Source organism: Hordeum vulgare, chromosome 2H (genome assembly GCF_904849725.1).
Source record: "Hordeum vulgare subsp. vulgare chromosome 2H, MorexV3_pseudomolecules_assembly, whole genome shotgun sequence".
Classification (NCBI taxonomy): domain Eukaryota; kingdom Viridiplantae; phylum Streptophyta; class Magnoliopsida; order Poales; family Poaceae; genus Hordeum; species Hordeum vulgare.
The window spans coordinates 216,403,444-216,475,532 of NC_058519.1; the positions used below are offsets into that span (position 1 = coordinate 216,403,444).

Below are 72,089 nucleotides of genomic sequence, written 5' to 3' on the forward strand. Positions count from 1 at the left end.
AATGACACGATCAATATGCTACGTTCATAGTTTGGGTCTAGTTCATCACATGATTCTCCTAATGATGTGATCCAGTTATCAAGTGACAACACTTACACATAATCAGAAAACCTTGACTATCCTTGATCAACTGGCTAGCCAACTAGAGGCTTGCTAGGGACATTGTTTTGTCTATGTATCCACACATGTATCTATGTTTTCATTCAATACAATTATAGCATGGATAATAAACGATTATCTTGAAACAGGAAATATAATAATAACTATTTTATCATTGCCTCTAGGGCATATTTCCAACAATATCTTTATATAGACCGAACTGCTCATGACACGCATAGGATTTTACGGTCCAATAAACCACATATATAGTAAGTTGCAGCGAGCCAGCCAGAAGCCACTATCTCTCACGCATTCGACTAGGATGCATTGCGAACCAAATACCATCTTAATTCTAGCGCATTCCACGGGTTCCATGTGATTAGTGACTCGTCAAGAAGCTCAAACCGATCATGGTATATGGGGTAACAACTTTTCGCAATTTTTGGAGACCATTTTTTCCAAGCGAGTGTCCACTAGCTAGACATACTTACAATGCCCTCACCATAGTCGTATGGGGTTACGGGATTTTCTATCCGGGGTCGTCCAACAGATAGGTATTTCCATGACCACAACTATAGAAACTCGTACGAGACACAAAGTAATGGACTTGTCGTTGGAAATGAAGATTTTTGTGTGGCATCACACAACCCTCTATATGTGTGAGAAAGGATAGCAGAACCAAAGCTGTATTTTGGATCCGCGTGTAATGGTTCGTCCATTATCTTCTCGACAAAGTAGATGAGACCAGGGAGAATTACCTCACCATGAGAATTCGGAAACATCAGACCAAATAGCCACAACAAATATGCAAACAAGTGTCTCTTCTTCGTCTCAAGATCAGCGTGGCTAGATAAATCTTCAAAGTTAACAAAAAGCCAGCTGAGTGGGACACCCCGAGACGGACTGGAACGATCTAATACGGGCATTATAAGCCCAAGACGGACAGAGACATCGGTTGGCCAAGATGTAGAAACTCATGGAGGGACCAATGGCTCACCTCCAATTGGTAGAGGTGTGATCATTGACACATCTTTGAGCGTAGGTGTAAGCTCTCTACAACGAAACTGGAAGTGTGGATCTCAGGTCTCCATCGGTCAACGAGGAATGTCAAAAGAGATGGGTCTGAAGTGAAAGTGCCTCGATGAGTTGCGGGGTTAGAAAAAAGAAGTAGTCCATAAGCCTGAAGGTGTTCAAGGAAACAATTTTGTATTGTCCATTTGTTCTTTATGGTTCGAAGCCTGAAGGTCCCGGGAGGATTTTCATGATTTGTGTTTCAGAAAAGGTGGCAACGTTGGTGGGCGTCGTGGTGCCCGTGCAAAAGGATTGGCACTTCGGCCCTAACCTGCAGTCACAATTACAGGTAAAAGTTAACAAATATAACATGACGATCAAATATCTTAAGATTACATGACGGTCAAATGAAATATCTTAAGATTACATCATGATTAAATCAAATATCTGAAGATTACATCATGATTAAATTAAATATCTGAAGATTACATCATGGTTAAATTAAATATTTGAAGATTACATCATGATTAAATTAAATATCTAAAGATTACATCAAGATTACAAATATAAGAACATGATGTGGTGTTATTGTTTTGATATGGGCATTCCTTATGCGAGTGCCCAGGGCACCTACAAACACGACATCGTCTTGTTTCTCCCACCTGGCTATGGTCCATGTCATTGCAATGATGTGTAGACTAACGTTGTCCCTTGGCGGTTCACTTCAATGTGACATTAGGAACCCATTTGGAGTCGCCTGGCCACAATAGCTTGTAGTGCAGATCAATCCCCCATGCCCAGAACTCACCGTTCCAGGTGTTGTATAAACTGTACATGTTGAAGTAAGGCGAAACGTATGGTTCGATACTAACTTTTTGATTTGCAGCTGCGCGGAGGACGTGACTGCAAGGGTATCCCAGAAGCTTGGGCTTGGTGCAAGTGCACTCACACGACGTTGGGCCGAGGATTAGATCTTGTTTTTTTATCGCCTGTGGTGACCCTTAACATACTTGGCTCGCACGTTGACTTCCCATTTATTCCTAAGTGCATCTACATTCCTATAACCATGGCTTTGCGACTTCTTTGCGTTCTCATCCAGATGTCTTTGCATCTTCTCAGACCAGGGCTTGTTCAATTCAACTTATGCCTTGGCGATGGTGACTGTGTCTGCAAAGTATGACACAGTCCGGTTCCAAGTTTCGTCGATTAGGGTTGTGATAGGTAGGGCTCGCACCCCTTTAAGAACACCGTTGTACACCTCTGACATGTTGTTGGTCATTATACCATACCAAGCCCCGGTGTCATGAGACTGCGCCCACTTGTACAATTGAGGGAAATTCTCGCTGATCCACTTGCTCAAATTTATTGTTGTCCGAAGACCCCTCCGGTCTTCTCTCTCTGGCACAGATGCGTGCTCGATCTCACCATTGATACCTGTCCATATAGCATTCATTTTAGCTTCAGTTTTTTGCATGCACGTCCTCTTGAATAGCTTGAACCAATCTTTGTTTTTAAATTTGGAGTAAAAATTAGTTGTCAAATGCCTCATGCACCACCTTGTATCTAGACCGGGCAACCCCCATTCTGGATCTTCTGAAGCCTTAATTATGTTGAGCGCGCTTAATGGCCCAATGTTGCATCACAGATGACGCAAACCCATTCACTATCCTTCACGACCCTCATCTTCACGAAACTCAGGAACCACAGCCAGCTCTCTTTGTTCTTGCTCTCGACTGCTACAATCGCCACCAAGAGTGTGCCCTTGTACTTTCTAGTGAGAAATGTACCATCAATTGAGAATACCGGGCAACAGTGCTTGAATGCTTGCATAGTCTGGGAGAACGCCCAGAATAAGCGGTCTAGGATTAGCTCGTCCAGATTCATTCGGTTTTCATGTTATTTTCGGAGAACTTGAGTCCCCCTGTTAGCAGTTGCTATCTGATGCAGCATTATGGGGGCAAAAGAATAGGCCTTCTCATAGGTTCCATACAACCTATGGAATATCTTTTCCTTCACATGCCTAGCCTTCTTGTAGCTGACAAGGAAGCCAATCTGATCAGGTGCAGTTTCCTGCAAATCCCTAATACTAATATTAAGACTTTGTTGCACGGTCATTTGCATCCTCTGTGACACATATTCTGCAATCACGTTGCAGTGATTTGGAAGAGCCCCGGTTTGCTCACGGCCATGTTCCACTTTTTTGTGATACGCCATGGCTGGCATACCCCAAGCTTATGACGAGCAATAACTCTTCCGCGACAACCCTCTTCGCAGTGGATGCATATGACCTTCAACTCCTTTCTATCAGACTACTTCACTCTATGCTCGCGGTGTATGGCTATTGCATGGCTATTCATTGCATGGTAAGGAGGTTTCTTATGTGGGAAAATCTGCCAAACGGCCAGACTTCCCGCTTCTAGGACAGAAAGAGAGTGAAATTCATTGGTGATGCTCATAACCTGTAAAAACTCTGGTTTCGTTGGTGCGGTGATCGCCCTCTCAGGAGGAACAACTTCTTCATCATGTGAGTCCGAAGAGGGGGAAGAATGACCTTCATCGTCATCATCTAGTGCCTCCAGTAATCCCTCCACGTGTTCGCTGATGTCAACGACCGCGGACGAGTATCCCATGCCATACACTTGTTGGCTGCTTGTCGGTTCCGATGGGCCGGCACTGGGGGCTATAGTGATGGTCAACTGGTCGTCACCGCCCCCGCTACTGCACCCGGAAACATCAGTGACAGAATGAACTCCACATACACCATGGGATGTCCAAACATAGAGTTATTGGGATTTCTTGCAAACCCAATGTACGAACCCCACGATTTTTCACCAGTAATCGGTCGCAGAACCCAACGGAGAACTATCCCATCATTTCCTCCGACAACCACTAAAACCTCCATGGTCATCTTTTATCCATCCATCGCTGACCCAAACACCGCTCGGATGCACCTTCTAACTGTTGCATACCCTACATTGACCATGTCTCTCACTATAACCATAAGTGTGCCGCACCTAGACACATCCACCACGAAAGGAGTGTCATGTATGATATCCCCATAGAACACTAACAAATTTTCTATAGTACCAAACGAGCAGCCATATTGACATCGTTACTCGATTAAAACTTTAAACAAAGAATAAAATGAGCATCTATATTTACGTTGTTAGTCGATTTAAACTTTTAATATCATCCACAAAATCATATTATTATATTCATATTGTAATAACTTCCGACAATAATCGTTTATTTACAAATAATAATTCGACAAATATTCACAACACAATATTAACGTCATTCACAACAATACATCAACATAAAAAAATATTTGAAAAATCACATGACGTCATTTATACCTCTGGTTCAATAAGGATATCCTTTGGAATAAAAAATATCCGTCAGCATAAACATATCACTAGTAATATAATAACGGAGTTGACCTATTATCACATGAACAAATATATTAAACACGCAATACTTTTGTGCTGTCAAAAGTTTCAAAATAGTAGTTGCATGCATGTGGTCATCACCTCAAAAGGGACATCGAAGACCAAAATACAATTTCTTCAATCACGTCATCTCCTTCTATTTGCTACCTAGATGATATTTTCTTTACCTAATTATATACATCATTAAGGATATTAGCACTTATGTTGCATGTCATGTACGGTATCCTACTTTACCAATTTAGCTAATAATGTCGACCTATGATTTCCTAACTATATAACTTATTAATAAACATGACACATGAAATAACATCATATTTAATCATGCAATGACCAATTACAATACAATATTTTTCTTAATTAGCATTTTAAGAACTTGCATGTCTAACTAAAATGATGCATCTTGAAGGCATAACGCTCTTCTACAATACAGTCAAATATTTTTTGTCCAAGTTCCGGCTCTAACTCAACCTAAATGTTTAACACAATTCCTAATTACGACTTAATGACAAAAAACATCTTGCATGTACAAAAAATAGTACTAATGGACACAGCTAATATTGATCTATAACTTCTTCAACATACTCTTCTAAGAAATATTACTATAAATGCAAAATTCTCATATGAAAATGTATTTAACTTCCAAGAATTGAACATCGCATAGATAATGAAGGGCTACAAAACTAACTAATTTCCAACGTGCATGCACAAAAAAATTCATGTATTACAAAGATCATACCTTGATTTTCAACTTAGTAGTTCACTTCACATGGCAAATCGCACTCCTAAAGCTCCAAATTACTCTAGAGTGTGATGAAATACTCACTAAAACAACATGTATACATACTTAGAACCTAATCAAACATAATAAAAACATCATGCATGCGAACACAACCAACAAAAATGGACACCTCTTACGTTGATCTATCTTTCTTTCAACTATAACATCTTCAAAATCCAACTCTAAACCGTCCAAATTCACGACTAAGAGTGTCTACTGAGCTATTATTTCTCTGTGATCTTCAGACTGAGAAAGAGAAGAGAGCGAGAGAGCAAGCAGAGGCAGGGGCAGAGTCAAAGTGTGTGCGCACGAAGCAGCGACATCGGGTATAAAAAATCACATCATTGTAGTGTCGGTACAACACGTTAAAACCCGCTGTCGTGTCCGTCGCAGCAACAGCATCGTTGCCTCCCGCACGCGCAGCAAGAGCAGCATATTTTTTTAGACAAATCAGCAGCAACAGCATCTAACCTCATTATCAGTGTCATCACGCCTCGTTATCAGTGTTGTCGGACTCAACTTTCGAAACGCGCAGTGGACACGTAGACCGTGGGACGCAGTGGTGGCACGTCCCACCGCCATGTCTCCGTTCCGATGGGACTACGGGCTGCAATGGAAACCCGGATGGCTACGTGGTGTGTCGGCGACACGTGCCCGCCGCCTCACATCGTGGCGGCACGTCACCTGCGCACCTGTCGCCAGAATTGCGAGGGTCCTTTTTGACAATTTGTGTCGCAGCTGGTCCTTTCTCGCAATTCCATTCAGCAACTCGTCCTTTTGGCCCAATGTTAATTTGTTTACCCACGGTATGCCTTCTTCGAGAGAGAAGCCACTAGAGAATACTATGGCCCCCGGATCTATTCACTTATATGTTTGCAAATGTTACTATTTCCTTGCTGACATTATTTACTTTTTATTTATTTTCCACTATATTTATCCAACTATCATCTTCACTACTCATTTTCTTGCAAGTAATGAGTTCAAGGGGATTAACAACCCTCTTGCCCGCTTTGGGTGCAAGTGTTTGCTATTTTGTGTGTAGGCCTTGAGTACCTGGGTTGTGTGATACTCCTATCGGTTCGATAACCTTGGTTCTCACTAAGGAAAATACTTATCTATATTGTGTTGCATCATCCCCTCCTCTTCAGGGGAAAATCCAACACAGATCACAAGTATCACGTTCTTCCTCATTCGTAGTTCTGGAGGCGCTTGGCGAAGCCCTGCTCGCACTGCTCCACCACCATCTCCACCATGCAGTCGTGCAGGTCGAGATCCCCTCTACTAGCCCGCCCTCACTCGCTGTATCGAGGAGGCGGAGATGTCATCGAGCCACACGTGTGCTGAAAGCGAAGGTGTCGTCCATTCGGTGTTAGATCACATTGGATGGCGATTGGATCATGAAGAGTATGACTCCATCAACAGTGTTATATACACTTTTGCTTAACGGTATACGATGGTATGTAGACACATTCTCCCAGGTCTTGGGTGTTCGTAGGAAAAAAAAATCCGTCCTTCGTTCCCCAACATATGTACCTGTGTGGACACTAAGGTCTCCTCCTATGAAGATCTTCTCACCAATAGGTACATTCTTAACCAAGTCCTCGAGGCCTTCCCATAACCACATCTTTGTGATCTCATTGTGGCATACTTGTGGGGCATACACGATGATCACATTGAGAACTAAATCCCCAACGACCAGCTTGACTAGGATAATTCGGTCCCCGTGCTTCTTGGCGTCTACCACACCATTCTTTATGCTCTTGTTGACAAAGATGCCTCCTCCATTTCTATTTGCAGTGGTCTCCATGGGCCATAGCTTAAAGTTGGTATCAACCACCTGATTTGCCTTTTGTCCCTTCCATTTGGTATCTTGGACGAATAGATATCAACACGCCTCCCCTCTTTTGTATCAAATAACTCTATAACTTACCCGTCGGGGGCTCTTTAAAGTGCATGTTATGCCCCTAATAGTCTTTTGGTGTTAATGACAACACATACATAGGAAACTAATCCTATTTGTTGAGTGTATCTCAGGATGGCAAGTACTTTAGTAGATTGAGAATTATGTGCCAAAGGTTGTCTGAAAGGATTGGGGATTTATATTTCGAGAAGGCTCGGGATTAAGAAAAGATGATGTAGACTAGTCTTTTGAGTTTACTGATATTGAGTATAGGGATCCCGCACTATTAAGAGGGGATCACAGGTTTTACGATGAACTTGCTCATACCACATCTCTACTATCATACCCAATACCACATACTCTCCACTCTGTTCTCAATTCCAAACAGGTCTATTGCCTCGGACATCCGGCTCCCTCCGGACGTCCGAGGGCCGGACGACTGGCAGGCTTCGGAAATCCGCAGCCCTTCACCAGAAGTTTGTGAGGCATATAACTCGGAAATCCGGCTCCCTCCGGACATCCCAGGGCCGGACGTCCGGCCAAGCCCCGGAAATCCGGAAGCCTGCACCAGTAGAAATTGAGTTCTATAACTCGGAAATACGGCTCCCTCCGGACGTCCGAGCGCTGGACGTCCGACCCCCGTCGGAAATCCGGAACCTACCACCAGAAGAAGTTGAGTTGTATAACTCGGATTTCCGGTCCTCTCCGGAAGTCCGGTCGCTGTTTAATTCAAAATAGTTCCAATCGTGTCTACACGCCTCGGACGACCGACCCCTATCGGACGTCCGACCCCTCGCGGACGCCCAGACTTCCGGCAACTGTCGGACGTCCGGACCCTGTGTGACTTAAAGCACCTCCAACGGTTGGATTTCACTCCCCACTATATATACTCTTCTCCCACCTCGTGAAAGGGCGTTCAACACGGCTAGAATACACCCAAGAACACCTTTCCTCTCACTCACTCTTGTCTACACCAAATCCTAGATCCCAAGAGCATTTGTGAGTCCATTTGAGTGTTGTTCCAATCAAAATATAGATCGTCTCCCTCTCCTCCTTCCCACCAAAGTGATTTGTGATTTGAGCAAGTTTTGAGCAATCCCCGTGATCTTGTTACTCTTGGAGGTTGGAGACTCCTAGGCGGTAGGAGTCTTCGGAGAGGAATCAAACCATTGTGATATCCCCCGGAAAGTTTGTGAAGTTTGGAAGCCACCTCAAGGCTTACCACTAGTGGTTGAGAAACGCCTTCGTGGAGTTATCTCAAAGGGAGAATAGGGTGAGCCTTCGTGGCGTTGGTGTGCCTTCGTGGTAACATCCGCCCCTCTAACGGTGACGTAGCTTCCCTCCAAGGAAGTGAACATCGGGTTACATCATTGTCTCTCTTGGAGTTTCGGTTATTCCTAACCCTAACTCTCTACTTGTGTTAATCCTTATTACATACTTGTATTTGATTACTGTTTACCACTTGTCTTACTTCACTCTAAATAGCTTACTCTTTGTCGTAGCAATTATTAGGCTTACTCATATTCCACACTTTTGCCTAAAATTGCTAAGTAATTATTAAAATTTGGATTTGTACCTATTCACCCCCCCCCCCTCTAGGTCCATCTCGATCCTTTTCAATTGGTATCAGAGCATCGTGCTCTATTTGTGTGGCTTAACCACCCTAGAGCGAGATGGGCGTGAATCCAGCTACGGTAGCTCCAGTGCAGAGGGACGGGACTTCCTCGGAAGTCAAGTCTTTCACCTCTGAGGACCTGGAACGGGCCCTTGCCAAGCAAAAAGAGGAGCATGATGCTTCTCTTGAGGCCATGTTCCAAATGAGACTAGCATCACTAACCACGGGGACAACCACGTCCCCGAGCGCCTCAGGGCCCCCCGTACACGGTACTTCATTTGGCCAACCACCTCCGGAGACGAACCAAACCAGTGTTCCATGGCTTTATGCTAGATCTCAAATTGAGAAACCTAAGTACAATCCTGGAGGAAAACCTCCCTTGCTTGATGAAAATTACGATTTTGCTTTGTGGAGAGTTGGTATGCAGGATCATCTTAGGTACGCCAATGATGAGATGTTGGACATCCTCGAGCATGGGTACAATCCTGTAGATCCAAGGTGCCTCACGCCCAGAGAAACTTATGACAAGCATCTCAATGACACTGCGATCATGTGCATAAGAAAAGGAATGAATGACAAGCAACGAAGACCATACATTCACATCACAAGTGCCAAGGAACTGTGGGATAGCATCATAAGGACCAAGACCGGTACCTCCACTCTTCAGCTTGCTCAATATGAAATTGCCAAGGGGCAATTACATAATTTCTGTATGGAAAAGGGTGAATCTCCCAAGAAACTACTAGAACGGCTCATGACTCTCGCCGCAGACATTGAGTCATGTGACTGTGACAAGACTCAAGATGGCTTCAATCTGACCAAGAGATTTCTTGTGGACAAGTTACTTCACGCTCTTGCTCCGTATCACCATCAAATGGTATGGGACATGAGGCAGCATCATGGGTTCAAAGAAATGACCCCGGATGACATCATATCCACCTTCCAATTATTTGAAGAGTCAAAGGCAAATGCAACAAAGCACCTAGCCATGCATGGCACTTCAACATCAAAGATCAATCTTGCTTTGAAAGCCAAGCATGAATGTGACGAAGAAGAAAGTGAAGAAGAAGAAGAGGGTGATGATGACTGCGAAGATGGTGATGATGTTGACTCTGATGAAAGCCCATCTTATGAGGACATTGCTCTCTTTGTAAAGAAGTTCAGTGCAGGAAAGTTCAAGGGAAGATTCCCAAAGAAGAAGGTAAGGAAATGCTATAACTGTGAGGAAACCAACCACTTCTCCAATGACTGCCCTTATGAGAAGAGAGAAGACAAACCAAGGTTTCCAAAGACCTTTGTAAAGAAGAAGTTGCCAAACCCTATGAACTCCAAGTTCAAGAGGACAGATGGAAGAGCAATGGTTGCACAAGAAGAATCAGATCCAGAAGATGTTGGTGGAGTTGCCGGAGTAGCTCAGGATACACAAAGCACCTTGAGGCTAGTCAACAAAAGTGGTGATGTTGTTCACTACAACTATATGAAGGACTACAAGGGCAACGCTCACAAGTGTTTGATGGCAAAGACTGCCATGGGAGATGAGGAAGACCAAAGCTCCCATGATAAGGTTAAGGTAACTCCACTGTTAAACTCTTTCAGTCTAGCTTCTACTCCTTCTGATGAGTATCTTGATGCGGAAGATCACTATGAGGATAATGACTTAGATCATCCCATGTTTGCTAAAATAAACAAATTTATGTGCTCTCTTAAAGGAAAGAAGCTCACTATGTTTCGCATACTTATGGAAATGGTGAGTAAGCACACCAGTACCATCAAGGAACTCGAAACCCTCGTCACTGAGGAGAAGGAAAGAAATGAACTCCTTCAGCAGAAAGTCCTGTATGAGGAAGCACAAAATGATGCACTATGTTCAAAAGTAGGTGAAAACCTTGATAAACATGCTAATGATCTTGCCTCCTTGAAAAAGGTTGAATCTGTGTGCAAAGAATTACTAAATGATAAAGACCGACTTGTGAACTCTCATGCTTCCCTTTCTAAGGACTATGAGCGTCTATCCTTGTCTCTCAAAGACAAGGAAGAGAAACTCACTGTTCTTACAAAGAGTTTTGAGGCACTTAAAGTCACTTATCTTGACACTCTAGCTAAGGCCTACTCCTCACCTATTATCAATGTTGATACCTGTACTACTAACTCTAGTAGTGAACTGACATCTATCCTTGAGGAAAATTGTTCGTTAAAGGCACAGCTAGACAGAGGTCTCATGACATGTGCACAAGGACAAAAGACTCTCAATGAGATCTTAAGTCGACACAATGGAGGTTTCGCCAAGGAAGGGCTTGGGTTCAACCCAAGCACTGCCAAGAAAAGTGCATCTCCTCTCAAGTGTACCACTCTGCTTAAGGAAATATTTGTACGAGAGGGACACACGGAGAAATGTAAGGTTGTGAGTGGATCGACCACTAGGGGTTCGTCGACTCACAACAAGACAACCGAATTCATGCCTCCATCCTATGTACTACGCAAATCAAAGGAAGGAGAGGTCTATGCTAAATTCGTTGGTCCCCGCAATGCATTTCGATTTTATGCTATTTGGGTCCCTAAGACTCTTTTAACTAATGTGAAAGGCCCCATGAAAAAATGGGTACCTCAAACCAAGTCTTAATTCGTTACAGGCTGTTTTCTCCGGAGGAGCCAAATGGGTGATCGACAGTGGATGCACCAATCATATGACCGGAGATAGTAACTTGCTCTATGACTTCATGCAAGCCATTCGACCATACATGAGCATTGTATTTGGTGGAGGGTCGAAAGGGTAGGTAATTGGGTTGGGCAAGGTGGCAATCACTAATGACATGTCTATTGCAAATGTCATGCTTGTCCAATCTCTTCAATATCATTTACTTTCAGTTTGCCAATTGGCTTCCGTCGGTTATGACACATTATTTGGACTAACGGATGTGAAAGTCTTTAAGAGAGATACTCTTGAAGTGGCCTTTGTTGGAGAGTTGGATGGCAACCTTTACACGGTTGATTTCTCGAAAGAGAGCACCTTCCATACAACTTGTCTAATGGCCAAGGCCGACATGGGATGGCTGTGGCATCGCCGGCTCGCCCATGTTGGCATGAAAATCTTCAAAATCTCTTAAACGGCAATCACATCCTTGGACTAACAAATGTATCTTTTAAGAAAGATCGTGTGTGCAGTGCATGCATAGCTGGGAAACAACATCAATCAAGACATCCACCCAAGAACATTGTATCCACTTCGAGGCCGTTAGAGCTCCTTCATGTGGATCTGTTTGGGCCCCCTTCATGGGCAAGTCTTGGAGGGAAAAAGTATGGCCTAGTCATTGTTGATGATTACTCAAGATATACATGGCTGTTCTTTCTCAAGTCCAAGGACGAGACGAAGATCACTTTCATTGACTTTGCCAAACAAGCCCAGCGGAAGTTTGACAAGGACATCAAGCAGTAAGAAGTGATAATGGCTCTGAGTTCAAGAACTACACCCTAGAAGAATTTCTTAGTGATGAGGGAATTGAACATCAGTACTCCGCACCTTACACCCCTCAACAAAATGGTGTGGTAGAGAGGAAGAACCGGACACTTGTGGAAATGGCAAGATCCATGTTAGACGAATACAAGTCACCACATAGTTTTTGGGCTAAGGCCGTCAACACAGCATGTCATGCATCAAACCGGCTCTTCCTCCGATCAATATTGGAGAAGACTCCATATGAGCTCCTAACTGGTAACAAGCCCAATGTTAAGTACTTTCGTGTGTTTGGATGCAAATGTTTCATCCTCAACAAACGGGAACGGTTAGGAAAATTTCAATCCAAAACAACTGAAGGGATTTTTGTTGGCTATGGGTCAAACTCTCACGCCTACAGAGTCTACAACAAATCCACTGGATGTGTTATAGAAACCTGTGACGTGACGTTTGATGAATTTAACCGCTCCCATGGGGAGCAAGTTGATCTAGATGATGCAGGTGAAGAAGACTCCCCACAAGATATCTTAAACATGGGTGTAGGTGCACTTCTTCCCATGGAACAAAGACCCCATGATGATGATGAAGATGATGAGAGTATCTCTCATCCTCAAGACAGTTCACTGCCCGTACCTCCACAAGATATTAGCACACACATCATGCCAGTTGTTGAGGATCAAGTGGGCGAACATGTCTCTCACCCTGATGACACTCAAGAACAAGTTGATCTTCAAGAGGTAGACCAAAGTATGGGTATGTTTGATGATGAACCTCAACAGGTGCAACGCGAAGAGGAATATCTTCCGCCGCACATAAATGATCCATATGTTGAGGACGTTGATGATGGAAACGAAGTCGAACCTCGTGAAACCTTGACCTCCATCATGCCACGTGTGGCCGGTCGTGTTGATATTGATCAAATCCTCACAGGCGTGTCGGAAGGTAGAGTGACTCGTAAACAATTAACAAACTTTTGTGCTCACTTTCCGTTTGTCTCTAGTACCATGCCACACAGGGTTCAGGATGCATTGTGTGACAATGACTGGTTACTTGTTATGCAAGAGGAGCTAAACAGTTTTACACGCAACGAAGTATGGTCATTGGTAGAACGACCAACTGAGGAACATAATGTCATTGGAACTAAATGGATTTTCAAGAACAAGGAAGATGAGAACGAGACTGTCCTACGCAACAAGGCAAGGTTAGTAGCACAGGGGTACTCCCAAGTTGAAGGTTTGGACTTTGGTGAAACTTTCGCCCCTGTTGCTCGTCTTGAGTCCATTCGCATTTTATTGGCCTATGCTGCTTTCAATGGTTTTACTTTGCATCAAATGGATGTGAAAAGTGCTTTTCTTAACGGTCCTCTACAAGAAGAGGTATATGTATCACAACCACCTGGGTTTGTTGACCCTCATCACAAAGACCATGTATATAAACTTCACAAGGCTCTGTATGGTCTTAAACAAGCACCCCGTGCTTGGTACGATCATCTTAAGAAGTTCCTACTCGATGATGGCTTTGTGGTGGGGGTGATCGATCCCACTCTTTTTACTAAGAGGGAAAATGGTGATTTGATCTTATGCCAAATCTATGTAGATGACATCATTTTTGGTTCTCCTAACATCCATTTGTGCAAGAAGTTTGCGGCCTCCATGACCAAGACCTTTGAGATGTCAAACACGGACTTGAAGTTCTTTCTTGGTTTTCAAATACAACAATTTCAAGAAGGGATTTTCTTGTCTCAAACTAAGTACCTCAAGGACATTCTTGAAAAATTTGATATGACAAATGCTAAACCAATGAAGACACCCATGGCCACCGATGTAGTTCTAAATGAAGATACAAATGGTATTCTTTTTGACCCATCTACTTACCGCTCCATGATTGGTTCGCTGCTTTATCTTTGCGCATCTAGACCGGACATCATGTTAAGTGTAGGTATATGTTCTAGATTTCAAGCTTCCCCTAGGGAAAGCCATCACACGGCGGTTAAGCATATTCTTAGATACCTTGTTCACACCCCAAAGTTAGGCTTATGGTACCCTAAGGATGCAAAGTTTGATCTTATTGGGTATTCCGATGCGGATTGGGCCGGTGATAAAGTGGGACGGAAATCCACTTCCGGTGCATGTCAGTTTCTTGGACGCTCCTTGGTAAGTTGGTCCTCGAAGAAGCAGAACTGTGTTTCTCTCTCCACGGCCGAGGCCGAATATATTGCAGCCGCAAGCTGTGCAACCCAACTGCTATGGATGAGGCAAACACTAAAGGATTATGGTATCACGTATCGACATGTTCCTCTTCTCTGTGATAATGAAAGTGACATAAAGATCTCCGAGAACCCCATTGATCACCCTCGCACAAAACATATTGATATTAGGTATCATTTCTTGAGAGACCATGTGCAAAAGGGTGACATTGATATTACCCATGTGGGTACCGACATGCAGTTAGCCGACATTTTCACCAAGCCACTTAGCGTAGCTAGGTTCTGTCAACTTAGGCGTGAACTTGGTATCTTGGAGCTTGAAAACATATCTTGAAATCTTGCACACATACATGTTTTTGTCTTGATGTGGGCATGTATTTAGGGGGAGTGAGTCTTAATTTTCCTTTTTTAAGCTTACAAAGTACGCATAAATCAATTCATACATGCAATGCTTGTAGGAAACTATGTTCGTATTTTTTTTTGTGTGAAACCATGCAAGTCATCATCTCATCATCAAAACAAAAAAATCAGCCTCTGCCTCCTCCTCCTTTCTCGGACGTCCGACAGGTCTCGGACGTCCGGCGGCAAAATCCCTTCTGGTCGTCCGACCAGTGTCGGTCATCCGACGCCACAATCACCTCCGGACGTCCGACGCCTGTCGGACGTCCGACGCCTCGGGCCTATAAATAGCTGTGCGCGGGGCTGGGCTCTTGCCCTAACCCTCGCGCCCCTTTTCCCTACCACAGCCGCCGCCGCCTGCTCGAGGAGCTCGTGCCTGCACTGCCAAACTCGAGATCCGGCCGATCTCCTCCGCGGATCCTCCACACCTTCCTCCGTATTCTTCGCGGGATCCGTCCTCAGGTCGCTCCTCCGTCTCCTTTCGCGTTTGTTTTGATTCTCTCTCTCTCCCATGTATCTCCATGTTCGTTCCTCATTTGGGGATTTTTCATCCGCGTAGGTGTTTGTGCTCCATGGGGAAGACCAAGCACACCGCTCGGAAGACCGTGGCTGGCTCATCCTCTCGTGCCCCTATTAACACGGGGTCAGACTCGGATGAGCCACTTCGTCCCTTCAAACGGACTGCCCGGCGTTCTCCGGCCCGGCGTTCTCTGTCTCCACAACTGCCCTCGTCATCTGATGGTGATGACCCCGACTTCGAGGAGGAGCTTGACGCCGAGGACCTTCCTGTCCAGCACGTCGATCGAAGGTCCAAGCCAAAGCCCGGGACTCGCAAGGCGTCCTACATGCCACAACCTCCTCCTGCCCAGCCCGCAGGTGAAGCTCGCCGCATCACCCTAGAACCTCCTGCCACGTTAGGTCGTGCTATCACAAATTTCACCACACTTGGTGCAGCTTCATATCTCACTTTCCGCCGCGACATTGATCAATACACTGTCGTACGTGACTCTACGGACTCACGTTTCCGCACAAACGTCCAGGCGGACATTTTTACCACTGTCATAGTTCCTAAGGGGTTATCTATTCATCACTCTATTGATGTTGAGCATATTCGCATGCACCCGGCGAAATATCCGGGTGCCATTGAGCTTATTGAGGCATCGGGGCTTGCCGCCCCGTTTGCCTTTCATTGCGACTTTAATGTTGCTGCCATTCACCAGTTCTATGCCACATGCCATTTTGGCCCAGACCACACTGTCAGCTGGATCACCTCTGACGATCGCTTCACAGCTTCTTATGATACATTTGTTGCCGCACTGGGTTTCCCCAATTCCGGTTTCAAAATACATAGGGATGATCCTAACCATGCGCCTAAGTCTATTGACGCGTGTGGGCATCTTCTCAAGCCACTACGTGAGCTTGATGCGGATGAACGCATGAAGGACCTTAACCAGGTATCCATCTGGCGCTCACCTTACTTCATCATTTTTCAGTGTCTCATCCGCACCATCTATCCCAAGATGGGTGATAAGGGTTCTTGCAGTGGCTATTGTATCGACATCATGTTTCACTTATTCGAGCACCCCAAGGGCAAAATCAATGTGCCCCATTTTCTATGGCATGAGATTCGGCTTGCTAGCTTTCAGTACAAGCGAGCCTTTCCTCACGCTCCTTTCATCCAGGCTCTTATTAACCATGTTGCTGATTTCTCTGTGGTTGTCACTCACACACATCGCACGTGGGTCATTCCCGCTCACATGGCGGATGACTATGCTCCCAAGAAAGCCCCCTCATCCTCCACATCCACTCGCCGCACTGCTGCACGGGCCGCCACCCCCTCATCTAGCTCCGCTCCTCTCGGTCACATTGCCAAATTCCTTGGCAAGGCACATTCTGCTTTGCTGAAGGCCGTTTCTTTCCAGTGTGGTCAAACCCATGATGTGGTTTCTCGCTTAGTCTCCTCCAAGAATGCCCTCAAGGCTCGTCTGAGAGCCTCGGGCGCTCTTGATGTGAGTGATGATGAGGCCCCTCCTGCTGCTCCTCCTACTGATTTTGGCTTCCCTTCTGGTCCTGAGTGGTCTGATTTCCTTGACGAGGCTGGTGGCAGTAGCTTGGATGATGGTGGTGATGAGCTCTGAGCGTGATTGGTACTGTTGATGGCTCCCTTTTTGGTACTTGGTGCCAAAGGGGAGTAATGTATCGTAGTTTTTAGTCTTTGGAGATTTAATGTAATGGATAAACTCATGTATGGCTACTTATGAATGGTTGTGATTTGCTATGGATTGCTATGATATCATCATAGACTATTATGTCTTGCTCCACTACTTCTATGATGATCTATTATCTTTACATGTTGATCCATTGGAGCTTTGATTTTTTATTATCATGCATATACAAAGGGGGAGCTACGTACTAAATATCTCCTAGACTATAATGTATGTTAAATCTTTTTTTGAGACCTATGTATATGTTGTCATCAACTACCAAAAAGGAGGAGATTGAAAGTGCATGCTATGCCCCTAATCGTCTTTTGGTGTTAATGACAACACATACATAGGAAACTAATCCTATTTGTTGAGTGTATCTTAGGATGGCAAGTACTTTAGTAGATTGAGAATTATGTGCCAAAGGTTGTCTGAAAGGATTGGGGATTTATATTTCGAGAAGGCTCGGGATTAAGAAAAGATGATGTAGACTAGTCTTTTGAGTTTACTCATATTGAGTATAGGGATCCCGCACTATTAAGAGGGGATCACAGGTTTTGCGATGAACTTGCTCATACCACATCTCTACTATCATACCCAATACCACATACTCTCCACTCTGTTCTCAATTCAAAACAGGTCTATTGCCTCGGACATCCGGCTCCCTCCGGACGTCCGAGGGCCGGACGACTGGCAGGCTTCGGAACTCCGCAGCCCTTCACCAGAAGTTTGTGAGGCATATAACTCGGAAATCCGGCTCCCTCCGGACATCCGAGGGCCGGACGTCCGGCCAAGCCCCGGAAATCCGGAAGCCTGCACCAGTAGAAATTGAGTTCTATAACTCAGAAATCCGGCTCCCTTCGGACGTCCGAGCGCCGGACGTCCGACCCCCGTCGGAAATACGGAACCTACCACCAGAAGAAGTTGAGTTGTATAACTCGGATTTCCGGTCCTCTCCGGACGTCCGGTCACTGTTTAATTCAAAATAGTTCCAGTCGTGTCTACAGGCCTCGGACGACCGACCCCTGTCGGACGTCCGACCCCTCGCGGACGCCCGGACTTCCGGCAACTGTCGGACGTCCGGACCCTTTGTGACGTAAAGCACCTCCAACGGCTGGATTTCACTCCCCACTATATATACTCTTCTCCCACCTCGTGAAAGGGCGTTCAACACAGCTAGAATACACCCAAGAACACCTTTCCTCTCACTCACTCTTGTCTACACCAAATCCTAGATCCCAAGAGCATTTGTGAGTCCATTTGAGTGTTGTTCCAATCAAAAGATAGATCGTCTCCCTCTCCTCCTTCCCACCAAAGTGATTTGTGATTTGAGCAAGTTTTGAGCAATCCCTATGATCTTGTTACTCTTGGAGGTTGGAGACTCCTAGGCGGTAGGAGTCTTCGGAGAGGAATCAAACCATTGTGATATCCCTCGAAAAGTTTGTGAAGGTTTGGAAGCCACCTCAAGGCTTACCACTAGTGGTTGAGAAACGCCTTCATGGAGTTATCTCAAAGGGAGAATAGGGTGAGCCTTCGTGGCGTTGGTGTGCCTTCGTGGTAACATCCGCCCCTCTAACGGTGACGTAGCTTCCCTCCAAGGAAGTGAACATCGGGATACATCCTTGTCTCTCTTGGAGTTTCGGTTATTCCTAACCCTAACTCTCTACTTGTGTTAATCCTTATTACATACTTGTATTTGATTATTGTTTACCGCTTGTCTTACTTCACTCTAAATAGCTTACTCTTTGTCGTAGCAATTAAGGCTTACACTCATATTCCGCACTTTTGCCTAAAATTGCTAAGTAATTATTAAAATTTGGATTTGTACCTATTCACCCCCCCCCCCCTCTAGGTCCATCTCGATCCTTTTCAACTCTACATTCCAACAACCTAAGTGGATCCTACTTGGCTCAGCTAGCTTCCATACGCTTTGTAGTCGCCAAGTCAAATGTGAAGATTGTTACTCATTTTTCACTACACCCGGGATCGATGTAGCGCGCCACTAAGGATGCAACAACCGGTCTTTGCTCATTTGTTACCGTACCAGATCAAGATATGGTGCACCGCCAAGGGGTGACGACCTTGCCCATTTAAAACGGCATCTAGGTCTCGATATGACGTGTCGCTAAGAGGGTTATGCCCCAATGAGGTTCATCTGGGTTTCATCTCCATAAGAGTGGTTGAGTTTTGACGTTGGCTCTCACAACCCTTCTCCTTTATTCGGGCTTGGGACCGTCTATGTTGAGACAACATAGGGAGAGTGGAAAAATACGAGTGAAAAAAAATACAATGAAAACCGCATTTATCGTCACTTCTTCATACTCCCTCTGTCTCAAAATAAATGTCTTAACTTTGTACTAGCTCTAGTATAAATGTATACTAAGCTTAAGACACTTATTTTGGAACGGAGGGAGTAGATTATATGTCACCCATCGCAGTTTGAAAATTGCACTCAACCGACAATAAGAGAAAGCACACCTAAAAATGCCCTCATACATAAGGAAAAGGGGCACGTACAAAATCCCTTGTCATACCGGGTTTTGAATACCACAATAGTCATTTGCTGCTAGAAAAGGATCTAATAACTGTTGAAAGAACATTGCTTTGGGAGTTGCCCCGTGCAATCCTTCATCACCCTTGATAGATATAGTGCATACTAAGATCTGAAAAAAGCCAAAAAATATGACAACATCTATCCTCACATGCCCTTAGTCGATGCTGAATTGAACGTCGTCAACGTAGAGAGAGGCCAAAGCAACCTTATCCAACGCGTCATTGTTGCCACCACCTCACTGGTCTATTAGGGAATCAAAACCTAAGATAAGTAAGGACCTAATAAAATAAAAAGAAGGGACGGGTGCTCACTCCTTTCTAGCTGCCGATGAGGCGATTGGACATGAAAGGAGGAGGCCAAGTGGACGCGTGTAGAAGACTTTCGTTGGCGGCTAGGATTGGGAGAAGAGAAAGTTGATGATACTTTCTATGGGAGGTGAGGAAGAATTTGAGTCTAAAAGATATTTTTGAAGGAAATATATAAAGTGTGCATTTTACTTGCTTGCTACTAGATTGTTGTCAAGTTATGATGATGTGACATGGACAGACTGAGCTTGTACCATCAATTGTGTTGAAGAGCTTCAGTTTCCAACGCCCTTTGCTAGCTTAGGGAGGATTAATAAGATATAAAAAGGCATTGTTTGGTCAGAGCATCTTCAATCGAATTGGGCTAATACCACTCCTTATATGTCCTCATGTGCAACCACATTCTGCACTTTTAAAACCTCAAATCCATGCAATCATGTGCACATCAACCTTTAAACAATACAAATTCATGTAATAATGAATATATCACATAAATAGAATTATTCAAAGAAAAAAACATGGTTCAAACATAAAATGTATTCAAAGTGCATAATACAAACACAAAATTCATTGACTTAATGTGAATACACATATGCCCCACAAGACCATTGAGTAGTTGCACGTCGCTTGTGTATCTTGAATTTGTCTGGCCACTCTATGGGCTATCCGCCCGGACATATTGGAGGGGAAGTAGGGTCCGATTAGAGATGCTCTTAAAAGGAAGAAGTGGCCGATACTTAGAGGGTTTGGGTCGACATGTTTCTCCTTTGTCAAAGCGACAACATTAAGATATCATCTCCTTAACAAAAGGCTAATAGTTTCATCACGCATTATCTGCATGCAAACCTACCCGCCTGCTATGCCAACCTACCTAGACAGACAACCACATAGGCCTTATCTAAACAACTGGAAAAAATATCTGATGATATGGAAGTGCTCCCCAACAAAATATACAATGTCTCTCTTCCTATGGGCCATTGGATCCATGGTCCAAAGGCTAGGAGCTTTGGATAGATCCAACGGTTGGGAGCTCCTGAAGCATGGGGGCATAGGCCTTATCTAAACAACTGGAAAAAATATCTGGTGATATGGAAGTGCTCTCCAACAAAATATACAATGTCTCTCTTCCTATGGGCCATTGGATCCATGGTCCAACGGCTAGGAGCTTTGGATAGATCCAACGGTTGGGAGCTCCTAAAGCATGGGGGCAAGAAAGATCATGTGGCATCAGATACTTTCGCACAAACAATTGGTAAAGACCATTGCACATTACATAAAGGATACTAAAACCATCCCTCCCCCCCCCCCCCCCCCATCATCTCAACTTCTATAAAAGACCAAGTAGTCAATCATCACAGCTTATATAAAAGATCAAATTGGTGATGAGGGTGTGCTTGTTATTCGTTAAAAGGCCCAATTGGTTGGTGATGATGATGTGTCTGTCATTCATCATTTCCGATCATTCGATGTACATCTAACACACATGAGGTAAGGTATGACATTTTTTACATAGACCCCACTCCTGACCATAAATTGTCATGAAACCTAATAGATTTTGAATGATATATACCGCAACTAAGGTGTGCTTTTTTCAAGTTTGTGAACATGTATTAGTCTATTTTGGATCCGTTGTAAGTTGTAACCCATGGGCACTTTGCTAGTAACTCCTATATGGACACAAAATTGTGAATATTTCATTGTATTTTTTTAAGTACCAGAACATGCTGGTTTAAGAAAAGAAAAAAGTACCAGAACATGCTTCCTTCTTTTCTTCTATTGTACAACATACATGGTTTCATTCTCTGATGAATAACAAAAATCTTCCCGTAAGAACAGCAAAAGGGAGAGCATGGTACACTCAAATTCAAAATCCCCAAGTATAAAACAGACCATTTTCAGCTGCTTTCGCTTTGTCAGTTTGATCCGCATCTGACATCAGCTACGAGATGTCGAATGTGTGGCCCGTACCATTTGACTCGTTCGACATGCTCCAGAGAGACTTTCCAAGACAGTCCTGAGACACAAACAACATCCAATGGTGTGTAAGGACAAGAATTTTGTGTTTGGGCGAGAATAACAAATGTTTGCTAACAGCTGAAAACTACAAGACATACTGTACCATGAGCTGTCGCAATGCTACTGATCGATTCAACAACATTGTCCAACCAGCGTGCCTCATCTGAGTTGTTGACGTTCCCATGTATATGTAATACGCCTCCGTCAACCCTAGTACACGTAGAGAACATAACAGAATCAGAACTTAAGATGTTCATTCTGCACCAACAAACTTGACAAAAATCTGCAAGGTACTAGTATAAATTTGCAGACGTAACCATACAGCCCATTCGCTGGCAAACCTGTCTATAACAGACTGCACACTTCCACAGTTACACTAAAGATGTGATAATGATGTTATTAATGGCGCATTCACTTTTACCAATAGTTCATTCGAATAAAAAATAACACTTCTGGCTGTAATAAAAATAACTGGTTGAATTTATGCAGCGACAAGAAACCAAGACCCGGCTTCCGAGCCTAACCACCTGGTTTCCGCCTATGGCTGGAGCCCTTATAGAGACCTTGGTGACCCTGCTCGCCTTGACACTCCTATCTGACGTGACATTATCAAGGGTCTGCCGCTGCTCCGCTCTATCACCAAGGTAATATAGACCACCTATGGGTCCCTAACCATACTACCACGCTCGCTGATCAATTTCCGGCCATCTTCTCCCATACACTGCAGCCTATCACTTCCGTTGCCACTGTCCTCTCCCATCCACTTCTAAACGCCCACTTAGCCCCAAGATTGTCGCATGCAGCTGAAAATGACCTCCAAGTTATTCGCAACATGCTTGCCACGTTTTCCTTGAATGAGCAGGTACCTAACAAGAGAATCAGCAGACTCGAAGGTAAGCAACTTGCCACAGCCTTGGCATACAGGGCACTATGGGTAGACCACCCCTTGGACCCGACAGCGCCAGCGATCTGGAAGAACTATGGGAGCGTTTGGTTGCCCGCATCCGGCCACCAGGACCAGTTGGGCCACGATATGTGCGTTTGGTTGGGAACGCAGTGGGCTGGCTTGCATCCGTACGAAGCTTAAAGCAGCCCTTAGCCTGCCTCTCTAGAAACTGCCGAACTGAGGGCAGAGCAAGCTCGCACGCGGGGGGCAGGGCGCAAGCGAGTGCGGATGGCGAGAGATGGAAATCGGGCGCGGCGCCAAATCTAGGCTCAAATCTGTGCAAGCGGCGGTGGCGGCAGATCCATTGCTCAACGCACCCTCGATGTGGATTAGGTTATGGACATACGGATGCGGCTGGTAGTTCAGGCAGCAGTGTTGATATCTGTGATTCAGGCATGGGTCATGTTCATGCACAAGAGAGTTGTTCGTCGTGATGAGAGACCTGTCATCACATATGCTCCAATGCTTATGCAGGAGCAGGAGAGGATCGCCAATCTAAACTACATATACAACTGCAACGACATAGAGGCTTTATGAATGCTTAGAATGAAAAGAGCACCATTTGCCAGACTTGTCCAGATCTTCAAGAGCAAAGGGCTGCTACAAGATAGCATCCACACCAGTGTGGAAGAGCAAGTGGCCATGTTCCTTCATGTTGTTGGCCATAACTAGAGATTCAGGGTTATCCACAACACGTTCAGATCTATGGAGACCACCTCAAGGTACTTCAAACAAGTGTTGTATGTTGTTGGGGAGCTGAGAGGAGAGATGATCAAGTCACCAACTGGTCGGACTCCTACCAAGATCCGCACTAGTCCAAGATGGTATCCATACTTCTCAAGGTGAGCAATGCAGTATTTAGTTCATTGCTTCATATGCTAGGATTGTTCAAGCTGAGCACTAACAGTCTTGTATTGCCATTTCAGGATTGCATTGGGGCAATAGATGGTACTCATGTCACTGCCAGAGTGCCGAGGTCACAAGCTGCAACATTTAGGGGGAGAAAGCACTACACAAGCCAGAATGTGCTTGTTGTTGTTGACTTCGATATGAAGTTCACATATGTGTTGCCTCGCTAAGAAGGGTCAACACATGATGCTAACATACTCAGTGACAACATGAGTCGTCCTGATGGCATCAACATCCCTGATGGCAAGTTCTACCTAGGAGATGCTGGCTATGCATGTCGTCCAGGTGTTCTTCCACCCTTCACGAAGACCAGGTACCATCTTAACGAGTTCTCTGGTAGGAACTACCCTAGGACTCCACAGGAGTTGTTCAATCTCAGACACTCCGTCCTTAGAGTAATCATTGAGAGACCATTTCGAGCTACAGCTTCTGGATCAAAAGCCATTCCACCCTTACCCCACCCAGGTTAAGCTTGTTCATGCACGTTGCATTCTGCATAACTGGATCCTGCAGTGGGGTTTTGATGAACTGGTGCCTGAGGAGGAAGATGTGCGCTTGACGATCTTAACCTCGGTGGCCATGGTGTGAAGGCATTTGACAACGAAGCCTGGAAGACCAAAAGGCTGGAGTGGGCACAGGCAATGTGGGATAACAGAGCCCAGACAAGGATCTGAAGAAGAAGAAGAAGAGCAAGAGCAGCAGAAGAGGAAGCAGCAGCAGAGGAAGAGGAAGCAGCAGCAGCAATAGGAAGAGGAACAACAACAGCAGCAGAAGAGGTAAGGGGAAGAGGATGGATGATGAACTTTCCCATTCAGCCAATCGTCTCTTAATAATGTCTACTGCTATTTGATAGTAGCTAGAATGAACCGTAACTTGTTTCGTAGCTTGGAGTGATACTCTTAAGATCGTGTGTGGTAAGGTCATCACTAGTGAGAAGTGGTGAGAGCACCTAATGCAGGTTGAAACCAAACAGCGTGTTCTATGTGCGCCTAATGCAATGCGGCCAACCAAACAGCGGGTCAAAATTAATTCCCTCATGCAGCTAACCTATATGCAGGCAACCAATCAATGTGCAGATGGTGGTTTTGAGGTTATTTTTCCTCAACCAGGTCCATCTGAGAAGTCTATGCAAACACCCCAAAATTGGTGCGGGCAACCAAACGTCCCCTATGCCTCCTAACAAGTGCAGGCTGTTCCTATGGTTCGCCCGCAAAGACCGGCTCTACACCAACGCTTGAAGATTCAGGAAGGCATTGCGACAACAGAAACATGACCTTTCTGCAACAACGACGGATCAATCAATCACCTACTCTTCTCTTGCGATCAAACTAGAATGACCTGGGATGAGAACTCCATTTGCCATGCACCTCCAGAATCCATTACCACCTGCTGGGATAACAGAATGGATGATAAAACTTGTTCCACGGCTATCATTGCTCCACTTTCGAACATATGGAAGAGGCGAAATACTAAAGTTTTCAGAGATGAGCTCCAGGATTCACACCATCTGCTCCGCGCATGTGCGGACGACCTAATGCTCTGGTCTAACCGATGTACCAACGAGCTCAAGAAACTACTTCTCCGAGACTGGAGCTCCATGTTGTTCCATCTTGCTGCGAGAATGTAGCCTTTTGTAATTTTGCACTTTCTCTCTCCCTACCTCATGTACCTCCGCAACGCTTGGTTGCAACTTCACCTTTGATAAACATATTCGTTCAGGCCGGCGTAAGCCCGCCGTTGCAGCGTCAAAATAAAAAGAACTGAGCCTAGGCAATAACACATCTATTTCTAGGTTATTTTACATACTCCCTCTGTTCACTTTTATAAGGCATTGTAGACACTTCAGACAACGCACACAGCGGCTCAATTTCAGTTGTCTGTAACGGCTTATAAAAGTGAACGGAGGGAGTAACGAAAATGCCTTCATGGATATTCTTTCAATGTGCCTAGCCAATAAAAGTCTGAGCTCGTTTTTTGTTGGGTAAAGACAGTGCCACATATCGGAAGTGTTCTTTTTATTACAATTAAACAACAACAACAACAACAAAGCCTTTAGTCCCAAACAAGTTGGGGTAGGCTAGAGCTGAAACCCAAACTGTTAGCCTGTACGCATACATTTTTTCACCTATAAAGCTATTATGTTGAAATGGCAAACAAGGTACCTCCCTCTGCTAGTTTTTGCTCTACCTTCTTTATCTAGTGGTTTCCACGGAGCTTTCTTAATAGCACTGTATTAATTTGCTGGATTAAAGGCATAATTACAGAGTTCTGCTTATGGTGGTGTATTTACTTCCGTGTTCCTGTACCATTTAAAGTAGTGCCACATCATTGGACATCTAAACTGTATACAAACTCTGAATCAGATGTGCTGAGCAGGTGTGTGGGTCCGGTCAGAAGCAAAGTTAAGAAAAAAATTACTTTTGTTTAACATGCAGGGGGTCACATAGTTCACAAAATTTAAAGGATCGTGGCAATAACATTATTGAACTATTTTTTATGACTTAAAATGTAATCACTGGTCCCATTAGAGTAGGCCAAACCAAGCTTGCAAGCACTAACAGCATACAATCAGTCAACGAAAAGCTCCCAAGGTAGTTAGTACCATGGCGGTGGTGCAGAGAAATTACCTTAAAGCCCTAACAGCAGTAGCCCAGCTACATTCACTGGAGGGTAGCAGCCCAAGACAAACACGATCAGCGACCCCCTAATTAAAGGAAGGAAAACGGTAAGCAGACATCATACTGCAGGAATTTAGCTCAACAAGTGAGATGTGTTCACCGCATACTTTCGGTGCTATCAGACGGTTATCTCCTTCAAGTATAACACATCGATCTGCTACATGGTTGTCCATTACATTCCGCTGAAGAGCCTCCAGAGCATGTGGATTCCATTCACATGCATAAACCAACTTCGCATTAGCCCTGCAAAGAAATAAAGATTGTATTTTACAGGGAAGAAAATCACTTAGAACTAAGACCAAGGGATGTCACTGAGAATATACTTCACAAGGAATGGGAGCACAAAGTATCCAATTCCAGAAAACAAGTCCACAACCACTTCATCTCTACAATCAAGCTGTCCCATCCGAAGCTTCTCAGAGCGATTACCAGAAGAAAACATGCATTTTGTTGCATCGAGTGAATAAGTGATGCCATTTTCATAATGGGTTACCCACCCATTATCACCCACAAGAAGTTCTAATGTACTATCTCTTGTGCCATTTGGTATGATTTTCCCCTGCAAAACAGGAAGACCAAGTCAATCACATGTTCACATCCTCAAAAGAAGGAACTGCTTTCAACCAGCTAATGGAACCACATGGATGTTATAATAAGTTATTCAATAAGCAGCACCTTACATCAGGAAGTATGTGCTTAAAGTGGACACGCCATATTATAATCTATAATATAACAATGGTAACTGTTTTAGTTTCGTACAGGTAAAAACTCAAAGTAACTTACTTGGCGTGCAAGACGTTGTGCCCCAAGAGACTTGGCAACTAGTTGCCAAAGTTCTTCTCTAACTGATTCCCACAGCAGGTCCTTAAAACAAGTCTTTGGAAGCACGGTGATATCACCTAAGGTTTCCCACCTGGACATAAAAAAAAAATCAGCAAGATGCCAGAACAAGACATATTTTTATTTACTTTAACAAGTATGTTTCCATACTACTTGTACTTCTAGTTCTCAAAATAATAAGTACACCTATTGTAAGCAGGTCAGTGAGAACAGACCTAGTTGGCAGCTGCTCTAACAACCGAGAGGGCATTCCTTTTCTTTCCAGTAGAGAAGATATAAGTTCTCTCATGATGATTTGAGGAGATTTATAAGCTTTTCGGCTGAGAGCTAGTTCATCTTTCAAAAAAGAACCATGGAACGATGACAATAGTTCCAATGCTTCATGGAGAGCAATGCTAGCACCAACAAGTTTCTTTTCTGGGCAATCAAATAGTCCTTTAGAGATACATGAATCATCATCTAGCAACTTGGAATGCTGATCAGTGACTAAGGTATGAATGTTTTTACTAACAGGAAAAATAACAAGGACATTGTCCTGGCTCACTCGAACTTTTCTAGCAAGGTCCAACCATCCAAACTTTTTTAGAATATCCTTCGCTAATTTGGCATATTTCTTTTCCAATTGGAAAACCAGAGGATCTGAACCAGCAATACCGTTAGTAGCGGCATCAACCATTGACTCCACATTATGACTAATAAAGGTGCCATTTTGTTCATGTTCTTGTAAATCCATGGTATATGTTGCATCACAACTTTGTATACCATTGTCGTTTTTCTTGTAAGCAAGTTCAAATACTGACTCCAGCAAATGAAGATCAATTTTTACTGGTTGACAAAATTTTGTTCCAAATGCATAGCAAGATGCACCACCGCCAATAACAACAAGGTCATCACCAGTGACAACAGATGAGCTACGCACACAAAGGCATTGACCTAGAGCTGGAATGGAGACATGGAGCCAGACTCTATGCTTTAAGTCTAGAAATGCTATTTCTTGGTTGTTTTCTCTGATTGGGCAACCACCAAGTATCCCAATATAGTGTTTATAGATGAACATGCAATGTGAAAATCTAGGAGAGGGAGTTCTTCCGCTAGTGATTTCTTTCTTCCAACTAAGTGTTGTTGTGTCAAAACTATAAAAATCATTCAGTGCCCGCTGACCATCATGACCCCCAAACATGAACAGTGTTGACCCATAAGACACCAGAGAATGTGAATGCCGAGCACATGGCCATTCACCAGCAGCAGAAATCACATTCCATCGCATGCTTTCTGTGTCCAATATATTCAAACAAGAATATAAGCCTTCATTACTGAGTCCACCAAACACATATATTTTCAAAGCTGTTGCAGCAGCAGCATGTCGGTGCCTGCATACAGGACGAAGACTTCCATGAGATGAATGTAATTATAATATTATTATCATTATGTACTACCTTATTTTGTGTAGTCATCAGGAATATAATGTCGGCAGTACCTTCCATGGAAAATATCCCCACTGCACTCTACTCTTGACCATCTATTTTCTGTACTTTGCAAAACCCAGACATCATCAAGAATTTCTGAAGGACCAGCCCTACCTCCAACAGCATAAATATGATTGTCTACTGCGGTAGTAGTATGACCCATCCGTGGTGAAGGTGAATCTTTAACGTTTATTTCCTTCAACAACCCAGATGTGGGATCAAGCAGAAGGGAATAATTTCTTCTTGCATGTCTTCCTTGTCCTCCGAAACCACCAAAAGTTAGGACCTGCTGCTCTCCTCCAACAGTTAACACACAAGCAGATTGGCCCCATAAGAAGAGCTTATCAACTGGTTCACCACTGATCTTCAACTCAGAAATAGAAAGATGGGAACTTCTATTTCCCGATGATGCTGATAGTATTCCCTCATGCACTAATCTACAGTATACAACAGAAGAAATAAAAAGGGTCAGTGATATAGTGGCTGTGTCCTGAGTACGAACATACAAATAAAACTGATGCCCACTGGTAGAATGAGGACTTGTTACTTGTGCAATAGAATATTTATGTTTTAGGAAGCAATAAAATATTTATAATTTAGTGCAGGAAAACACCCCTGGCTCAGTAACAACGGTTGACAGGTAACCAATTGACTCACGGCGAACTAAAACACAACGGCAAAACCTTGTGCTGATGTTTTTTTTTAATTAAGCTAATATTTACCAAAAGAATATTTTTGGTATTACCGTCTACAAACCGACAGGCCGAGCATACATATCCAGTATGAACTAGCAATAATTTTCTAAATATCAAAATGATGTCAAATATGCATTAAAGGATCCAAAAGGCCAAGAAAATGTCACTATGAAAATAATAAAAATAGAACAGATGGAGAAAAGGAGAGATATAAGAACATGCCGTTCAGCATTACCAAAACCATGCTTCGCAATGTTGTTGCGTACAGCATCTCGGTTTTCATAATATGATCCTTCTATTGAATTCTCACCAATTTCACAATCACCTTTGTTACCAACATCACAACTATAGATGTCATGTCTCTTTTCCGTAACTAACAGTTCATCATGTGTTTGTACACTCCAACTGAGTGACGCCTGAACTTCAGAGGCCAAGCAATGATCGTCTTTTTTGGTATGAACTTGCAACCCAGATATACCTGGCAGACCCTGGCAGTTTGAAAGGAAACAATATGTTACAAGTAGCAAACCCAGTAGTGTATAGCTTCTGAAATTTCGAATAATTATTCCTCTTGAAGTCACTGTATGACTGTCCTAAAGATTCTAACTGCATCCGCTTCAACTGCATTTAGCTCAATTCATACGGTGACGCTAAAAAAGATTTGGGCTGGTCAAGGTGACATAATCAATGATCGACTCCTTTGAGGAATGACTACAGCATCCCATACAGCAAGCTCCACATACATTTACATCTCATTAACCATCTATGTGTGCATCAACCTAGTGATGAAAACCAAGCCACAGACCACCAGGGATAAAATCTACAACATCTGCATGCACTAAGGCTGCTCCCTTGATTGGTCTACGAGAGTCATCCCTGTTGTAAGCAAGATGCAAATGCTACGTGCCTAGAAGAGAAGACTAGAGATTGTATATGGTTGGGTAAGGGCCTAAGCCCATCTAGCTTTGTCACTTAGGGCCCAAGCCCATGTCGGCAGGCTGACCTAGAAGGGGGCATCCAGTCCTCCCGTTCCTGTGTGAGCCGCCACACAAGTGAGTCCTTGCGCGGGCCACCAGACATGGAAAGACCCCCGTCTGAAGGTACTCCTCTCCCGGTTCAACATGGTATCAGAGCCAGGTTGCGGCGGCGGCGGCGAGGGGAGGATCCTGCTCGCGTGGCTGCGCAAGGGCTGTGCGCACAGAGGCAGGGCTGCGGTGCAGGGAAGAGGAGTTGGGCGAGGTGCAGCTGCACCAGGGGAGAGAGTGTGCTGCTGCTGCGTTGCGCCAGGGGAGAGGAGTAGAGGTCGGCTGCTGCGCTGCGCCAGGCGAGAGAAGAAGGGTAGCTGCTGTGGAAAAAAAATCCATTTCTTCTTCAAGGATCGACCTGTTCCTGCTGGAGCTGCTGCTGTGCTGTTCCTGCCGGAGCTGCTGCTGTGCTGTTCCTGCTGGAGCTGCTGCTGTGCATCTGAGTTGTTGTTTTGCTGCTGTGTTCGGGTGCTGCTGTGGAGAAGAAGTGTGGCTGTGGTGCTGCTGGAGCACCAAAGATGGCTGAACCAAATGCTCTTGTTGAGGCTTTCGAGAAGTTCGCTAAGATCCTAACAGAGTCCAACTCCAACTCTGGGGCCATCGTTCCTCGACAGGAAGTGGCTCGGAAGCTCGAAATGTCGCCCCCTGGACATGAAGCTAGAGGGGGCCACACATTATTTGAGCTGGTCCACGAGGGCTTTGTGGGCTGTGGAGCAGAAGGAGCTTGATGGACATTTGTTGGGCACCATTGCATAACCAGGAGACAAGAGTAGTGCGGAGGGAAAGAGGTGGAAGGTCATCCACTTTGTACTTATGGTGTGGTTGTTGAACTTATGGTGTGGTTGTTGAACTCTGTGGTGCCCTCCATTGGACGCTCTGTGGAGGGGCTATCCACGCCTGCTGAGATATGGAAGATTCTGTCCATCCGGTACTCTGGCAAGGGCAATGTCATGCTCATTGCTCAGATTGAGGACAAGATTAGGTTGCTGCACCAAGATGATGGCATGTGTTGAACCGGTATGGGCTGTCTGGCCCATCTCACTTAAGCCCACAAGGCCCAGCCCTTGAGATGACCTAGAAGGAGGTGCTCCCAGTCCTCCCGAGAGAGCCAGCCGCCACACACATCCGCGAGACCACACGCGAGCGACCAGACAGCTCGTCCCGTCTGGAGGTAGTCCCCCCGCGTTCCTACATGGTATCAGAGGGCAGGGACGGCAGGGCCTGAGGAGACGGCGGCGACGTCCAGCGAGGTGGCGGCGGATTTGGGCGGTGTCCGGCGAGGCGGCGGCGGATCTGGGAGGCACGGCATGGCTGCGCAGGAGGTGCGGCTCGTTGGCTGCGCGGCAGAGGAAGAAGGAGAGGTGGAGCTGCTGTGCTGCACGGCAGGAGGAGGAAGCTGAGGAGCGGCTTGGTCTCCTCGAGAGTGGGTTGTGCTGTGGCTGCTGCTTGCTCCTCAGCGTGGCGGGCTGTGGTGCTGCGGGAGGAGAAGAGGAGAAGGGTAGTGGAGAAGGGCAGCTCCTTGTTGTGCTGCTGTGTGTGCGTGTGTCTGCAGGGGACGTGTGTCTGCAGGGGACCGGGAGGAAGAGAACTGCTGCTGTTTGCAGAGGAAGGAGGAAGAGAACTGCTGCTAGAGGAAGAGGCTGTGGTTGCTGCTTGCACTTGTAGCTGCTGAGTTGCTGGGTGCTGCTGCTAGCCAGGGGGCGTAAAGGGACCAACCGTGCAGCTGTAGGGCTGTGCTGCTGAGGGCTGCTGTTGCTGATTACCGGATCGGAGATGGCTGAACCAAACGCGCTTGCTGAGACTTTCGAGAAGCTCGCTAAGATCCTTGCAGAGTCCAACTCTGGGGCCATCGTTCCTCGACAGGAAGTGGCTCAGAAGCTTGAAATGTCACCCCTGGACATGAAGCTGGAGGGGGCCACAAATTACTTGAGTTGGTCCAGGAGGGCATTGCTGGCTGTAGAACATAAGGAACTTGATGGGCACTTATTGGGTGCGATTGATGAACCAGGAGACAAAAATACCGTGGAGGGAAAGAGGTGGAAGGTCATAAACTCTGTGCTCGTTGGCTGGTTGTTGAACTCAGTGGTGCCCTCCATTGGACGCTCTATGGAGGGACTATCCACGTCCGCCGAGATATGGAAGACCGTATCCACCCAATACTCAGGCAAGGGTAATTTCATGCTAATCACTCAGATTGAGGGGAAGATCGGTCGGTCGCGCCAAGGTGGTGACGACATGTCAGTGATGGCATATGTGGCAGAGCTGCAGGCTTTGTGGGTGGAGCAGGATAATTGCGATACTTTGGAACTCTATGATGCTGCTTGCATCGAGTCAGGGCGCAAGTGGATTGCACGCAGGCGTGTGCTGAAACTGTTGGAAGGGCTCAGAGGTTGCTTTCATGGAAGGGGGGCATCCCTGTTACACCAACCTCTCCTGCCAACTATTGAGGAGACTATTGCAGCAATGTCTCAAGAGGAGGTGAGGCTATCTCTTGAGCATGCTGACATGAAGGTTGTGCTGGCTTTGACATTTGCAGTCACTGAGCGCATGGAGTGGGGAGATCCCAACAAATGTCGTATCTGTAGGGAGGTAGGTCACTGGAAGAGGGAATGTCCAACTCGTGGCAGAGGTAGGGGATACAATCATACATCAGAGGAGGAACTGGCAGAGGCAGGCGGGCTAGAGGCAAAGGTGGATACATAGGGACCTCGAGGGTCAACCTTCTTGGGGCAGAGGTGGCCACTCAGGAAACCCAGGGAAACAAAGGGCACATATGGTAGTTGAAGGGGACAATGTGAAATCAAAGGGCGAGGAAGTTGATGAGTCTACCTATGGAGACTTTGCTCATTGGGCAGAGTGGGTCCTAGACTCTGGAGCATTTAAGCATGTTGCGGGTAATTCCTGTGTGTTTGAGTCTTACAATAAGCATCATCCTGCTCACAAGGGCACTATTCAAACTGTCGATGATACAAATCAGCCTGTCATAGGGGTTGGCACAGTCAAGTGCACTTCAACTATCTCGCTATCGTCAGTTTTACATGTGCCAGCTTTTCCTGTCAATTTGGTCTCTTTCAGTGCTTTCATTGATCAAATAGACTGCGTGTGATCCTTGACAAGTTCGGTTGCTTGATTCAGGAGCGCCAGACGAGCCAGACGGTTGGGGCTGGCACCAGGCGTAAGGGGCTCTGGTACATGGACCAGGAGATGCAGCCGGACTTGGTGTATGCTGCGACCATAGAGGACAAGGAGAAGCAGGCGATGATCCATCACTGCAGGATGGGGCATGTACCTTTTGATAAGATGAGTAGAATATTTCCGGATGTTATGTGTGGAATAGGCAAGGGCAAGTTGGCATGTGATGCTTGCGAATATGCAAAACAGAACACACACGAGCCTCATATGTGAGTAAGGGGCTTAGGAGCATATCTCCCTTTATGCTTATTCATTCGGATGTATGGACTAGCCTAGTAATGTCAATGAATGGAAAGAAGTATTTTGTTACCTTCATCGACTGCTATTCTCGTATGACTTGGATTTACTTGATGCGTCACAAGGATGAGGTGTTTAGCAATTTTCAGAACTTCCATGCTCTTGTAGAGAACCAGTTTCAGGTGCAGGTCAAGGTGCTTAGGACTGACAATGGCACAGAGTATGTCAACAACATTTTGGGGGCTTTCATGGCTGGCCAAGGGATTCTTCATAAAACTTCATGTCCGGACCCCCCCCCCTTCTCAGAATAGAGTGGCCGAAAGGAAGAATCGTCATATTCTTGAGGTTGCTCGGTCGTTGATGTTTACCATGAATGTGCCTAAGTTCTTGTGGGATGAAGCGGTTATGAAAGCTACATACCTGATCAACCGTACACCTTCCAGGATGCTAGGCATGAAATCTCCGTCTGAGTTGCTCGTTGGAGATAATAAGTTTGTTGCCCCCCCCCCCCCCCAGTTGTTTGGCAGTACCTGTTTTCTTCGTGATCACTGACCACCTGTTGGCAAACTTGATCCTCGAGCAGCGAAGTGTATCTTTCTGGGATACTCTTCTAGTCAGCAGGGGTATATATGTTGGTGTCCCGCTGAAAAACGCAGGTTTGTGAATATGGATGTTACCTTCAGGGAGTCTGAGCCATTCTATGGCGAGCCGACTGATCTCAGTCTGTTGTTTGCAGAGCTTGACCACCTACACCCTATGCATGATGGTCAAGAGGGGGAGAAGGTGTCCCATACTCACAGTGATTCTGTCGGCATTAACACTGATAATGATGTGCAGGTTCAAGTCCAACCAATAGTGGGTACAATTCCGGTTAGTACTCTCACTAATGATGATGTGCAGGTTCATGTCGAACCAAGTGTCGATACACTTAAGATTGGTGCTCTCAAGGTTCCTGTTCGAGATCGATGGCAGACGAATACCCTGGTGTACTCTCGACGGCAACCACAAGTGCAAGGGGAGCAGCAAGGCAGTGAGGCAAGAGTACATGGGGAGCAGCAAGGCAATGAGGTAAGAGTACAAGGGGAGCAGCAAGACAGTGAGGCAAGATCATCTGACACGGTGGAGCTGCCCATTGCGTTGCAAAAGGCTACACATGAAGCAACAAGGGTGAAGTAGCAAGGAAGGCTCTACCAAAGGATGATGCTTGTGATGACCTTGATATTGGCAATTTTGTGTCATAAGGATTTGTCGCCGTCATATAAGGCGTTTGTTGCCTCCCTTCAAACGGTGTCAATCCCAAAGGAATGGAAGGCTGCAAAGCAAGATCTGAAGTGACGCGAAGCGATGATAGAAGAGTTGGAAGCACTGAGGAAAAACAAGACATGGGTGCTAACCACATTGCCGGCAGAAAAGAAAGCAATGAGTTGTAAGTGGATCTATACAGTGAAGCAGAATCCTGAGGGTAAGGTGGAACGGTATAAGGCCAGATTGGTCGCCAGAGGATATAGTCAAACTTATGGAATTGACTATGATGAGACGTTTGCGCCCGTGACAAAGATGAAAACGGTTAGGATATTGGTCTCTTGTGCTGGAAACTTTGGGTGGAAGTTGCATCAATTAGATGTCAAGAATGCCTTCTTACATGGTGAGTTGCAGGAAGAAGTGTACATGGAGATACGACCAGGTTTGGTACTTCAGAGACCACGGGGAAGGTATGCAGGCTAAACAAATCCTTGTATGGATTGAAGCAATCACCGCGGGCATGGTTTGATAGGTACAGACGTGCTATCCGTGGTATGCGGTATGGTCAGTGTAACGGTGACCACACGATGTTCTACAAACACTCTGATCGAAAAATCACCAATCTTGTTGTTTATGTAGATGACATTATTATGAGGTAAAGGATTTAGGCAACCTAAAATACTTCCTTGGCATTGAAGTGGCTCGGACAGAGAAGGGAATCTCTATGTGCCAACAAAAATATACCTTCGATCTCTTGAGTGACATGGGCATGATGGGATGTCGTGTTGCCCCTACTCCGATTGAACAAAATCATCAAGTGACAGCACAATCAGGAGATCTAGTGAATAAGGAATATTATCAGAAATTGGTTGGAAGATTATTGTACTTGTGTCATACCAGGCCTGACATTACCTATGTTGTGGGGGTGGTAAGCAGATACATGCATGAACCAAGGAGTGGGCATCTTAATATTGTGCACAGAATCCTGAGATACTTGAAGGGGACTCCGGGTAAAGGGTTGTGATTTGGGAAGAGTGGACACCTTGAGGTGGATGGCTATAGTGACTCTGAGTGGGCTAGATGTCAAGATGATAGAAGATCAACTTCTGGCTACTGTGTGCTTGTGAGAGGAAATTTGGTGTCATGGAGAAGCAAGAAACAACCTGGTGTATCTAGATCAACAGCAGAAGCTGAGTATAGAGCTTTATCTCAAGGGTTGTGTGAGATGCTCTGGGTGAAGTACGTATTGAGCGAGTTGAAACTTCTAATAATCCAATTGCTAATAATCAGTCCGTTATAGCCATTGCTAATAATCCAATTCAACATGACAGGACAAAACATGTGGGAATTGATCGCTTCTTCATTAAGGAGAAACTTGATGCTGGGATCATCGGTCTTACTCATGTCAGCTCTGTGCAGCAGTTTGCAGATTGTTTGACAAAGGGACTAGGAACAAAGGACCATAACTTGGCATGTGACAAGATGGGAATGCTAGATATCTACCACCCATCTTGAGGGGAGTGTTGAACCGGTATGGGCTGTCTTGCCCATCTCACTTAAGCCCACAAGGCCAAGCCCTTGAGATGACCTAGAAGGAGGTGCTCACAGTCCTCCCATGAGAGCCAGCCGCCACACACATCCACGAGCAACCAGACGGGACGAGGTAGTCCTCCCCCCCCCCCCAATTCCTACAGCATGTCAATGATGACATACATGGCAAAACTGCAGGCTCTGTGGGCAGACCAAGATAACTGTGAATCTATGATCCCCTGAAACTCTATGATGCGGCTTCAATCGAGTCAGGGCACATGTGGATGGCACGCAGGCGTGTCCTGAAACTTTTGGCTGGCCTCAAAGGTTGCTTTGATGGCTGGAAGGCTTCCCTGCTACACCAACCTAGTATGCCTACCATTCTCGAGGCTATTGCAGCAATGACTCAAGAGGAGGTACGCCTATCTCTACGCCTATCTCTTGAGCATGCAGACATGAAGGTTGTGCCAGCTTCGACATTTGCAGTCACTGGGCGCATGGAGTGGGGAGATCCCAACAAATGTCATATCTGTGGGGAGGTAGGACACTGGAAGACGGAATGTCCAACTCGTGGCAGAGGCAGTGGATAAAACAAAAGGGGAACTGGCAGAGGTAGGAGTGCTAGAGGCAGAGGAGGATACTCAGAGACGTCAAGGGGTCAGGCTTCTAGGGGAGAGGTGGCTACCCAGGACACTAAGGGGGTCAGAGGGCTCACATGGACGTTGCAGGAGACACTGGGACGTCAAAAGGCAAAGATGTCAATGATGCTGCCTATGGAGATTTTGCTCACTAGGCCTCCCCTGATGAAAGTAATCCGAAAAGAGCATCTCTTGCTACTCATGAGCATAGTCCAGGGTGGGTTCTTGACTCTAGAGCATCTAAGCATGTTGCTAGTAAATCCTGCGTGTTTGAGTGTGTTTGAGTCTTATAATAAGCATCCTCCTTCTCACACAGACACTATACAAACGGTTGATGGCACAAAACAGCCTGTCATAGGGGTTGGTACACTAAACTGCACTCCGACCATCTCCCTATTCTCACTTTTACATGTGCCAGCTTTTCCTGTCAATTTGGTCTCTTCTAGTGCTCTCATTGATCAAATAGATTGTTGAGTGATCCTTGACAAATTCGGTTGCGTGATTCAGGAGCGACAAACGAGGCAGATGGTTGGGACGGGCACCAACGTAGGGGGCTCTGGTACATGGACCAGAAGGTGCAGTCAGACTTGGTGTGTGTCGCGACCATGGAGGACAAGGAGGAGGCGATGATCCATCACTGTAGGATGGGGCATGTATCTTTTGATAAGATGAGTAGAATCTTTCTGGATGTTATGTGTGGGATAGCCAAGGGCAAGTTGACATGTGATGCTTGCGAATATGCCAAACACACAAGGGACTCATATGTGAGTAAGGGGCTTAGAAGCATATCCCCTTTTGCGTTGATTCATTCAAATGTATGGATGTGCCCACTTGTGTCAATGAATGGAATGAAGTACTTTGTTACATTCATCGATTGCTATTCTCATATGACTTGGCTTTATTTGATGCGTCACAAAGATGAGGTGTTTAGCTGTTATTAGAATTTCCATGCCTTCGTGAAGAATCAGTTTCAGGTGCAGGTGATCAGGACTGACAATGGTACAGAGTATGTGAATAACACCTTTGGGGCCTTCTTGTCTGATCAAAGTATTCATCATCAAACTTCATTCCCCGACACCCCTCCTCGGAATGGAGTGGCAGAAAGGAAGAACCAACATATTCTTGAGGTTGCTCGATCATTGATGTTTACCATGAATGTGCCCAAGTTCTTGTGGAGTGAAGCAGTTATGACGGCCACATACCTGATCAACCGGACACCATCAAGAATACTAGGCATGAAATCTCAATGTGAGCTAGTATATGCAGAATCTAAGTTTGTCATTCCCCCAAAGTTGTTTGGCAGTACTTGTCTTGGTCGTGATCATCGTTCTTCTATTGGAAACTTGTTCCGCAAGAAGTGAAGTGTATCTTTCTAGGCTATTCTTCTAGTCAGCAGGGGTATACATGATGGTGTCCCTCTAAGAAACACAGGTTTGTCAATATGAATGTCACCTTTAGGGAGTCTAAGCCATTCTATGGTGAGCCCACATATCTAAGTGGGTTGTTTCAAGGGCTTGACAATTTACACTCTGTGCAGGATGGTCAAGAGGGGGAGAAGGTTGTATCTCACGCCCGGGGGGATTTTGTGGACACCAACACTGATGATGATGTGCAGGTTCAAGTCCAACCAATTGTGGGTACAATTATGGTTGGTACTCCCACTGATGGTGATGTGCAGGTTCAGGTCCAGCCAACAGCGGGCTCCATTCAGATTGGTAATCTCCAACTCCCTGTTCGAGATCGGTGGCAGAAGATACCCCTATTGTACTCTCGGCGACAACTACAGATGCCACAAGTGCATGGCTCATCTGACACTCATCTGGTATATTCTCGGCGGCAGCCACAAGTGCAAAGGGAGCAGTCAGTGCAAGAGGTGGGGGGCATCAAGGCAATGGTGCAAGCTCATCTGATGCAGTGGAACTGTCTATTGCGTTGCGAAAGGGAGACGTGAAGCAACACAGAGGCTTTACCGCCAGAGTTTTTTGATAATCATGACATTCAAAATTATGTGTCTTACGAGGCTTTGTCTCCTTCCTATAGAGTGTTCGTTGCCTCTCTTCAAACTGTATCAATCCCAAAGGATTGGAAGGCTGCAAAGCAAGATCCGAAGTGGCGAGAAGCGAGGATAGAAGTTGGAAGCACCGAGAAAAAACAAGACGTGGGTGCTAACCACGCTGCCCGCGGAAAAGAAAGCAGTGAGTTGTAAGTGGATCTATACAGTGAAGCAGAACCCCGAAGGGAAGGTGGAATGGTATAAGGCCGGATTGATCACCAGAGGATATAGTCAAACTTATGGAATTGACTATGATGAGACGTTTGCTCCCTTGGCAAAGATGAACATGGTAAGGATATTGGTCTCCTGTGCTGCAAACTTTAGGTGGAAGTTGCAGCAATTGGATGTCAAGAATGCCTTCTTGCATGGTGAGTTGCAGAAAGAAGTGTACATGGAGATACCACCAGGTTTTGGTACTTCGGAGACCACGGGGATGTATGCAGGCTGAAGAAATCCTTGTATGGACTGAAGCAATCACCGAGGGCATGGTTTGATAGGTTCGGGCATGGTGTCCATGGTATGCGGTAAGGTTAGTGTAACGGTGACCACATGATGTTCTACGGGCACCCTGATCAAAATTTCACCATTATTGTTGTTTGTGTGGATGATATTATCATCACTGGAGATGATAAGGAGGAAATACAGAGATTGAAGGGTTGTCTGAGCAAGAAGTTTGAGGTAAAGGATTTGGGCAACCTAAAATAGTTCCTTAGCATTGAAGTGGCTCGGACAGAGGAGGGAATCTCTATGTGCCAACGGAAATACATCTTGGATCTCTTGAGTGACATGGGCATGATGGGATGTCGTGCTGCCCCTACGATTGAACAAAATCATCAAGTGACGGCACAATCAGGAGAGCTAGTGAATAAGGAAGATTATCAGAAATTGGTTGGGAGGTTATTGTACTTGTGTCATACCAGGCCTGACATTACGTATGTCGTGGCAGTGGTGAGCAGATACATGCATGAACCAAGAAGTGGGCATCTTGATATTGTGCATAGAATCCTCAGATACTTGAAAGGGACTCCGGGTAAAGGGTTGTGGTTTGGGAAGGGTGAACGTCTTGAGGTGGATGGCTATAGTGACTCTGACTAGGCCAGTTGTCAAGCTAATAGAAGATCAACTTCTGGCTACTGTGTGTTTGTGGGAGGAAATTTGGTGTCATGGAGAAGCAAGAAACAGAATGGTGTGCCTAGATCAACAGCAAAAGCTGAGTATAGAGCATTATCTCAAGGGTTGAGTGAGATGCTTTGGGTGAAGTACCTACTAAGCTAGTCGAAACTTCTAAGGAAGGGACCCTTGAGGGCGTGGTGTGACAATCAGTCGGCTATAGCCATTGCTAATAAGCCAGTTCAACATGATAGGACAAAACATGCGGAAATTGACCGCTTCTTCATTAAAGAGAAATTTGATGCTCGGACCATCAGCCTTACTCATGTCAGCTCCTGACAAAGGGACTGGGAACAAAGGACTGTAACTTGGCATGTGACAAGATGAGAATGATAGATATCTACCACCCATCTTGAGGGGGAGTGCTGAACGGGTAAGGGTCCAAGCCCATCTAGCTTTGTCACTTAGGGCCCAAGCCCATGTGGGCAGGCTGGTCTAGAAGGGGGCATCCAGTCCTCCTGTTCATGTGTGAGCCGCCACACAAGTGAGTCGTTGTGCGAGCCACCAGACACAGAAAGAACCCCGTCTGAAAGTACCCCTCCCCCAATTCAACAATAATATGTTGCAAGCCTTGACATCAATGCTAGTGCAAATTCTCTACACCTCAAGCAATCCAGGGACTTCGGTGTGATATTGCGCAAATAAGTATTTGGCAGCTAAAGGCGTTCAAGGAAAACCCAATAAGGAGTAAGGTGAGCACCTATCGCCAGCATGTGCCAAGTGAGGTTCCAAGGCAGAGATAGGAATACGCGGACATGACCCCAACAAGAAAATTGCACCTTCGACAAGGCAAGCGTGCTGCTATAACCGCCAGGACTACATAGACTTCATTTAGAAGTGTTGCAACCTGAAGAAGGTAGGAAAGGGGCATGCTAGTTTCATTGACAACGAATCGGGAATGCTAAGATCCAGAGAGAGGAGATAATCAAACAATAACAAGATTAAGAGGGTGACTGTTAGAGTTAGTCTTGTCACAAATATTTGAAGATATGTTTAAACTGAGCCATGCATGCGTAATTGAGTCCATGCATAAGGTGAAGTTGTGGCACTGTGCACTATCTATTATGCTTTTAGTGGACTATTTGATTATTTGTGCAGTCAATTTGTCATGGTCTGGTTCTTTGTTTTGTATTATACTCCTAAATGCTATTGAGAGCTAGCATTGCAGATTGGGTAAGCAAACTTCTTTATTGTTTGTCAAGTACCACTTCAAATTATTATGATTTATCTCTCTAATAGACTGCTGTTTGATGTGTTTTGCAAGATGCAAATGACATGGATTTGGTTTGGATGGTCAATCAAGCACTTGAATTAAAATATGAGGCAACAGACAACAAATGGGGCAGTATTTCTTTCTCTTTTACTGTCTTTAACTGTATATTACATGGATATTTATATTTATTTTTATATATACTTGCCGTGTCCCCGATGGGATTTTTTTGGAAAAAGCCGCATCCCGTGTCCCCGTATGCGTGTCACTGTGTCCGTGCTTTTTAGCTGTGCACATAAGAAGGACTCACGCGTAAACGCTGCAAGCTGGTTGAGTGTAGTTTACATCAATCTGATTTTAGGAGTAAACAACATTACTGTTGGCAGAACCATGGTGGTTGCTCATAGTAAGAAGTTTAACATAATTGTGTTCAGTTTGTTTCAATGCATGAGATAATAGAGAAAGCAACAAAATAGTCCTTCTAGAAAGTGTCTGCCAAGCACCATACTTTTTGCAAGATTATTGTGACAATGGGAGCTTGTTCTTCTTAGTGCATCCGTGTCTTTGTTCACAAAACTGAGTATATCATAACTCATTAGTTGAGTTCACTTAACATAAAAATAACATGGCTAGTTTGTCTGGGAAAAGACAACTGAAAATCCATTTAAGCTTGGTATGCACTAATAGATATTCAGTAAATACATATTCAAAATTTGCGTGATAATACTTGCCTAATGCGCATGGTATTGCTTAAACAAGCGAGGGAGTAACACTGCCAGTAAGAGTACAGGAAAATGAGGATATCTGCTAGGATGCAGAATCAAACATACCTTAGACTGCAAAACGTCTAGAAAGCAATCCATTCGCTTCTTGTTTGCCTCCATCTTACAGTTGGCAATTCTAACGAGGTACCGGATGTACTCAGGAGAAACAACAAGTTCATCAGTCAGACCAAGAGGCACCTCCATGCGAATTGAACATCGTATTGCTACCATTGCACGTCTTTGCAAGCCTGTGATACCTAAAAGGCATCAACATTGCAAGCGAATGGAACAGAATTAGTCAGGCACGCCACCTGACCTCTACGTAAACCCGAGATGTGCAAACCGGCTCACCTGACTCCCGGAACCCCGCCCCGATTGCAGCGGCCACGAGCGCCGTGGCTGCCGCAGCATCCCTGCACTCCACTGCCACGATCATCGGCTCGAACCTGAACACGAGCTCATCCCCTCCACCCCTCTCTCCGCATCCAGTCCCACCGAACAGGAGCTCCACAACTGCGTCCGGGTCAGCGGGGTCGTGCGAGATGTACAACCACCCGCCGCCCCGGGCCTTCTTCTTCGGCTTGGGGTCGGCCGCTTGGGACTGCGGCGAGGGTTGCGCGAGGACTGAGATGCGGCCGGAGCAGGAGGACGTGGTGAAGAGATCCGCGTGGGAGTTCAGCGCGTCGAGGAGAGGGGCGATGGGGGCGTCTACGCCGCCTTTCGGTGACTTGTCCGGCGCCGGCGAGGAGAGCGCGGCCAGCGCCGCCGCTTTTCGGCGAGCGAAGTCCATGGAGGTGGTTTTAGGGTTTGGGTTGGGCTTTTCCAAGGTTTAGGCTGCGGAAGAGGTTTTGTACAAAAGATGATTTATTTTTATTATTATTTTGCATCGATTGTACAAAAGATGATTCAAAATTGGACGAAATTATTAAGAAGGGTGCATTGATACGTTTTAATCTCATAATTAAAAGTAATCTTTACCTAATAATAAAGAGGCTATAGCTTCCGTCGAAAAACCCAACGAAGTGATTTTACAAAAAAGCCCTTACTGTTTATGACATTAAACTCGTAGTATATATTAAATGTTTTTTAAAATACTCATATCTTTTAAACCGTAACTCCAAATTTAACATATTATATATGGAATTTGATTAGAAAAATATGTAGAATTTAAATATGATATTATTTTATCTGTTAAACGTTTAATAAAAATACTATCTATGGTGCAATCTTAATAAATAAGTCATTATCCGTCTTTCTTTCATACCGGTACTCATCCGGGTTGGGAATGAACACGTCAACAAAATCAGGATTAGAGATGAAACTGAAGGTCACTTGACTGATTCTTTGTACGTATTAAATCTACATGCAAGCCGTGTTAAAATAGAAGACCTGTGAAATTTTGAACTGCATTTTTGTAGGATAAGACCATCTTTATTTGTGTCGTAACTACAAATTCTCAGATTATAGACCATTTTTTATAAATTAAGAGCGTGTGGTATTTCTTTCTCCCGTTGCAACGCATGGGCCCTTTTGCTAGTGAGACTAAAACTTGCTAACTTCATCCATGTTTAGATCCAAATACTAAAAAGAGTAAAATCAAGTTAATAAGCATTTATTATCCTCTAAACCCTCCAATCCAGAACTTGACTCACGAGTTAAATGAGGAGAGAGAGGACTAATGCACATTTTAGTAGGGGTACCCCTGACTAAAAGATTTTAGCCTCAAGACTAGTTTTAGCCTCTCTTTAATCAAGGGTGCTTGGAACTCTAGCCTCTTAAAGGGAGTAGTTTTAGTTTCTTGGATCCAAGCACCCTATAAGATGTACATTTTTTAAGGTTTTGTTCGGTTACTCCATGTCCAAATGGAATGAAGTGGATTCGGGGAAATTTGACTTGCATGGGATTTAATTTTCTTGAATTCCTATCAAACCTTTTCCATATTCGTGTCAACTAAGGCCCTGTTTCTTTAAAAAGTCCTAGGGTTTTTTTAGTCCCAACTAAAAAGTCCCTAGTCCCTACCCGTTTTTTCCAAGGACTAAACAGGGACTAGAGATCATTAAATGACATGTAAAAAGACCATGTTACCCCTAGTAATGTAGTAGAAGTTATTAAATGACATGCTAAAAGTAGGGGCATTGTTGGAAAAAGTGTCAAAAAAGTCCCAAAAAGACCCTCCCACAGGGACTTCTTTCTTTAGTCCTAAATTTCCCCTTTAGTCCCTAAAAGTCCCTCCTGTTTCTTTCACATGGGACTAAAAGGGACTTTTTTTAGTCCCTACACCAAAAAGTCCCTGTAAAGAAACACCTCTAACGCAGCCTAAGACTATGTTTGTTTAATCCCACCTCGTCGGGATTGCGGGGGTTTTGGGCCGATCCCCGTAGTTTTGGCCCCAGCCGGGGTTGGATACCGGCCTCTCTTGTAGTAGCCTTCAATTCCACTCGCCGGGATTATACCCCACGCAAATCCACCCAAAACCGTGGGGTTTCCATCGGGATTTAACCCACACACCCTTGCGCGTGGAACCAAACCTCGTCCACTCATCGCGGAAGAAAAAAAAGAGATGGAAAAGGGGCGAGGTCGACGGCTGCGGCTGTGGCGACACAAAATGACTCGACGGCGGCGTGGAAGGGTAGAGGTCCGAGCGGTTCCCTCTCTATCAGCGATGACAACTCCATCTCCCCGCTCTCGTGTCGGCTGCTGCGCGCCCTCCGTTGTCCTATCCATCCACAGCGACAACTTTCTCCGACGTGAGCTCGTCGGCGACATAAGCCTTTTCCGGTGTTAGTGCCCACCGATCCTCCCTCCTCCCCCTTTTCCTTCCCCTCTCCCTCCTTGGTTTCTAGGGCTTGATTGTGTCTGGATCAGAATGTTCTAGGGTTCTTGATTATGAATGCTACGGTCAGAAAGAGAGGTACTAGTTGATGCGCTGATTTAGTTGATTTGGTACAAAGGCTAAGGTCTAGTTGGTTTGGGACTAACCGAACAGACCATGTTATACAAGGATTGGAAGGGTTTGTTGGTTAGGGGATTGGATGACGTGCTCGGGATCACCCAATCCCTAGGTGGGTTTAATCCACTAGATGTTTGGCTTATGTGAAACCGAACAAAGCCTAAAAGTTACTCGGTCTTTTCATACAGCGGGTGACGCATTATATGCGTGTTATTTTTCTCTTTTTTTAATTCGCTTATTTAAAGTATTTTTTAAATGATAATGCACACACATGTAACACGAGACAATGTGGCACATACGCTTCATAAATAATCTATGCTATCACATCAAACATATGACATCAATGATTTTTTTAGATCTATTTTTTTATCTTTTAAATAAAAAAATTTAAATAAAAATTAATTTTATTATTAAATTCTTCTCGACGAGATCTTTAAAACTAGATCTTATATTGATATGTTTCAATGAATCATTTTTTTTAAGTTGTCATGATGTTTACATTCAAGTTGTCATAGTGTTTACAATAAAGTTGTCACGACATATTTTTTCTAATTTGTTTTCTAGATTTAAAGCTCTCATTGTATTTCAAATTTTTTTATGATATTTTGTATTAATTAACCATGATAAATTTAATTCATGGATCATGTCAATTTTTACTAATTCATCGTGACAAATTAAGTTTATAGATCATGACAATTTTAGTATTTTGGGCATGACAATTGTAGTATTTTGGACATGGAAAATATGCATCATGCTAAATTTTACTACATGTATCATGGAAAATTTAAGTAATTCATCGTGGCAATTTTAGTTTATGATTAATGGAAAATTTAAGGTATTGATCATGAATTTTTTATGTAATTGACGACATATTTATTTTTACTTATGAATCATGTCAAATTTATTTAATGGATCGTGACAAATTTTTGTAATTTCTCATGGTAAATTTAATTTCTTAATTACTTTTTTTAACATGTAAAAATTAATTTAAACATAGAGGAAAAGTAAAAGAAATATATCATGATAATTTTATTTTAGTGTAATCGTGATGTTAATTTATGTGTAATAGACATGGCAATTTTTAACTTAAAAATGACGTCGAAACATATCGATATGATATCTAGTTTAGAAGATCTCGTCGCGACGGGTTTAATGGTGAAAACAGTTTTACAATCGAATTTTTATTTAAGAGATAAAACATTTTAAAAATCAAAAAGACAAAAGGTTATTATTAACATCATCAGTTTCGTCACTTTTACATGCATGCGGTGGCACGATCCACTATGTGGTCCTAGGGACGTGTTGTCAGGTGTTGCTCCAACCACGCGTTTGGTGGGTATGGGTGTCCAAGTAATTTATATTTTCAATCGTGCGTCTAAATTTTGAACCATTTTCATCATTGAATTTTTCACGTCGAGATCTTCAAAACTAGATACTATGTTGGTAGGTTTTAATGATTTTTTACGGAAAAAACAGATGAAAAATATTATGTCTCTCATGAAAAACATGTATTTTTTTGTTTTCGAGAGGCACAGTCATACCTCTCGGGGAAGAAAATTTGTGCCTCGGCAAAACCGTGCCTATCGAGGAAAAAAATACGTGTTTTTTTATTTTCGAGAGGCACCGTCGTGCCTTTCGCGGAATCAAATCCGTACCACTTTGCGGAAGCAAAACCGTGCCTCTCGAGGAAGATAAAAACGTATTTTTTCGTTTCGGAGAGGCTCGTTGAAGCAAACCCGTGCCTCTCGAAGAAGAAGAAGAAATGTGGTTTTCCCATTTGAGAGGCACCGTGACGCTCTTAATTTGATCGTACGCTAATGATACACGCAAATGCGTAAGACCAAGCTCAAGGACTCACGGGATGATATCACAACACAACTTTAGACACAAATAAAAACATACAAGCTTCATATTAAAAGCCAGGGACCTCGAGGAATAGAATAGAGAAGCTTGATAAACACACGAGTCGGTGGAAGCAACGAATATCTGAGTACAGATATAACACATGACAATGCTTTAGAGAAGGCTAGCACAAAAGATACAATGATCGAACGAGGCGAGGCCTCCTACGTGAGAACCTCCTAAACTGCTCCCGATCGTTAGCGGCCACCATGTAGTAGTAGGCACCGTTAGGGTAGCACTTGTCGGCGGCGGGATACGCCATCTTCTGGGCTCCATCATCTGGTCGCAGCAATCGTATCAAGGGGAAAAGAGGGAGCAAAGCAACGATGAGTACTCATCCAAAGTGCTCGCAAGACTGACATCAGAACTATGCTAGGTATGCATCAATATCAAAGGAAAGGCGGATTTTATGTGGACTGACTGCAGCAATGCGAGAATAAAGAGAGGGACTAGTCCTATCGAAGACTAGCATCTTCACGGGTCTTGCAGCGATTAGACGAGAGTAGAGCAAGTAACACAATATATAGTCATATTGTTGCAGCAAAACTATTTAAGGTCACGCCCAGAGATTCTTCATCGACTCCCTGCGAGAAAGCAATCCTGGAGCAACGCTCCAGTTAAGTAACACCTGTAGTGTATAAGATCGGGGCACAACTCCAAGTCGTCCTGTAACCATGGACACGACCATTTGAATAATTAATTTTCATCCGTGCAGGGGTGCACCATCTTACCCGTCGCGCTCGATAAACTCTGGACGGACACACTTTCCAAGGTCATGTCCGGCCTCAGAACATCAACACGTCGCATCCCTACCTAGGCTCAACAGAGAGGCCAGCTCGTCGGTCTAAATCCTAAACGCACAGGGTTCATGGGCCCATCACCTGTTGCGCTCGTGCACGTTGCGAGGGCGACCGATGTCAATCTCGACACCTCTAATAAAAGAACGATGCTTATCCGGACTACTCGGGCGTGTGCCGCTTCATTGCTGACGTCTGAAGAGCTTCGGTTGATACCACGACGTCGAGTAGCCATAACTTCTCCCACGTGAAGGTGAGTGCAAAAAGGTCTACAACGAGCCCATATCAAATACCAAATCCATTAGCATTTTAATTAGCACATCATCACATCCACGCGGGAATACACCCGCAACACACCATTCATGTTTCTAGTAGCACGGTCAAGTAATTGTGTGGTTGTAACATCAGGGGGATCCGAGGTATCACCCTCAATGGATTCTGAGCAATGTAACCGTCAAGATGACCGGCGGGAATCACCCTTGATGGGACATGCTTTACGGGTTGTACGACAGAGTCGTTATAGGAGGTGGTGAAGGAGGAATCACCCTCTGAGAACCACTAACGGTCAACTACACTACGGAGCTAACATCGGAGTACGTAACGAGGTGTCACCCTCAGTACTCAATAGTAGCTTTGCGGCATCGTAAAACTAAGAGGGTGTGAGTGATGTGACGGGTCATGACTTGTCGATCAGTTGATCGAGATTTCGATGATAAAGCGGGGCAACTGGACTAAGGGTATCAAAGGGAATCATTACTCCACCTTGATACGTCCCAAACGTATCTATAATTTCTGCTTGTTCCATGATCTTTTGGGTGACATTGTTATATGTTTTGCTACACTTTTATCTCATTTTACACATATTTGGACTAACCTACTGATGACCCACAAGCGTATGGGATCGCATCAGTTTTCGAGGGTAGAGTATTCAACCCAAATTTGTTGATTCACCAAGACGGGAAGCGAAAGAATATACTCAAGTATTAGCAGCTGAGTTTGTCAGATTCAACCACACCTGAAAGATTAGTGTCTGCAAGCAAAGTAGTATGATAACACTGATGCCAGAAACGATCTGTTGACAAGGCAGAATATTCCTAACGGTTGTATCAATGGCGCCAGTAAAGAGCACGTGGACGGGGAACTATTCTTCCCAGTCAACGGCTCCAGAAAAGTCTTGCAACAAGTAGCAGCAAAGTAGCAAGGAACAGCAGTAGTAGCAGCAGCATCAGAGTAACAGCAGTAGCAACAGTAGTAGCAAAGTGACAGCAGCAGCAAAGTGGCCCAATCCCTTCTGTATCAAGGGACAAGCCTAGACAAATTAACGTAGCGAGGACCGGTAGTAAAAGACTCGTAGGCAGTGGATCGGTGATGGATGAGTATGACGGATGTGATTCATCATGTGACAGCTATAACACGAAGAGATATGTGACTAGCTCCCATTCGTCAACCTAATGTAGGCATGTATTCCGTATGTAGTCATACGTGCTTAGGGAAAATAACTTGCATGACATCTATTGTCCATCCCTCCCGTGGTGGCGGGGTCCTAATGGAAACTACGGGATATTAAGGTTCTCCTTTTAATAAAGAACCGGACCAACGCATTAACACGCGGTGAATACATGAACTCCTCATACTATGGTCATCTCCGGGAGTGGTTCCAGCTATTGTCACTCCAGGGTTGCCGGGTCATAACACATAGTAGGTGACTACAACTTGCAAGATAGGATCTAAAACACACATATATAGGTGACAACATAATAGGTTCAGATATGAAATCATGGCACTCGGGCCCTAGTGACAAGCATTAAGCATAGCCAAGTAGTAGCAACATCAATCTAGAACATAGTGGATACTAGGGATCAATCCCCGTCAAAGACTAACTCGATTACAAGATAGATCTCATCCAACCCATCACCATACAACAAGCCTACGATGAGATTACTCACGAACGATGAAGAGCATCATGGAATTGTCGATGGAGAAAGGTTGATGATGACTATGGCGACGATTTCCCCTCTCGGGAGCCCGAAACGGACTCGAGATCTGCCCTCCAGATGAAGAACAGGATGTGGCGGCGCCTCCGTATCGCAAAACGCGATGAAACCTTCTCTCTGATTTTTTTCCCGGGCGAGACGGAAGATATAGAGCTGAGATTGGGGGCGGTGGTGCCACGTGGGCCCCCACAAGCCTGCACGGCGCGACCTAGGGGGGTTGTCGCGGCCTGCGGGCTTGTGGCCCACTCGCACTCCCCCTACGGTGGATCTTTGCGCACGTATTTTTCTTTTATTCCAGAAAAAATCTCCGTAAATTTTCAGGACATTCCGAGAACTTTTATTTCTGCACAAAAACAACATCATGGCAATTCTGCTGAAAACAGCGTCAGTCCGGGTTAGTTCCATTCAAATCATGCAAATTAGAGTCCAAAACAAGGGCAAAAGAGTTTGGAAAAGTAGATACGACGGAGACATATCAACTCCCCCAAGCTTAAAGCCTTGCTTGTCCTCAAGCAATTCAGTTGACAAACTGAAAGAGACAAAAGAAAAACTTTGACGAACTCTGTTTGATCTTATTGTTGCAACTATGTCTAACTCATATCCAGAGTTTCAGCAAGATCACAAGCAAACCACATAAGCAAATGACATATAGGTCTCACGGTAAACTCATATCAATGGCATAATCAACTAGCGAGCAAATAATAATAAGCCTCAATTGTCAACACTTCAATCAAAACAACATGAAGCAATACGAATAGATGGTATCTCGCTAGCTCTTTCCGAGACCGCAAAACATAAATGCAGAGCACCTGGGGGAGTTTTGTTTGCGATTATCTTTTCGATTTGAGCATGGAACTGGGAATTCCAATTACCGGCCCCTTTCTCGTGAATGATAGTGAATAAACACATATCGAGGATAACACGCCTAGCATGGAACATACCAATAGCCACCTGTCACCACATGAGCGGTTCGGGCATGCAAAACAGATTATTTCTTGAAGGTTTAGAGAGTGGCACATGCAAATTTACTTGGAACAGCAGGTAGATACCGCACATAGGTAGGTATGGTGGACTCATATGGCACAACTTTGGGTTTATGGGAGTGGATGCACAAGCAGTATTCCTGCTTAGTACAAGTGAAGGCTAGCAAAAGACTGGGATGCGACCAACTAGAGAGAGACAACAGTCATCAAAATGCATTGAGATTAACTAACATTGAGTGCAAGCATGAGTAGGACATAAATCACCATGAACATGAACATCATAGAGGCTATGTTGATTTTGTTTCAACTACATGCGTGAATATGCGCCAAGTCAAGCCACTTGAATAATTCAAAGGAGGATACCATCCTATCATACTACATCATAGTCATCTCAACATTCATGTTGGCAACCAAGACAAACCATTATAAGCTCCTAGCCAAGTAAGCATGGCATAAGCAACTAATGATTTCTAAGTTGTCATTGCAAACATGTTTCTCTCACAACAAAGCTGAATCAGGCATGATGAGCTAGTCATATTTACAAAAACAAAATAGATCGAGTTCATACCAGCTTTTCCAGGCTCAGTCACTTCATCATATATCGTCATTATTGCCTTTCACTTGCACGACCGAATGATGTGAACAATAATAAGCGTGCTCGTGCATTGAACTAAAGCTGGAATCTGCAGGCAAACACAAAGGAGAAGACAAAGTAATATGGCTCTTTGAAAGCTAAACATGTATGCATGCAAGAGCTACTAAACATTGTAACCAATATCTTCTACCTTGACCCCAAGAAAAATAAAACTATTTACACGGGAAAGCTCCCAACAAGCAAAAGAAGAAAAAGAAAATCTTTTTGGTTTTTTTCAAACTAGACAGACACACGAAAAGAAAACGAGAAAAAGAAAAATAAACTAGCATGGATGATACAGTGGCAAAGTGTGAACATCGGCTAACAAAGTGATAGCATAAGCAAGAATGTAAAGTCGGTGAGAACACGTACTCCCCCAAGCTTAGGATTTTGGCCTAACTTGGTCTACTCCCAAGGATGGTCTTGGCGGAACCCAAAATCATAATGGGGGTCATACGGGAGCGCTGCAGCCAGTGCCTGAATAGCTGCCTCACGGAGACGAGCAGCCTTTGCCTCCCTCTCATACTCCTCTGCCTCTCGTGTGGTTATGTAATATCTTTGTTTTACTTGAAAGTCAAAGAAGGCAGGAGCAGGAAGGGTAATATGGAAAACATGTTGCCGGTTAAATATCAATCGGTATGGGAGGGATTCATCATCCCTCTTAAGGAACTGGTAGCGTGTCAAAGCGACGCGGTCAAGGAAAGCTGTATGGCGTGGGGGATCTCCTTCGCGGATGGGTACTCCAAGAAAATTTTCTATGCGAGTGGCATATATGCCACCAAAGAAATCCCCTTCAACAACATTCTTATTCAGCCTCCTTGCTATAATAGCTCCCATATTGAAGCTTTTGTCACCCGTCACTGCGCTCTTAAGGATACTAAGGTCGGGTTCGCAGAGGTGACAATGCTCAATCTTCCATTAATGCATCTGCCTATGAAGAGGGCAAAGTAATGCAAGGCAGGAAAATGAATACTCCTCATGGTAGCTTGCGTAATGTCTCTAGTTTCTCCAACCGTAATACGAGCGCAAAAATCTCTAACCGAAGATTTAGGAGGATCACTGAGGCTACCCCAAGTAGGTATTTTGCAAATTCTATTGAAATCCTCTAAATCCATGGCATAAGATTTATCATAGAGATCAAACAGTACCGATGTTTCACGGCCAGCTGAAAATTTGAATCTATGAACAAAAGAGGCAGTGAGAGCAACATACTTTTCACATTTATCGGAGATGAATTCTTCGAGTCCGACGTTGTGAACAAGTGTATCAAACTCATCTTTGAAGCCTGCCTCAATCATAAATTCATCAGAAGGCCATTCACATGGTTGAACCTGCACGTCCCTAGGTTGGTAAAGATCAGGCTTCCGAATTGCAAGACGGGGACCTCTCTTGCTTGAGGAACCACCATGAAAGTTTCTCCTGAACATCTTCCTTTTCTGAAATTTCCAGTGACCCAAAGGAAAGGTGAACAAGGTTCAACTACACTAGTAGCAACTACTTCAAGAAGTGCCTAGAGGCCATATTACGCATCAAAACTACTTGGGACCGGCTAGAATCATCATGCAAAGCTCAAGAACATGGTTACCAAGGCAGCAAAAATACGCGGACTATACAGTTCGGAGAACGGTGATTTGAGCAAAGAGATCGAAAATCCCAGCAAGAGGAGCAAGAACACGGGTTTGAGCTGCAAAACGATTTTTTCTGGAGGTAGGAGAAGCAGATGAGAGCAAGAATGAGTGGAGGGGGTGCCTGTGGGCCCCACAAGCCTGGGTGGCGCGGCCAGGGGGTGCCCGCGCCCCTAGGGCTTGTGGCCCACTAGTGTGGCACCCAGACAGAATCTTTGTCCCGGTATTTTTCAAAAATTCCAGAAAAAATCATACTTGATTTTCACAGCGTTTGGTGAACTTTTATTTTTGGGAAACTTTTCTACCGGACGCTAAAACAGAAAACAGGGAAAACTAAACTAAACCTATAACTTTTCTTCTAAGCAACCTAAAGTGAAAGCTTGGAACAAAGGTTTGTGACTCCTCGATTCATCCATCTCATGGTCATCGAAAGAAATCCGTCAATGGGGTTGATCAAATCCCCTCGACAAAACTTTCCCGAATCGCAAAAGAGAATACAGTCACTAGGTCACCTCAATGGGGATGTGTATCTCCCCAACAAGCAAACCATACTTCATCTTGACACGAGGAATAGGGCATTCAAAGCTCCCAATAAGAATCGATGAAGTTTTTTCATAGCATTGATGCAATGTACTCGATATTGTTTCTTCGGAAAGTGCACCGTATGCTCATTACCGTTGACATGGAAAGTGACATTGCCTTTGTTGCAATCTATAACAGCCCCTGCAGTGTTTAAAAAGGGTCTTTCGAGGATGACAGCCATGGCATCGTCCTCAGGAATATCCAAGATAACAAAGTCTGTTAAGATAGTGACGTTAGCAACCACAACACGCACGTCCTCGCAAATGCCGATATGGAGAGCAGTTGATTTGTCGGCCATTTGCAGAGAGATTTCAGTGGGTGTCAACTTATCCAGTTCAAGTCTACGATAAAGAGAGAGAGGCATAACACTAACACCGGCTTCAAGGTCGCATAAAGTGGTTCTAACGTAGTTACCTTTAATGGAGCAAGGTATAGTGGGCACACCGGGATCACCTAATTTCTTGGGAGTTCCACCCTTGAAAGTGTAGTTAGCAAGCATGGTGGAAATCTCAACCTCAGGTATCCTCCTCTTATTAGTCACAATATCTTTCATGTACTTAGCATATAGAGACATCTTGAGCATATCCGGCAAACGCATCTGCAAAAAGACAGGTCTGATCATCTCAACGAATCGCTCAAAATCCTCATCACCCTTTTTCTTGGATGGTTTAGGAGGAAAGGGCATAGGTTTCTGAACCCATGGTTCCCTTTCTTTACCATGCTTCCTAGCAGCGAAGTCATTCTTATCGTATCTCTTAGTATTAGGTTGTGGGTTATCAAGATCAACACTAGGTTCAATCTCCACATCATTTTCATTGATAGGCTTAGCATCTTCATGAACATCACTATCGATATTATCATTAGGCTCATGTTCATCACCAGATTGTGTTTCAGCATCAGAGATAGAGGCATCGTTTGGACTCTCAGGGGTAGCAGCAACAGGGTTGCTAGCGTGCAGGTTCCTATCATCTTTCTTCTTCTTTCTAGGATGACTAGATGCATCAGTGCTAACTCCTTGAGAATCTTGTTCAACTCTCTTCAGATGACCCTTAGGATACAAAGGTTCCTGGGTCATTCTACCGCCTCTAGTGACGACTCTAACGTAATTGTCATTCAACTCATTGAGCAAGTCATTCTAAGCTTTAAGTACTTGTTCTACCTGAGTAGTAACCATAGAGGCATGCTTACTCAGAAGCTTAAGATCATTGACGTTTCTGTCCACACAAGCACTTAAATGACTAAGCATACGAGCATTCTTTTCCAATTGTCTGCTAACATAATCATTGAAACTCTGTTGTTTGGCAACAAAGTTAACAAATTCATCCATGCATAAGCTAGCAGGTTTATCAAAAGGAATATCACTCTCATCAAACCTACGCAGAGAATTTACTTCTACTACATGTATCGGGTTACCGAGATCATGGATCTCTTTGATAGGTGGTAGATTTTTGACATCTTCAGATTTAATGCCTTTCTCTTGCATAGATTTCTTGGCTTCTTGCATATCTTCAGGACTGAGGAATAGAATACCTCTTTTCTTCGGAGTTGGCTTAGGAGGTGGTTCGGGAATAGTCCAAGCATTCTCATTGCACAAGATATTATTCAGTAGAATCTCAGCTTGTTCTACGGTTTGTTCCCTAAAAACACTACCGACGCAACTATCTAGGTGGTCTTTGTAAGCATGGGTAAGTCCATTATAGAAGATATCAAGTATTTCATTCTTCTCAAGAGGGTGATCAGGCAAAGCATTCAGTAGCTGGATGAGCCTCCCCCAAGCTTGTGGGAGACTCTCTTCTTCAACTTGAGCAAAGTTGTATATTTCCTGCAAGGCAGCTTGCTTCTTATGGGTAGGGAAATATTTTCCAGAGAAGTAGTAGACCATATCCTGGGGACTACGCACACAACCAGGAGCAAGAGAAGTGAACCAAGTCTTAGCATCATCCTTTAGCAAGAAAGGAAACAGCTTGAGCATATAGTAGTGGCAGATCTTTTCCTCACTAGTGAATAGGGTGGCTATATCATGCAGTTTGGTAAGACGGGCTACAACCGTTTCAGACTCATAACCGTGAAAAGGATCAGATTCGACCAGAGTGATTAACTCAGGGCCGACAGAGAATTCATAATCCTTATCGGTCACAAAGATAGGCGAAGTGGCAAACTTCGGGTCGTATTTCATCCTAGTGTTCAGAGATTTTTCTTTCCACTTGCGCAGAAGTTTCTCAACATCATAGCTATCCTTACACGCAAGAAAATCCTCAGCTATCTCTCCCTCCATAACATAGTGCGTATCACGCATAACAGGCAATTCAGGCATAGTAGCAGGTTCTACTTCAATAGTATCAACAGTTTCAGAAGTATCATCACATCTAGCAGCAACCCTAGCAATATGTGCATCAAGGGCACCTAGTGGCAAAGTAGTATCAAGAATAGCATCATCAGGCATAATATCAAGCATAACATCATCATAAGCATCATGGGCAGCAGAAGTAGCATCATCAAGCACAGGCGACATATCAAGATTTCTAGCAGGAGGCGATTTCGCAAACTTACTCAAAACTGAAGGTGAATCAAGTGCAGAGCTAGATGGCAGTTCCTTACCTCTCCTCGTAGTGGAAGGCAAGAATTTAGTTCTTGGATCTTTCGGATTCCTCATAGTGATCAGCAGACGTCAATCCCAAGTGGCTCAGAGAATATAGATGTGCTTCCCCGACAACGGCGCCAGAAAAAGCCTTGATAACCCACAAGCGTATGGGATCACAGCAGTTTTCGAGGGTAGAGTATTCAACCCAAATTTGTTGATTCGCCAAGACGGGAAGCGAAAGAATATTCTCAAGTATTAGCAGCTAAGTTTGTCAGATTCAACCACACCTGAAAGATTAGTGTCTGCAAGCAAAGTATTAGTAGCAAAGTAGTATGATAACAACGATGCCAGAAACGATCTGTTGACAAGGCAGACTATTCCTAATTGTTGTATCAATGGCGCCAGTAAAGAGCACATGGACGGGGAACTATTCTTCCCAGGCAATGGCTCCAGAAAAGTCTTGCAACAAGTAGCAGCAAAGTAGCAAGGAACAACAGTAGCAGCAACAACAGAGTAACAACAGTAGCAAAGTGACGGCAGCAACAAAGTGGCCCAATCCCTTTTGTAGCAAGGGACAAGCCTAGACAAAGTAACGTAGCGAGGACCAGTAGTAAAAGACTCGTAGGCAGTGGATTGGTGATGGATGAGTATGACGGATGTGATTCATCATGTGACAGCTATAACATGGAGAGATGTGACTAGCTCCCGTTCGTCAATCTAATGTAGGCATGTATTCCGTATGTAGTCATACATGCTTAGGGAAAAGAACTTGCATGACATCTATTGTCCATCCCTCCCGTGGCAGCGGGGTCCTAATGGAAACTATGGGATATTAAGGTTCTCTTTTTAATAAAGAACCGGACCAACGCATTAACACGCGGTGAATACATGAACTCCTCATACTATGGTCATCTCCGGGAGTGGTTCCGGCTATTGTCAGTCTGGGTTTGCCGGGTCATAACGCATAGTAGGAGACTACAACTTGCAAGATAGGATCTAAAACACACATATATTGGCGGCAACATAATAGGTTCAGATCTGAAATCATGGCACTCGGGCCCTAGTGACAAGCATTAAGCATAGCCAAGTAGTAGCAACATCAATCTAGAACATAGTGGATACTAGGGATCAATCCCCATCAAAGACTAACTCGATTACATGATAGTTCTCATCCAACTCATCACCGTCCAACAAGCCTACGTACGATGAGATTACTCACGAACGATGAAGAGCATCATGGAATTGTCGATGGAGAAAGGTTGATGATGACGATGGCGATGATTTCCCCTCTCGGGAGCCCGAAACGGACTCGAGATCTGCCCTCCAGATGAAGAAGAGGATGTGGCGGCGCCTCTGTATCGCAAAACGCGATGAAACCTTCTATCTGATTTTTTTCCGGGCGAGACGGAAGATATAGAGCTGAGATTGGGGGCGGTGGTGCCACGTGGGCCCCACAAGCCTGCACGGCGCATCCTAGGGGGGTGGTCGCGGCCTGTGGGCTTGTGGCCCACTCGCACGCCCCCTCCGGTGGATCTTTGCGCACGTATTTTTCTTTTATTCGAGAAAAAATCTCCGTAAATTTTCAAGACATTCCGAGAACTTTTATTTCTGCACAAAAACAACACCATGGCAATTCTGCTAAAAACAGCGTCACTCCGGGTTAGTTCCATTCAAATCATGTAAATTAGAGTCCAAAACAAGGGCAAAAGAGTTCGGAAAAGTAGATACGACGGAGACGTATCACCTACTAACTGAGTGCACCGAGTGCCAGTTTCTGTGTGCTGATGTCTTTTTTGTAGGGGGTTTTACCCAATTTTCTGAAGCCCGAAAAAATCCAGAAAAATATATAAAAAATCAGCGAAACACAAGCTTCAGGATCACTGAAGGAGGGCCACACGGGGGCTAGGGGCCTCCCAGGCGGCCTGTTGGCCCGGCCAGGCCCTAGGTCGTGCGAGGAGGTCGCCTGGGTGGGCTCCACCTCCTCGGGTGCCCTCCTTTGACCTATATTTAGTGTTCCGTGAGGAAACCCTCGCAAACTTTCTGGAATCACGAATTCCTGCATCGTTCCGCCGCCGCCGCGCTTCCGAGATCGGGAGCGTTAGGAGACCTCTTCCCGGCACCGTGCCGAAGGGAGGATTGACCTCTGGGAGCTTCACCACCAAAATGGACGCCTCCCGGATGTGTCGTGAGTAGTTTCCCTTGGACCATGAGTCCATGACCAGTAGCTATGTGATGTCTGCTCTCCAATCTCGTGCTTCAATGGCTAGTCCTTGTGAGCTGCCCTACATGATCAAGGCATCTATGTGATTCTCTTGCTTTTGCTATGCTCGCTTTGTTGGGATCCGATGGATTATGAGATTATGTTCAGATTGTTATGAGTTATATATTTGATTATCCTTTTATTTATGTTCCTTAGTGATTCATGCATGTTCTCCGTTGCTTTTTATTGCTTTATCCAAGTAGTAGATTGTAACTCCAAGAGGGAGCGTTATGCATGATTGTGGTTTCGGGCCCCTCGATGTCTAGCTTGAGTGATAGAAACATGAGACTAGGGGATGTGCTTGTTGCCACCAGGGAGAAAGCAACGGTGCTTGTGACCACGGTTGCAAGGATTGTTTACCTTACACATAGTTCGTTAATGCAGTTGTCCGTTGCTTTGAGTTTACACTTTGGGTGGGGCTCGCAACTTAATACCGGAGAGATGTTCTGGATATATATCTCAAGTTGGATGATTAGTAAGTAGATGCTGATGAATAAACGGTCTACTTGTCTTGGCGTATTGCACATTACTATTAAACCTCTAACTATGAACGAGCATATTTAGCATTGCGGTGCGCTCATAATTCTGTCAATTGCCCAACTGTGATTTGTTTACCCATAGCATAGTTGTTTATCGTCTTTTGGGAGAGAGACAACACTAGTGAACGTCACGTGACTCCGGTCGATATCACCATCATTGCTTACACCTCCACCATTTACCGCTTTCATTTACTTTTGTGTTGCAATCACTATTACCTCCCCGCTTGTGTTTTGATCCTTTGCAAACTACAAGGCCGGAGAGATTGACAACCTCTCTGTACTCGTTGGGAGCGAAGTTATTTGTTGTGTGTGTAGGTCCACGTCTTCTTCTAGCACCAGGGTGGAAGACACCTACTTGTTGAGCCTAGGAGTCCTCTTGGTTCGATAAACCTTACAATCTCCGTGTAAGGGAAATTTGCTGCTGACTACATCTCCACCTTCCACTTGGGGTCCAACGAGGGGAGAGAAGCATATACACCACCTCGTCATCAAGAGAATTTCTGGCGCCGTTGCTGACGACTCCACTCTTCAAGATAGGGGAGTTGCACACTATCTTTTACCTTTGCTTTTTAGTCTTGTTAGTTTGCTTTCTAGTTTTTGCTTTATAGTCCTATACCAAAAACCACAAAAAAAATAGTTGCTTTGTTCTTGATCGTTGCCATTGTTATGGGTTCCACTGAGAACACGAAGTTGTGTGACTTCACTAGTCACAACAACAATGATTTTATTAGCACTCCTATTGTTGCCCCCGCCACTGGAGCCAGGTCCTATGAGATTAAACCTGCTTTGCTGAACCTAGTTATGAAAGATCAATTCTCCGATGCTGGAGATGCTGCTGCTTTGCACTTGAACAATTTTGTTGAGCTTTGTGGTATGCAAAAATATAAAGAAGTAGATGGTGGTATTGTTAAACTTAAGCCTTTTCCTTTCTCCTTGAGAGGAGGAGCTAAAGTGTGGCTTCAATCTTTGCCTAGGAATTGTTAGAAATAAACCCGAGGTACGCAGTCGATCCACCGAGGAACAAGCAATCACAACATGATGACAACACCGAGATTTGTTAACGAGGTTCGGCGAACTCGCCTACTCCCCGAGGCAATGACTACGGGCGCTCCTCCCCGAGATACCGCAACACCGGCCACCCGGGCGCCGGCACAAGCCGCCGGCTCCCCCTTGCGAGCCTGTCGCGATCTAGTCGTCATAGGTTACAACGTGGGGTGCCTCCTCAGATATAAGAGGCCAAGGGTACAACGTGTCCGACTACGACACTACATGTATCCTACCCAAACTACAACACCAAGTCCATATGTAACCCAACCCATACATCAATATTTGACACAACTCTAACAAACTCCACCTTGGCGAATATTTTCACCACTTTGAATTTGTCCATGCATCAAACTTCCATGTACTCCGGACTTGTGTTGTCTTCTTCGTAGCTTACCGAGAGCTACCCGACGAATCTGCTCCAGACCCGCCGCCTCCGTGGGATCCCGCTACTACTCTTGCAACTCCAGTCTCCGTGACTCCACTTGCAATAGTGCTTCCTTGCAACTTGTAAAGATGCGAAGCCGTCCTCGCTCCAATCATCACGGTCACCTCATCTTCCATGATTTCCATGGTCTTCTTATCCCAATCACAACGGAATACCATACCACCATCATGAAGAACTCCTAGCGAAATTAGATTCCTCCTTAGCCCCGGCACATGCCTGACTCCCCGAAGCATCCGCTCAACTCCGTCAAACATCTTGATTTTAATGTCACCTACTCCAGCAACACGATAACAAGTGTCATCGCCCATATAGGCTAAACCAAAATCACCAGACTTGTACGAAGAGAACCACTCCTTGTTGGGTGTCGCATGAAAAGAGCAAGCTGAATCCAACATCCATGCTTCACTTTTGGTTGACCGTCTGTCTGATACTAAGAGGGCATCACTACTGCTGTCTGAGTCATCACCACGAATTGTCATATTAGCACTTGACCCACCATTGAGCTCTGGACAGTCCTTTTTAATATGTTCCCTCTGCTTACACTTGTGACAATGTATTTTTTTTTCTTGTTCTTCCCTGCCTCATATCCCCTCCGCTACTCTTCACCCTTGACTAGCAAATCTTCACCATGAGAGACTTCCACCACATTTTTCTTTCTCATGTGATAAGATAGCAAGGCTGCAGTAATATCCTCATTCTTGACGGTCTCCTTGTCGTGCATCAAAGTAGTGATCAAATGGTCACAGGATGATGGCAATGAACAAAGAAGCAGAATTGCCCTATCCTCATCGTCAATCGTCGCACCCAAGCGTGCTAGATCCGTCACGACTTGATTAAAGGCGTTCATATACTCCACAAGATCCGACCCCTCCTGCATCTTCATCCCGTACAACTTTTGCTTCAGATACACCTTGGTCATCGCAGTCTTGGACATAAATTGACTCTCCAACTTCTCCCAGATCTTCTTCGGCGAATTCTCATCCATCACATGATAAATAACCTAGTCCGACATACACAACCGTATAGTTCCGGCTGTCCTAAACTGTAACTCCTCCCAGTCCTCAGCCTCCATCTTAGCTAGCTTGGCTTCCTGCAACAATGCCTTCAAGCATCCCTGTTGTGCCAACAAATCTTTCACCCTTGTCTGCCATAGCCCAAAGCTTCTAGTCCAGTTGAACTTCTCCACCTCAAACCTAGTACCCAATGGTGCCATGGTTCTTTGTACGGCTGATCAAGCAAAAAATCAACTAAGCTTTCCATGCAATGCCAAGTACATGAACTCCGCGTACAAATACTCTCACGTGTTGTAGCTACCACACAAAACTCACGATGCTAGCTTTTGCTTTGCCTCAACCCTTGCTTTCGATGGATGTGTAACGCGTGTTCAATCCGATGGATTTTTTTCTCCCGATTGATCTTGCTCTTGCCTCGTCTCGTCCAGCCGCCGCTGGTTTTAACCTGCACGCGCAGGTGCAGCTGTTCGACCCAAACGTGACTTAATTCTCCTGGGACTCGGTCCCTTTTTTTCCAAAATAGACTCGGTTACTTGTTGTGTCCGATTTGCTTGTGACACGAGATATACGAGTCCACGCCCAGCTGCGTGCACGCGTCCTTCTGTCGCTCGGGACAGATCGAGTCCACGCCCAGCTTCTACCTCTGCAGGCATCGTGCTCGTCGACCCATACCTCACACGAAGCAATTTCTTTCCGATCTCGCCGAGGCCCGATTCATCTGCGACATCTCCACCTCTGAATCATCCAAACAATGATCATGGAACTACCTAGCTCATGATACCACTTTTCAGAAATAAATCCGAGGTACGCAGTCGATCCACCGGGGAACAAGCAATCACAACATGATGACAACACCGAGATTTGTTAACGAGGTTCGGCGAACTCGCCTACTCCCCGGGGCAATGAATACGGGCGCTCCTCCCCGAGATACCACAACACCGGCCACCCGGGCGCCGGCACAAATCTCGTTAACAAATCTCGGTGTTGTCATCATGCTGTGATTGCTTGTTCCTCGATGGATCGACTGCATACCTCAGATTTATTTCTAACAGGAATAGCATAGATTCTTGGGATAAGTGCAAAGATGCTTTTATTGGGAAGTATTACCCGCGTGCTAAGATTGTCCAATTGAGGAGTAACATTATGAATTTTAGGCAATTGGATAATGAGCATGTTGCTCAAGCTTGGGAACGTAAGAAATCTCTTGTTAAGAATTGCACTACACATGGTTTGACTACTTGGATGGTTATCCAAACTTTTTATGCAGGATTGAACTTTACCTCGCGGAATCTGTTAGACTCGGCCGCGGGAGGAACCTTTATGTCAACTACACTTGGTGCTGCCACAAAACTATTGGATGAGATGATGACAAATTATTCTCAATGGCACACCGAGAGAGCTCCAACAGGTAGGAAGGTAAACTCTGTTGAGGAGATCTCATCCCTTAATGATAAGGTTGACATGATCATGACTCTACTTATTAAGCAAGCTCCTATTGATCCTCATGATGTTCCTTTAAATTCTTTGGTTGCTCAAGAAAGAGAGCAAGTGGATGTTAATTTTATTTATAGGAACAACTTCAATAACAATGCCTATAGGAGTAATTTTGGTAGCAATCCTAGATCGTTCCCATCCAAAAACTATGGGAACAACAATAATTATCCTAGCACCAAAAACTCTACTTATGAATTAAAGAGCATGCTTAAATATTTTATCACTTCTCAAAAAGCCTTCAACAAGAGTGTAGAAGAGAAACTAGAGAAATTAGATAGTCTCTCTTTGAAGGTGGACAACATAGCTCATGATGTAGAGATGCTTAAAATTAGAACTTCCCCACTTGAGGAAAGGAACACCACACCCATGAATGCTATCCAAGTCCAAATTAATGAGAACATAAGAATGCTAGCCAAACTTAAAGAGAGATGGGCTAGAGAAAAGGAAGAGGAAGAGAGAATTAAGAGCCTTCCTACACACACTGCCCTTGCTACTATACAAGTTGTTGAGGATCTCAAAACTTTTAGCACCCATTGCACTCCTAGTCCAAGTGGACCTATTAGGTGATGCTAATACCTCAACTATAGGACAAGAAGGTCCTATGAATTTAGAGACTACCAAAAGAATGAGCCTAGATGACATTACTGCCACCTTAATTAATGGTAGTAACCTTAATTTTGACAATTGCAGCCTCTCCGAAGTCATCACCTTTTTGCAAAGAATGGCTAAAGACCCCCACACTAGTACACTTAATATTGCCTTCACCGAGCATATTACCAATGCTCTTATTAAATCTAGGGAGGAGAAGCTCAAACTAGAGACTTCTATTCCTAGGAAGCTAGAAGATGGTTGGGATCCTATGGTCAAAATTAAATTGAATAATATCTCTTGCTTTGCTTTGTGTGATGTTGGAGCTAGTGCCTCTGTTATGCCCAAAAGAATGTATGATATGCTTGACTGGAAACCTTATGATCCATGTTCTTTTGGTGTTCGTCTTGTTGATTCTTCCATAAAGAAACCTTTAGGGAGAATTTATGATGTGCTTATTATTGTCAATGATAATTACGTGCCGTTGATTTTCTTATTATGAATATTGAATGTGATCATTCATGTCCAATTATTTTGGGACGTCCTTTTCTTCGCACCATTGGTGCTATCATTGACATGAAAGAGGGAATTATTAAATTTCAATTTCCTCTTAAAAGGGAATGGAACACTTACCTACAAAGAAGATTAAGTTACCTTATGAGTCTGTTACACGGGCAAGCTTTTCTTTTGGAGTTGATAACACTTGATCTTCTTGCATTATGCCTAGCTCAAAGGCATAAAAGAAACCGCTTGTTGGGAGGCAACCCAATATGTTTTACTTTCTGTTTTAGTGGTCTTGATGCATGTTACTACTATAGCAACATCATTGTATCTTTATTTTTAAGCTTGGTGCCAAGTTATAGCCTCCGATTGCAAGAAAGTTCAGAAATTGTGACATGTTGTCCAGAAACAGATTATGTGTGCTTGACGGAACAAATCGCCAAAAATCACGAGATCATCTTTTTGATCTGATTTTTTTAAAGCATGCTATATATAATTGTATTTCTAGCATCTGTGCTGAGTGTTTTCATTTGAGTTGCAGAAGTGCCCCGAATAAATTATTTACTACCTTCTGTTCCGTTTTTCACAAATTCTGCCATGTTTTGTGTTTTCATTGTTTTGCGAATCCTAAGCTTGCTTTTTATTTGAAAAAATCTTTTGGAATTCATGATAAGCAGTAGATTTTCATGAGAATCTTTATTTCCAGCAGGTATTGAATTATTTTATTAGGGGAACTAACTACTCTAATCAGCTTATGATGATTTTTGTATGAAGGGAGTTTTCAAGTATTGCGATGGGAGAGATGATGAAAGAAGATAAATGAGTGTCAAACGCTCAAGCTTGGGGATGCCCACATGCATCCCAAGAAATGTTCAAGGAGACTCAAGCGCCTAAGCTTGGGGATGCCCCGTGCATCCCCTTCTCTATCAACAATCATTTGCTTTTTAGTTTGTTTTAGTTTTGCTTGCTGTTCATAACAATTCGGAACCTAGCCTACCTTGTCCGGGAGACACACACGCTCCATTCAACTCTAGAACACAACATAGGTTTTCATGCTTATCTTTTTTGTGTTCTTCATCTTCTCGTAGCTATTTTCATGCTTAGCTCTTAGTTTTCATGATTATCTTTTAAGGGTTTTTACTTAGGTTGATTTTGGAACTCTCTTGAGTTATCATGCTTATCTTGTTTGAAGAGTTGGCTTGTTGCACTGAGTTGTGTCTCTTGCACAAGTAGGTAACTGAGGTTGCTATTTAAGTATAGTAGTAACTTGCAATAATTTTGAGGTATTTATTTGAGTAATGTTTGGACTATTGGTGCCAAGAGCTTGAGCCTATTAGTGATAGGTGTCGTATTTTGGTAAATCCGTGTGTTTTTCAAAAACTAAAAATTAGTTGAGAACTCTAGCTACTAAATTGACTGCTAACCTCTGGAGGGGTTGGAATATATAGAGTACCCTCACATTACCATGAGTCGAGGATGGGCAAGGATAACCAAACCCCCAAACATTCCTCCTCGGGGTACTTGTCTCTTTGTGAATTTCCTAACTAGATAGAGAGTTACCGATAATAAGTGTATGAGTTCTTCGAACTAGTGTGAGTATTTGATTATTGGCACTTCCACCATCCATATTTTGCTAGCCTCTTGGGTACCGTGCATTGCCCTTTCTCACATTGAGAGTTGATGCAAACTCCGCCGGTGCATCCAAACCCATGACATGATACGCTCTGTCATACATAAGCCTCATTATATCTTTCCTCAAAACAGCCACCATACCTACATATTAAGGCATTTCCATAGCCTTTCCGAGATAAATTGCCATGTAACATCCATCATCTCATGACTTGATCTTCATGTCATACATGCTTTTGCTTGATCATAGAGCCGCATGCTAGTTGGGCCTTTCCCTCATTACTGCTACATGACGCGTTAGTATCATTGCATATCCCGCTACACTGGCAGAGGCATACATTTGCATACATCATGATAGTTTTCACTTGTCTTTATGTTGAGTACTTCTTCTAAAGTGTGATGATTTTTCTTTCTATTCATGTAAATTATAGAGTGTTGCCCTTAAGTGAGGAAAAGATCCCAAAGAGGACAAACAAAAGATCCCAAAGAGGACAAATGAGAGATAAAAAGAAAGAGCCAAAGAGGCCACAAAAAAAAGAGAAGGGGCAAACACTACTATTCCTTTTGAAAGATCCACACTATTACTCCATTACTATATTGGTACTACATAGAGATTATCATTCATGTATAACTATGTGGGGATCCTTACACTATAAAACTTGGTTTGCATATTCCAATGACGAGCCTCCTCAAATGAGATCTAGGTCTTCATGAGCAAACAAGTTGGATGCACCCCCACTAGTTCCATTGAAGAGCTTACCTTAGCTCATGAGTGCATCTGTTACATGGCAATCCCTACTCCTCACATCATATCTATCATTTGGCTTTCTCTCGCCTATGGTTGTCCTCATTGATGTGAGCCTTTCACATCTTTTTGTCTTCCTTCCCCATCATTATTCCATTTGCCATCCTAAGTGCCAACATATCTTGCTTAGGCTCATCCATTGCATGAGTGCTCAAAGTCGAAAGGGGGATGATCATTTTGACTTGTGCCGGACAAGTGGTCTGGGGATGAGTCAAAATAAGATTCCAAAGGAGACTAAGTGTGAGGTTTAGTAGACTGAGTTCTCAATTAAAAATATTTATTTTATCTCTGAACCCATCTCCCACTTCTTGCACACAAACACCATTTGGAGACATTCGAGTCACGGACGGCGAGAGCTCTTGCACCTTTATGTTCTTACTTTGCTAAATTCAATACTAGATATAGACTATTGCTTGTTATTGTCTTGACTTGAATTGCATATCTCACTTGCTTTACTTTGAAGTTCTTATATGTGTGTTAGCATGTCACCACAAAAATTATTGTGTTATCATTTATGTGCTCGAGGACGAGCAGAAATTAAGCTTGGGGATGTTGATACGTCCCAAACGTATCTATAATTTCTTCTTGCTCCATGATCTTTTGGTTGACATTGCTATATGTTTTGGTACACTTTTATATCATTTTACACATATTTGGACTAACCTACTAACTCAGTGCACCGAGTGCCAGTTTTTGTCTGTTGATGTCTTTCCTGCAGGGGCTTTTACCCAATTTTCCAAAGCCTGATTTTTTTTCCAATATATATATATATATATATATATATATATATATATATATATATATATATATATATATATATATATATATATATATCAGCGAAATAGAAGCTTCAGGATCACCGAAGGAGGGCCAGAGGGGGCCAGGGGCCTCCCAGGTGGCCTGCTGGCGCGACGAGGACCTAGGCCGCGCCAGGAGGTCGCCTGGGTGGGCCCCACCTCCTCCGATGCCTTCCTTTGGCCTATATTTAGTGTTCTGTGAGGAAACCCTCACAGACTTTATGGAATCGCGAATTTCTCCATCGTTCCGCCGCCGCAGCGCTTTCGAGATCGGGAGCGTCACGAGACCTCTTCCCGGCACCCTGTCGGAGGGAGGATTGACCTCCGGGAGCTTCTCCAGCACCATGAATGCCTCCCGGATGTGCCGTGAGTAGTTTCCCTTGGACCATGAGTCCATGACCGGTAGCTATGTGATGTCTTCTCTCCAATCTTGTGCTTCAATGGTTAGTCCTTGTGAGCTGCCCTACATGATCAAGGCATCTATGTAATTCTCTTGCTTTTGCTATGCTCGGTTTGTTGGCATCCGATGGATTAGGAGATTATGTTCAGATTGTTATGAGTTATATATTTGATTATCCTTTTATATTATGTTCCTTAGTGATTCATGCATCTTCTCCGTTGCTTTTTATTGCTTTGGCCAAGTAGTAGATCGTAACTCCAAGAGGGAGCGTTATGCATGATTGTTGGTTCATGCTCCTCAATGTCTAGCTTGAGTGACGGAAACATGAGACTAGGGGATGTGCTTGTTGCCACCAGGGAGAAAACAACGGTGCTTGTGACCATGGTTGCAAGGATTGATTACCTTACGCATAGTTCATTAATGCAGTTGTCCGTTGCTTTGAGTTTACACTTTGGGTGGGGCTTGCAACTTAATACTGGAGAGATGTTCTGGATAGATATCTCAAGGTGGATGATTAGTAAGTAGATGCTGATGAATAAACGGTCTACTTGTCTTGGCGTATTGCCCATTACTATTGAACCTCTAACTATCAAGGAGCATAATTAGCATTGCGGTGCAATCATAATTCTATAAATTGCCCAACTATGATTTGTTTACCCTAGCATAATTAGTATCTGCAAGCAAAGTATCAGTAGCAAAGTAGTATGATAACAACGGTGTCAGAAACGATCCGTTGACGGCAGACTATTCCTAACTGTTGTATCAATGGCGCCAAAAGTTGATCGTGGACGGAAAATATTGTTTCCCGTCAACGGCACGAGAAAAAGTATTGTAGCGGGTAGCAGCAGCGTAACGAGTAACAACAGTGGCAAGGAACAGTAGTAGTGACAGCAGTAGCAAGTAGCAACAGTAGTAACAACAGCAGCAGTGGGACAAACTCGTAGGCAATGGGTCGGTGATTCGTTTGGATGCCATTCATCATGAAACAGTTATAACACGGAGAGATATGTGACTAGCTCCCGTTCGTCAATGTGATGTAGGCATGCATTCCGTGTGTAGTCATACGTGCTTAGGGAAAAGAACTTGCATGACATCTATTGTCCATCCTCCCCGTGTCAGCGGGGTCCAAAAGGATACTATGGGATATTAAGGTTCTCCTTTTAATAAAGAACCGGAACAACGCATTAGCACTTGGTGAACACATGAACTCCTCAAACTATGGTCATCACCGGGAGTGGTTCCGGTTATTGTCACTCCGGGGTTGCCGGGTCATAACACATAGTAGGTAACTACAACTTGCAAGATCGGATCTAAAACACACATATATTGGTGACAACATAATAATTTCAGATCTGAAATCATGGCACTCGGGCCCTAGTGACAAGCATTAAGCATGGCAAAGTAGTAGCAACATCATTCTCAGAACATAGTGGATACTAGGGATCAATCCCCGTCAAAACTAACTCGATTACATGATAGATCTCATCCTACTCATCACCGCCCAGCGAGACTACGAATAGATTACTCACGAACGATGAAGAGCTTCATGGAATTGGAGAGGGAAGAAGGTTGATGATGACGATGGCGACGATTTCCCCTCTCCGGAGCCCAAAACGGACTCCAGATCTGCCCTCCAGATGAAGAACAGGATGTGGTGGGGCCTTCGTATCGCAAACGCGATGAAATCTTCTCTCTTGATTTTTTCTGGACGAAAGTGAATTTATAGAGCTGGAGTTGGGGGCGGCAGACCCACGTGGTCCCCACAAGCTTGGTTGCCGCGGCCAGGGGGGCGCGGCAACAGGGCTTGTGGCCCACTGGCCCATCCCCTCCGGTGGATCTTTGCGCAGGTATTTTTCATATTTTCTAGAAATATTCTCCGTAAATTTTCAGGACGCTCTGAGAACTTTCATTTGTGCACAAAAACAACACCATGGCAATTCTGCTGAAAACAGCGTGAGTCCAGGTTAGTTCCATTCAAATCATGCAAATTAGAGTCCAAAACAAGGGCAAAATAGTTTGGAAAAGTAGATACGATGGAGACGTATCAACTCCCCCAAGCTTAAAACCTTGCTTGTCCTCAAGCAACTCAGTTGACAAATTGAAAGAGAAAGAAAAACTTTGACAAACTCTCTTTGATCTTGTTGTTGCAACTATGTCTAACTCATAACCAGAATTTCAGCAAGATCACAAGTTAACCACATAAGCAAGTGACACAAAGGTCTCACGGTAAACTAATATCAATGGCATAATCAGCTAGCGAGCAAATAATAATGAGTTTCAGATACCAACAATTCAATCAAAACAAGCATGAAGCAATATGAATAGGTGGTATCTCGCTAGCTCTTCCTGAGACCGCAAAACATAAATGCACAACACTTTCAAAGATCAAGGGCTGACTAAACATTGTAATTCATAGCAACGAAGATCCAGTCATAGTCATACTCAATATCAATCAAAAGCAAAGCATGAAAATGACAGAGGTGCTCTCTAATGGTGCTTATATAAGAAGAGGATGACTCAACAGGAAAATAAATAGACAGGCCCTTCGCAGAGGGAAGCATTGATTTGCAGAGGTGCCAGAGCTCAAGCTTTGAAAACAAAGATAATAATTTTGGGTGGCATGCTTTCATTGTCAACACAATGACCAAGAGTTCTCAATATCTTCCATGCTACTCATGCTATAGGCGGTTCCCAAACAGAAAAGTAAAGTTTTAACTCCCCCACCACCAATCAATCACACTCCACGGCTAGCCAAATCCTCGGGTACCGTCCATACTAACATCAATCCGGGGGGAGTCTTGTTTTACAGTTATGTTTTTGATTTAAGCGTGGAACCGGGCATTCCAATTACCGGCCCCTTTCTCGTGAATGATAGTGAATAAACAGATGTCGAGGATAACACGCCTAACACCAATAGCCCCCTGTCACCACATGAGCGGTGCGGGCATGCAAAACAGATTATTTCTTGAAGGTTTAGAGAATGGCACATGCAAATTTACTTGGAACGACAGGTAAATACCACAAATAGGTAGGTATGGTGGACTCTCATGGAAAAACTTTTGGGTTTATGGAAGTGGATGCACAAGCAATATTCCCGCTTAGTACAAGTGAAGGCTAGCAAAAGACTGGGAAGCGACCAACTAGAGAGCGACAACCGTCATCAGGATGCAATGAGTTTGACTAACATGGAGTGCAAGCATGAACAGGATATAAATCACCATAAACACGAACATCATAGAGGCTATGTTGATTTTGTTTCAACTACATGCATGAACATGCGCCAAGTCAAGCCACTTGAATCATTCAAAGGAGAATACCATCCTATCATACTACATCATAGTCATCTCAAAATCTATGTTGGCATTCAATACAAACCATTATAAGCTTCTAGCTAAATAAGCATGGCATCAGAAACTATGATCTCTAAGTTGTCATTGCAAACGTGGTTCTCTCACAACAAAGCTAATCTCGGATGACAAGCTAGTCATATTTTCAAAAACAAAATAGATAGAGTTCATACCAGCTTTTCCAGTCTTAGTCACTTCATCATATATCATCATTATTGCCTTTCACTTGCACGATCGAACGATGTGAACAATAATAAGAGTGATCGTGCATTGGACTAAGCTGAAATCTGTAGGCAAACACAAAGGAGAAGACAAAGTAATATGGCTCTTTGAAAGCTAAACAGGTATGCATACAAGAGCCACTAAACATTGTAACCAATATCTTCTACCTTGACCCAAAGAAAAAGAAAACCATTTACACGGGAAAACTCCCAACAAGCGAAAGAAGAAAGGAAAATATTTTAGGGTTTTCTCAAAAGGACGCAAAACAAGAAAACAAGAAAATGAAAATAAACTAACATGGATAATACAGTGGCAAAGTGTAAACACCGACTAACAAAGTGAAAGCATAAGCATGAATGTAAGGTTGGTGAG

General features: G+C 44.2%; 1 protein-coding gene across 2 annotated transcripts; it reads right to left on the minus strand.

The window, feature by feature from the left end:
* Positions 1-21,643: 21,643 nt before the first annotated feature.
* LOC123425903 (tRNA wybutosine-synthesizing protein 2/3/4) lies at positions 21,644-43,414 on the minus strand. Of its 2 annotated transcripts, none has more exons than XM_045109667.1 (11): positions 42,934-43,414; positions 42,649-42,839; positions 29,744-30,009; positions 28,838-29,263; positions 27,576-28,730; positions 27,304-27,433; positions 26,844-27,079; positions 26,628-26,763; positions 26,470-26,546; positions 22,091-22,197; positions 21,644-21,985 (listed from the first exon to the last, which is right to left on the minus strand). In XM_045109667.1, the coding sequence occupies exons 1-11, from the start codon at positions 43,370-43,372 to the stop codon at positions 21,885-21,887; spliced, it is 3,264 nt and encodes a 1,087-aa protein (XP_044965602.1). In that variant the 5' UTR covers positions 43,373-43,414; the 3' UTR covers positions 21,644-21,884. The 2 variants fall into 2 exon arrangements, with proteins under 2 accessions (XP_044965602.1, XP_044965603.1); XM_045109668.1 differs by having other exon boundaries at positions 42,649-42,830; positions 42,934-43,410.
* Positions 43,415-72,089: the final 28,675 nt, after the last annotated feature.

Coding starts and splice junctions, on each gene's coding strand:
- LOC123425903 (XM_045109667.1), bottom strand. CDS start 43,372: ATGGACTTCGCTCGCCGAAAAGCGGCGGCGCTGGCCGCGCTCTCCTCG. Junction 28,731..28,837: donor GGGGATATTTTCCATGGAAG/GTACTGCCGACA, acceptor TCCTGTATGCAG/GCACCGACATGCTGCTGCTG. Junction 27,080..27,303: donor CACAACGTCTTGCACGCCAA/GTAAGTTACTTT, acceptor CCTGTTTTGCAG/GGGAAAATCATACCAAATGG.